General features: G+C 36.0%; 1 protein-coding gene across 1 annotated transcript; it reads left to right on the top strand.

Annotated features, from left to right (window-relative positions):
- The first annotated feature begins 53,976 nt into the window (after positions 1 to 53,976).
- RTL3 (retrotransposon Gag like 3) lies at positions 53,977 to 55,488 on the top strand. Its single transcript, XM_006218300.3, has 2 exons — positions 53,977 to 54,387; positions 54,460 to 55,488. The coding sequence occupies exons 1-2, from the start codon at positions 53,977 to 53,979 to the stop codon at positions 55,486 to 55,488; spliced, it is 1,440 nt and encodes a 479-aa protein (XP_006218362.1).
- The last annotated feature ends 16,601 nt before the right edge of the window (positions 55,489 to 72,089 follow it).

Genomic DNA, 72,089 nt, shown 5'->3' with positions numbered 1-72,089 from the left:
ATCTGTTTTTATGCTTAAAGGCATAAAAGTTCTAGATATCTGTCTTCAATTTCATTGAAATTCTATTATTAGTCCTGTATATTACAATGTGACCATTATTTATCCAATTGGAAAACGAAATCTAATGAGAGAGACTCAAAAAGGTAATATCAATTGTTCATAGAACAAATGTTCAAGAGCTGTGTGAAATATTTGTTAAAGAAACAAGTAAGCTAACATAATTTTGACTGTAACTCTTCTCCATCCTTGGAATCCAAAGAGCCAATTTTGGCACCAATTATCAGTTTTGTTGACAGAAAAAAGCTTTCAGAGAAAAATTTGTAAGAGTAATGCAGAACTCATAGAATACATAGGTCTGCAGGACATTTTCAAGTGTTTATAATTAAAAGAACAGAAATAAGGCTATAGGTTTGCATAACATTGGCAATATTTGCAGTTTTATTGGTTTAAACAAAACCAAAGTAGTCTGGTCATGTATGATGTAAAAAAGGCATTTGGCTTACCTTGGGGATAAACATACTTGGTGTAAAAGCCCTTTGAAGACCTAATTGAACACTCCTTCAGAAGATAGATCTAGACTGTATATTTACATATACAAAATGTATGTAGTACTATATAAATAAAAAAATCTATCATACAACTTGATATCAGAAAATAATCTCACTTTCCAAAAATTGGCAGAGGATCAGAATAAACATTTTTCTAAAAAAGACATACAGATGGCCAACAGGCACATGAAAAGATGCTCAACATCACTAATCATTAGGGGAAATGCAAATCAAAACCACAATGATATATGACCTCACACTTGTTAGAATGTCTGTTATCAAAAAGACAAGACAGCAAATATTGACAAGGATGTGGAAAAAATGGAAAATTCATGCACTGTTGGTGGGAATGTAAATTGGTAAAGCCACTATGGAAAACAGTAGGGAGTTTCCTCAAAAACTTAAAGTAGAACTGTCATTTGATCCAGCAATTCCACTCCTGTGTATATTCCAGAAGAAAACAAAAACAGTAATTCAAAAAGATACATATACCCCAATGTTCTTTAAGGCATTATTTACAGTAGCCAAGATTTGGAAATAACCTAAGTGTCCATTGATGGATTAATGAATAAAGAAGAAAAGATGTGGTATGTATGTGTTTATACACACACACACACACACACATGCACACATGCGCATATACATACAACAGAATGCTATTCAACCTTTAAAAAAAGAAGGAAATCTTGCCATTTGAGACAGCAAGGATGAAACTTCAGGGCATTATGCTAAGTGAAATAAGTCAGAGAAAAACAAATACTGTATGATCTCACTTATATGTGGAATCTAAAAGTCAAAACAAGCAAACAAGCAAAACCAAACTCATAGATACAGAGAATATATTGGTGGTTGCCAGATGGGATTGGTGGTGGTGGTGGTGGGTGAAATGAGTGAAAAGGTACAAACTTCCAGTTATAAAATAAATCTATCATTGGGCTATAATGTACAGCATGATGACTATAGTTAATAATACTGTATTGCATAATTTAAAGTTGCTTAAGAGAGTAAATCTTAAACATCCTCATCACAAGAAAAAAAATTTGTAATTATGTTTGGTAATGACTGATAACTGGACTTAATATGATTATCATTTCACAATGTATACGCATATCAAAGCATTATATTGTACACATGAAACTAATATAATGTTATGTGTCAATTATACCTCAATTTTTTAAAAAGATGGTGTGTGCAAATCACTTCAGCCTGCTAGCTAGTTCTTTGAGAATTCTAACGCATTCATTTTCTAAACTCATTCTCACTTTGTAAAAATGATTGGGCAAACTATGTTTGATGAAGCTTACATGTAAAACATTTGTTCTCCTTTAAGTTTGAGATGGAGGAAAAAACATGTGTTTTTGCCATTCCTCTGGGAATACTCTGGCTCTGAACTCAGCCCACCAAAACTATCCACAGCAACTTTCATTTCATTTTTGACTTGTATCCTGTTGCTTCTTTCAGGTAAATGTTTGTAACCTTGGCATCTCTTTCCATACCAGAATCTGGTTTATTGCCTTTCATTCCTCATAGTACAGCACAACAAGAAGAAAAAGATCTTTCAACAATCTTATATCTACTGTTTGACCATAGAGTGGGCCCATTCTAGAATGCAGTCACTAATGAAAAACTTCTCTCTTACTGCAAACAGAATATACTCTTGGTTGGGGGTGGCGGGGGGAGAAACTCCTCAGCTGCAATTTTTATGAGTAAAGAAAGAAAGACAACGGTCACTTTTAGATATGTATGTGCATGTCACAGTTTTTGCCAGGCTAACTTGGCAGCACAAAAAACAAAACAATTCTAATACGTTAAGATTATAAGAATACTATATTTCAAAATGTTTATAGGTTAGATTTGCAGGAAGAAAGAACAGCTTCATCTAATGGGTCAGGGACATTTACAGAAAAAGAAGCCAAGAAGTTAGTTTTCAAGAATATTTGCAATAAGGAAAGTCCCCAAAAGACAGCCGTGTTTGTAGAAAGGCTGGAAACCTTTTCTGGGTGATTCAAATTGCTCTTCAGTGAACCATGACCAATTTATGATTAAAAGAAGAAATAAAAACTGAAATAAAACTGTAAAGTGTCCTTTTGGTAGGGTTTTCTTATTTAGAAATCTATAATAGGTCTGACTTATGACTTATCCAGATCCAATGTGCTGGTAAGTCACTGAAATTTCCTTTAAAGAAGCAATTTATGATTAAGGATTCAGGCCCTAACTATGAGACCACAGTAAACGTGAATACAAAATAACTGCCAGTAGTTGGTAGCAGGCCATTTTAATACCTCGAAAGAGGAGAAACCATTATATAATAACAAAGGGCAACTCACTGCTTAGGCCAAGTAGGTATTCATGTACATGGTATGACTTGGTGATCCCTAGAAAGGCCTTCCTGGCCCAAAATACCTTCCTAGAAGCCTGCTTTGCTGACTGAACTTTCTACCATGACATAATACTTTTTAGGTTAAGGATGCTATTACAATAGGTCTACCCTTGAGAAGTAACATACAAATTACTGTGAACAATAATGTCTTCTTTTTCTATTGAAGTACAGTCAGTTACAATGTGTCAATTTCTGGTGTATAGCATAATGTCTCAGTCATGCATATACATACATATATTCATTTTCATATTCTTTTTCATTAAAGGTTATTACAAGATATTGAATATAGTTCCCCGTGCTATACAGAAGAAACTTGTTTTTTTTAATCTATTTTTATATATAGTGGTTAACATTTGCAAATCTCAAAATCCCAAATTTATCCCTTCCCACACTTTTCCCCCAATAACCATAAGATTGTTTACTATGTCTGAGAGTTTGTTTCTCTTTTGTAAATGAGTTCATGTGTCCTTTTTTCTCTTTTCTTCTTTTTTTCTTGTTTTAGATTCTACATATGAGTGATATCATATGGTATTTTTCTTTCTCTTTCTGGCTTACTTCACTTACAATGACATTCTCCAGGAGCATCCATGTTGCTGCAAATGGCATTATTTTATTCTTTTTATGGCTGAGTAGTATTCCATTGTATAAATATACCACCACTTCTTTATCCAGTCATCTGTCATTGGACGTTTAGGTTGCTTCCATGTCTTGGATATTGTAAACAGTGTTGCTATGAACATTGGGGAGCATTTGTCTTTTCAAATTAGAGTTCCCTCTGAATATATACCCAGAAGTGGGATTGCTGGATCATATGATAAGTCTATTTTTACTTTTCTGAGGAATCTCCATTATTGTTTTCCATAATGGCTGTGCCAAACTGAATTCCCACCAGCAATGTAGGAGGGTTCCCTTTACTCCACAGCCTCTCTAGCATGTATCAGTTGTGTACTTTTGAATGATGGCCATTCTGAGTGGTATGAGGTGATACCTCATTGTAGTTTTGATTTGCATTTCTCTGATAATTAGTGATATTGAGCATTTTTTCACGTGCCTATTGGCTATTTGTGTGTCTTCTTTGAAGAATTGTTTGTTTAGGCTTTCTGCCCATTTTTGGATTGGGTTGTTTCTTTTTTTGTCATTACATTGTATGAGCTGTTTATATATTCTGGAAATTAAGCCTTTGTCAGTTGCATCATTTGCAAATATTTTCTCCCATTCCATAGGCTGTCTTTTTGTTTTGCTTATGGTTTCCTTTAATGTGCAAAAGTTTGTAAGCTTAGTTAGGCCCCATTTGTCTATTTTTGTTCTAATTTCTATTGCCTTAGGAGAACATTGCTAATATTTATGTCAGAGAATGTTTTGCCTATGTTTTCTTCCAGGAGATTTATCATGTCTTGTCTTACATTTAAGTCTTTAAGCCATTTTGAGTTTATTTTTATGTATGGAGTGAGGAAGTGTTCTAACTTCATTGATTTACATGCTGCTATCCAGCTTTCCCAACACCACTTGCTAAAGGCAAATTAATGTGTCTTTATTATTTATTTTCTAGCATAGAGAAGAGTTCTGACAGTGATGGAGAAAGACTAAGTATGTGCATCTAAAATAAAAAAATGTATAAGATGAACATCTAAGTTTGTTGTTGGGTTCATGGGGGTTCAACAGACTCTAAAAGGAAAGGAGGAACAGGAACACTATAAACACCATGGTGTGGTGGAAAGAACACTGGCCTAGAAGTTGAAATATCTAGTTTTCTAGAAATTATAACTTATGACCTTTGATAAATCCTTTCCCTCCTTAGATTCAAATTTCTCTTTCATTTGAAAAAGGTAGAGTTGGAGGTGTGAGTGTATAACTCAGTGGTAGAGCTTGTGGTTAGCATGCACAAGGTCCTGGGATCACTCCCCAGTACCTCTGTTAAAATAAAAAAAAAATTACCTCCTGTTCCAATTTTTTTTAATTTTTAAAAAAGGGATAAAACTGATGGAGTACGTAATATCTGAAGTCTTACTCACCACTCTTCTAATCATAAAGGGTATGTGCATGGTGGAGTTGAAAACAAACTGTCTATGTCACTATTTTTCAAGCCCCACTCTGAACCTCTGGGCCCCAAATAAACTCTCTGGAGACACTATGGAAACAGTAAGAAGCAAAATGGATTGTCTTTAAAGGAAACCATTCCAATGAGTAACAGCATTCCCTATCAAAAAATTATTCTTTTTCTCTCCTGTTTTCTACTCTGTTATTGTTTTGATTGCTAAAATTAACTGGTTGCCTATTAACAAATTCCATGCCAGTTTTCTCTATCTGACTCAACAAATTCATGACAAAATTTTATCTAGCTTCATTTGCAACATTTCATTTACTGATGACTCAGAGCTTACCAAATCAAATTCTTCTTTTATTTTCCTAGCTGGCCTTTTAAATATGTGTTATAACAAAAATAAAAGTATGAACATGATCATAAGAGTGAGACACCAAATGGAGGGTTAAGAAACATTTAGAGGCTTTTCTTGCCAACATGGGATTACTTTCTATGATCAGCCTTCAAAAATATTGCACAGTTCATGTTGAGATGCCATAAATGATACTGTCATATACTCTTAGAGACCATGCTTTAATCTAAAAAGATATTACTGATGAAAGTTTTAACTGATACTAAGCCCAAACTCTCTCCTCTAATTTTTACCTCCATGATTTCTCATTAAACATTTGGCAACCATGAAAATGAAGTCCCCCCACCACTGCCACATTTTTTCAATAATTTTTATAGTTCCAAATCAAAACACCACAGTTTAATCTACTTTTTTCAGCCTGTATACTTCCAGCCCTTTAATCTAATCTTATTTTGATCAACTTGTTCTGCTTAAATTTGCTTGGGCCTCTTTTCATAGGACAATAAGGGATTTCTGGTTCATCAACTGTCATTTGGCAGATGGCTAGTTCCTTTTGCCAGTAGCTTGGTTTCATCAAAGGCATCTTCAGGTCAAACTGATAACTGCTGTATCCTCATTGCCCAAATTGCATAGGAAAGGCAACTACAGTGCTCTCTTGATGATACAAGAGATTTGATACTTTGAGTAAGACACATCTTTAAAAATGGTTCCATCCTTGATCTCTTACTGTCCAGTTAACACAGTAGTACCTTAACCTATTTGAAATCTTGACTCATTACTCGTTTTGGTGTGGTCACATTTGCTCAACAAACTGGAGATTTGTTTTGAAAGTGTCATATGTGTGAAGCACAAAACACTTACAAAGGGTCCTTTCTAATAAATGTGGCCTCATGAGAAAAATCATTCACCAACAGATATGGCTGTGTTTGATACAGTGACTCTCCTGGCATATTTTGGAAATAATAAATTTAGAACAAGGGAAGTACAGGAGTTCTGGGGGTACATCAAGGGCTCTGGGGATCATCCAAAAATATGTACCAGACACATTCAGGTCATTGTGAAGTACATAAAGAGATTATAAGAATTATTTCTGTCTTCATGGTGCTTAATAAAAATAAGTTATTTGTCATAAAATTATAGTACAAGTATGGTAAATGACATTTTAAAAGGTACAAACAAATTGTTAAAAGGATTCAGAGGACATAAATTGCTTCCAGCTGTAGAAATCTGCAAAAGTTGATTCAGTAACCAAATTTTAATATTTGTTTGCTGACTGAATGAATGGGTGAGTGAATGATTGCATGTGTAGGATATGGCAGGTACTTGAACTGAACCTTGAAGAAAACACAGGATTTGGATGGAAAGAGATGGGGATGATACTTTCCAAAGAAAAAAAACCATGAAGTTCCCTTAAGGATAAGTTGGGATCATACTATGGAGAGATCAAAATGCAAATGTAAACTCTTGAGTATGCATATGTGTGTTTTCACAACAACCTCCTCCTCTATGACACAGGCTCCCAGTCCTGTTTATTGCCTGGAATTCTTTTGCCTGACATTTCTGTCAGAAACACATATTCCTCAACTCTGACCTCAAAGCACGGCAGTCATCAAAAGGAAGTTCATGCCTTTATCCTCAACTCCTGCTACCTGATGCATATCCCCAACACAAAGTTTCCCTATGGTTTGCCCTGACTTGATTATGACCCTATTATAATGACAATCTAGAAATGTCCAGTCCCTACTACAGCAGGCTTGACTCTGATAGTATGCAGAAAATCAACCACTCTAGCACTCCTTTCTCTCCACATATGATGTCTTTCTCCGCTCACTCTTTCCTACAAGGTCAAATCATAAGTTTATATCTTCATGTGAGGTTAATTTAGTCTGGAAATAAAGGGATTGTCCCAACCCCTTCACGTCTTGGTTATTTCATTGAAATTAATAGTATGAACCATCATTGAATCAAGTAAAGAAAGTCATACTGAATTAGAAACAGCATTGGTTTCATATACTGCACACAAATGTAGATTCATGGGTACAAACCATAAGTCCAGAGAACTTGAAAGACAGTACTCCAAGGACATGATTATTTCATTTCTAAGGTCCACAAATGAGTTTTGATGACTGTCAAATTGCCACTGTGTTCCACAACTCTAAGTCATCTCTGCAAACTTACATAATACTTACATAATATGCCAAGCATGGTTACTACTTATCATTTTGGAAATCTGACATTTTGTAAAAGTGTCAAAAGATGATTGCATGATGTAGTAGTGCATGGCCAAAAGTTTGCTGATTTATATAAAATTTCTCATAAATGTTAAGTGGTATGATTATATTACATTTTATAATTCCAAACTATAAATTCATTAAGGACAGGACTTATGCCTTAACATTTTCTGCATCTCCAGTGCATAATGCATAGTAAATGCATATAATTAAGTTACTACTGATCAATGATGCTGAAGAAAGGAGATAACCATTAGCAAAAATATATGCATAAAGCACTGTTTGATCATCCTCTTCCGCTCCATTCCATCCTTAGTTCCCCACTGTACCTGACTTTGCCTCTCAGTTAGGAACATTGTGTAAATTGGAAAAAGGAGCATCTTCCTTCAGTGAAAGTAAAAAAGATAAATAAATTAGTAAATCATTGTACAACCTGAATAAGCATATATGGCAGCCCTATGTAGAAGGAAACCCTGGTTGAGTGAGGAAGTGCTTCCAAGGTCTTCCAGCTCACACATACTCTGGATAGATGCTAAGTCACAAATTCAGTAGGAAGTATTCATATTTTAAGGTCCTATCCCCATCACCAAATAAGGTGACTAGATGAGGTTTGGAATCTTTCTGAGAGGTTAGAATCAGACACTGAGAGTTGTGAGCAAGAGAGAAGAGTAACCTCAGGGTACACATTGAAGTTCAACAGAGACAAGGTGCAAGTCACACATGTGTTTGCCAGTGAGTGTATGCATGTGTGCTCTCTCAAGTGTGTAAGTGATTGTATGTGCCAGTGTAGGTTTACATAAGATGGTACTTTCTTCTGCTCTAGAACTTGGTTGAGAGTTGTAGAATATACATGCCCCTCCTCCTTCTCATATAAGTCAGTATTTATCCATAATGTGAAAAATGTTCCTTAAATGGAACATCTTTGGGCAGTGAAAAACCTGAACGTCCATACATAGCAGCCTTGCCCTCATCACTGAGTTTTATCTGACCTTTATGCTATGAACTATATTAAGGAAAATCTGGTAGTTTTTATTTCCTTCCTTCCTTCCTTCCTTCCTCCCTTTTTGCCTTATTTCCTCCCTTCTTTCCTTCTTTTCTCTTTCCTTCTCTCACTCCCTCTCTTTCTTCAGTTTTTTTCTTTCTATTTTTACTGTTATTATCTTTGGGTAGCAGAGTGGGGGTGAGTATGCCGTGTTTATCCTGCTTCACTAGGAGAACTACAGTGATGTTTCCAACTGAATACTGTTTTATGGTTGACACATTCCAGGCTGATTTCACTAGATATCGCAAAATGTCTGTTCATCAGAGGAAGATTATATTCTTCATCATTCACAGGTTACTAAGATTAGCATGGAACTTTGGCTTCAGGTTAACCTATTTTTCTGAATAGCTTCCTTGTGATGACTTTTTTCTTCCATCTAAATACAACATATTCCTCGGAAGTCAACCATAAACAGAGACACTTACTTATTTTAAAAAGACAGTACTATTCTCTTATCAGATGCAAATAAAGCCTTTTGAAAAGCCAGTGCATTAGATTCTATTTTGCCCTGTAGACCAGTTAATTCATGAGCCTAGTTTGCATTTGTTTATGAATCTTTTCTCCAAATGACGCTTTCTATAGAATGAAATCTTCTCTCTGGGGATTTACTTTGCTGACTAATTCAAATTTACAGGTATTTTATACATTTATTGGACACCTACAGATATAAACTACTAATTTTAGGTACTACAAAGGATGAAAAATGAATGAGACCATTCTTAGTCTTAGAATAGTTTGATGATTGAGAGCATATACTTTGAAATGAGGCATGACTGGATTCTAATCACTGTCTCACCACTTTTCAGCTATGTAATCTTGTATAAATTACATAATATCTTTAAGCCTTATACTCCACATATGCAGAAAAATAGTAATATCTACCTTATAGACTTTGTTAAAGTAATTAAATGAGAAGGCCACTAGACTAGAGTGGCTCTAACCCTTAGTAGCCTGCATAAATAAACCTAAATGTAAGCCTTTGCTAATGCCTTCAAATCCAGGAAAATGAAACTTAACGACAATTGATTGCAAAGAGCCAATTAGGCTTTCCCCCAAAAGGCAACTACTTAGGCTATAGCCAATTAATGTTCTTCTTTTCCTTCTGCATCTTCCCTACAAAAAAAAACAAAAACAAAAACAAACAAAAAAAAACCTTCCTTCTAACTCTTATTGGTGAAGTGCTCTTAATCACTTTTAATTTGGGGCTGCCAAATTTTAACCAATGTTCATGCATATAAACTCATGAAGATTTTAGTGTTCTTCAGTTTATATTTAACAGTTCTGGTGTCAGAAGTGAGATTCACAGGGGACACCCGTATCACCCAAAAACCTCCAGGGGCAGCAAACAACCAAGCCTAGGTACCTGTTGAGCCCCTTGTGGTCACTGCTTTTTTGCTGTTCCTGAAAGTCATGAGTAAGTCATGTCATCTGCATATAGTGCATATTTTACCTCTTCTTTTCCAATTTGGATCCCTTTTATTTCTTTCTCTTGCATAAGGCTTGTTTTTAATCTGTGCTCAGTAGGTCCATTTAGTCAAGGTTTAATTTTCCCCATTTCTCACTACATAATACCCTTGTGAGCATTATAGTTCTTGGTGCATAAATTACCAGTTTTTCCCACTCTGGCAAGAGACAAAATAAACTGTTTCTGGCCTAGAGATCCAGAGATTGTTTCCCATGTTCCTGTTGGTTGGTTTTTAAGGATCTCCACTTTGAGAACCATTGCCATATAGCATAAATTCATACCTAAATAAAAGAGCTCTTTAAACTTCAAGCATGCAATTTACAAGATCCAATAAATGACAGGAGCTATGAAAGTAAAAAATGCTTATAATAGAAGATTCTCCTAGAAAACACATTTCTGACATTTAAAACCCAATGTCAGCGTCACTAAAAATAACACTGACATGAGCTAAATATTCCAACAACTGTCATCTTAAAGATCGTTGATTTGATTAGAAACATTTTGTTCCCTGTTGTCTGAACAAAGAAAGTTATATAGCATGTGCTGTGTACACAGCCCATCTCTCTGATATCCATAGCAACAACCATTCTGCTGCTCATCTAACTGCTGCAAAGCCTTGGGTAATGGGGTGGAGGATTATGGAAATAGCAAATTCTGAAAACAAAATAAGCTCAATAATAGACATTGCATTAATTGGTAACCTGTAGCCTGATTTGATAGTGTAACAAAATATCACATACAGGTTCACTTATTTGATTTTCTGATTCTAATTTGATGGGACACAAATTAGGGTAAAAATTCTTTGTTTTTGGAAACATTATACCAAAACTTATTTTATTTTACTTTATCTTATTTTTTTAATGAGTTATAGTCTTTCTACACTATTGTGTCAGTTTCCAGTATAGAGCACAATTTTTTAGGTATACATGAACATACATATATTCATTGTCACATTCTTTTTTGCTGTGAGCTACCACAAGATCTTGTATATATTTCCCTGTACTATACAATATAATCTTGTTTCTCTGTTCTACATATGACTGTTAGTATCTACAAATTTTGATTCCCACTCTGTCACTTCCCCACCAAACTTGGCAACCAAAAATTTGTATTCTATGTCTATGAGTCTGTTTCTGTTTGATATTTATGTTCTTTATTCTTCAGATTCCACATATGAGAGATCTCATATCATATTTTTCTTTCTCTTTCTGCCTTAACTCACTTAGAATGACATTCTCCAGAAGCATCCATGTTGCTGTAAATGGCATTATGTTGTCATTTTTATGGCTGAATACTATTCCATTGTATAATTATACCACCACTACTTTATCTAGTCATCTCTTGATGGACATTTAGGTTCTTTCCACGTCATGGCTATCGTAAATACTGCTGCTATGAACATTGGGGTGCAGGTGTCTTTTAAAGTACGATTCCTTCTGAATATATGATCAGGAGCAGGATTCATGTGTCATGTGATAAGTCTATGCCTAGTCTTTTGAGGAATCGCCATACTGTTTTCCACAGTGGCTGCACCAAACTGCATTCCAACTATTAGTGTAGGAGGGTTCCCTTTTCTCCAAGCCTCTCCAGCATTTATCATTTGTGGACTTCTGAATGATGGCCATTCTGACTGGTGTGAGGTGATACATCATTGTAGTTTTGATTTGCATTACTCTGATAATTAGTGATATTGAGCACTTTTCATGTGCCTATTGATCATTTGTATTTCTTCCTTGGAGAATTGCTTGTTTAGGTCTTTTGCCATTTTTTGAGGTTTGTGTTGTTTGTTTTATTCTTATTAAGTCGTATGAGCTGGTTATATATTCTACAGATCAAACCTTTGTTGGTTTCATCATTTGCAAAAATTTTCTCCCATTCCGTAGGTTGTCGTTTTGTTTTGCTTATGGTTTCCCTTGCTGTGCAGAAGCTTGTAAGTTTCATTAGGTCCCATTTGTTTATTCTTGCTTTTATTTCTATTGCTTGGGTAGACTGCCCTAGGAGAACATTTTTGAGATGTATGTCAGATAATCTTTTGCCTATGTTTTCTTCTAGGAGGTTTATTGTATCTTGTCTTAGGTTTAAGTCTTTGACCCATTTTGAGTTGATTTTTGTGTATGGTGTAAGGGAGTGTTCTAGCTTCATTGCTTTACATGCTGCTGTCCAGTTTTCCCAACACCATTTGCTGAAGAGACTGTCTTTATTCCATTGTATATTCTTGCCTCCTTTGTCAAAGATGAGTTGACCAAAAGTTTGTGGGTTCATTTCTGGGCTCTCTATTCTGTTCCATTGGTATATGTGTCTGTTTCTGTACCAATACCATGCTGTCTTGATGACTGTAGCTCAATACTATTGTCTGAAGTCTGAGAGATTTATTCCTCCAGGCTCTTTCTTTTTCTTCAGTAAAACTTTGGCAATTCTAAGTCTTTTGTGGTTCCATATAAATTTTATTATGATTTGTTCTAGTTCTGTGAAATATGTCCTGGGTAATTTGATAGGGATTGCATTAAATCTGTAGATTGCTTTTGGCAGTATGATCATTTTAACAATATTGATTCTTCTAATCCAAGAGCATGGGATATCTTTCCATTTTTTAAAGTTTTCTTTAATTTCCTTCATCAATGGTTTATGGTTTTTCATGTTTAAGGCTTTCACCTCTTTGGATAGATTTATTCCTAGGTATTTTTTTACTTTGGGTGCTATTTTATAGGGGATTGTTTCTTTACATTCTTTTCCTATTGATTCATCATTAGTGTAAAGAAATGCAACTGATTTTTGTACATTAATCTTATAACCTGCTACCTTGCTGAATTCTTTGATTATTTCTAGTAGTTTTTGTGTGGACCTTTTAGGGTTTGCTATATATAGTATCATGTCATCAGCATATAGTGACACTTTTAGCTCTTCTTTTCCAATTTGGATCCCTTTTATTTCTCTCTCTTGCCTGACTGCTGTGGCTAGGACTTCCAAGACTATGTTGAATAGGAGTGGTGATAGTGGGAATTCTTGTCTTGTCCCAGATTTTAGTGGGAAGGTTTTGAGTTTTTCATCATTGAGTACAGTGCTGGCTGTAGTTTTGTCATATATAGCTTTTATTATGTTGAGATATGTTCCCTCTATACCCACTTTGGTGAGAGTTTTTATCATAAATGGGTGTCAATTTTTATCAGATGCTTTTTCTGCATCTATTGAGATGATCATGTGATGTGGTGTATTACATTGATTTATTTATGTATGTTGAGCCACCCTTGTGTCCCTGGGATGAACCCCACTTGGTCATGATGTATAATCTTTTTCATGTGCTGTTGGATTCTATTTGCTAATATTTTCTTGAGGATTTTTGCATCTATGTTCATCAGGGATATTGGTCTGTAATTTTCTTTTCTTGATAGTGTCTTTGCCTGGTTTTGGTATCAGGGTGATGGTGGCTTCATAGTATGAGTTTGGGAGTATTCCCTCCTTTTCAATCGTCTGGAAGAGTTTGAGAAGGACTGGTATGAGTTCTTCTTTGTATGTTTGGTAGAATTCCCTGGTGAAGCCGTCCGGTCCTGGACTTTTATTTGTAGGGAGGATTTTAATTGCTAGTACGATTTCATTTCTAGTGATCGATTTGTTGAAGTGGTCAGTTTCTCCTTGATTCAGTCTTGGTGGACTGCATGTTTCCAGAAACTTGTCCATCTCCTCTAGGTTATCCATTTTGGCTCCATATAGTTTTTCATACTATTCTCATATGATATTCTATATTTCTATATTATTTGTTGTAATTTCTCCATTTTCCTTTCTAATTTTGCCAATTTCTGCTCTCTCTTTTTCCTTCTTTGTGAGTTTGGCCAGAGGTTTGTCGATTTTATTTACACTTTCAAAAAAAACAGCGTTTGTTCTGATTGATTTTTCTGGGTTTTTTTAATTTCTATTTTATTTATTTCCTCCCTAATCTTTGTTATTTCCTTCCTTCTGCTGACTTTTGGGGGCTGTTGCTCTTCTTTTTCCAATTCTTTTACCTGGTGGGTCAGTTTATTTGAGATTGTTCTTCTTTTTTGAGGAAGGCCTGTATTGCTGTAAACTTCCCTCTTAGCACTGCCTTTGCTATGTCCCATAAATTTTGTGTGGTTGTGTTTTCATTTTCATTTGTCTCAAGGTATTTTTTAGTTTCAGCTTTGATTTCCTCATTGACCCATTGATTTTTTAATATCATATTGTTTAATCTCCATGCTTTCCTATTGTTCTCTATTGTTTTTCTGTTGTTGATTTCTAGTTTCATGGCATTGTGGTCAGTAATGATGCTTGAAATCATTTCTATCTTCTTAAAATTGTTGAGGTATCTTGTGCCCAAGTACATGATCAACCCTAGAAAATGTTTCATGTGCACTTGAAAAGAATGTATATCCTATTTTTGGGGGATGTAATTCTCTGAAAATAACCACCAAGTCTAATTTTTCTATTGTATCATTTAATTTCTCTTTTGCCTTATTTATTTTCTTTCTGGAAGATCTGTCTTGTGATGTTAATGCAGTGTTAAAATCTATGACAATGATTGTATTCCCATCAATATCACCCTTTATCTCTGTCAGCAAGTATTTTATATACTTAGGTGCTCCTATATTGGATGCACATATATTAATGAGTGTAATATCCCTATCTTGTATTAGTCCTTTAATCATTATAAAATGTCCTTCTTTATCTTTCTTTATGGCCTTTGTTTTCAAGTCTATTTTGTCTGAAATCAGTACTGCTACTCCTGCTTTTTTGGCTTTTCCATTTGCATGGAATATCCTTTTCCATCTTTTCACTTTCAATCTATATGTGTCCTTCTCCCTAAAGTGGGTCTCTTGTATGCAGCATATTGAAGGTTCTTGCTTTATTATCCAGGCTGCCACTCTATGTCTTTTGATTAGAGCATTTAGTCTATTAACTAACTAATGATAGATTGTGTTTATTGCCATTTTGAACCTAGTTTTGCATTGATTTGGTATTTCCTCTTTGTTCTTTTCTTCTTCCTTTTGTGGCTTGGTAATTTTCCTTTGTATTATCTGGGATTATATTTAGTTTTTGTGCCCCCCTTGTAAGTTTTTGGCTTGTGGTTAACCTTTTTTGTAAATCTATTAACCCATTACTATAACTGTTTGTATTAAACAGATAGTAATATAAGCTCAAACCCATCCTACTAAGAATAAAAAATTTAAAAAAGAAAGAGAACTACTGTATATTGTCTTGCTTCCCTCTCCCACTCTTAATGATTTAGATGTGTTCTTTTGCAATTTCATCTTTATTCTATTTGTAATTCATGTTAGTTACCACCTTTCCAGTTATGAGTTTCTCGTTTCTGTAGCATCCTGCTTCTTTTCTATTTAGAGTAGACCTTTCAATATTTCTTTTAGTATGGGTTTAGTGTTGCTAAACTCTTCTAGTTTTTGCTTGTCTGTGAAATTCTTTATCTCTCCTTCTATTCTAAAGGGTAGCCTTGCTGGATAAAGTACCCTTCACTGGTCTTTTGTCTAGAGAGAGCAGGTTTTTGTCAGGGCATTCTTTTATCTATATTTATTGGGATTCCAGGGTACATCTGGGATATAAGAGGCCAAAAGAAAATGTGGGAACTCATTACCATGTTGTTCCTGAAGTCCTGTACTCTCACACTTGTCAGACTTGTCCCTCTACCTTTCAGAGTTTCCTTATGTTTATTACATATACTATTCCCTGAAATTTTAGTTACAGGAGGACTAGAAAACAAGTAAAATCTTTCCATCTTCTGGGAAGTACTTTTGATTTTTAATAATTGAGGCTTAGGGGAAATACTAAAAGTAAATCTCTAATTTGATGTTTTTGTTTTCCATTTTTTTATTCTACTTTATGGAGATAGTTTTATAATAGTAGGTAGTATTTTGATGGTTTGGTAATTTTACAGATTTATTAATATTTTTACACATGGCCTTTTATGTTACAAGTTTCAAAAGTCTTAATTAAATGACAATTTTGGAAACTAGAAATGAATTACAAGAAGAATACTGAAAAATTAAAAAAATTTTGGAGATTAAATGACATGCTACTGAACAAGAAGAAATCAAAGGAGAACTTAAATATTGACGATTTTACTTCTTCTTTCCAATTTGGATGTCTTTATTTCTTTTTCTTGGGTAATTTCTCTTCCAGGACTTCAAATACTATGTTGAATAGTAGTGACAAGAGTGGGAATCTTCGTCTTGTTCTTGATTATAAAGGGATAGCTTTCAGTTTTTTACCATTGAATATAATGTTAGCAGTAGTTTTGACACATGTGACCTTTATTATGTTGAAGGATGATCCTTCTATACACATTTTTATTTATAAATGATTGTTCTGTCAAAAGCTTTTTCTGCATTTATTGAAATTATCATATGATTTTTATCATTTGTTACCATGGTGTATCACATTGATTGATTTGCAGATGTCAAATTATTTACATTCCTAGATAAACTTTACTTGATCATGGTTTATGATTCATTCGATGTATTTTTAAATTTGGTCTACTAATATTTTATTGAGGATTTTTAAATCTACTTTCATCAGAAATATTGGTCTGCAATTTTCTTTTTTGTGTTGTCTTGTTTTAGTATGAGGGTAATGTGGGGCTTGTTGAATGAGTTAGGGTTTGTTTCTTCCCTTCAATTTTTTGGAAGAGTTTGAGAAGGATAAGTTTTCAATCTTCTTTGAATGTTTGGTAGAATTCATCTATGAAGCTATCTGGTCCTGAATTTTTGTTTTTTGAGAGCTTGTTGATTATTGTTTCAATCTCTTTCCAAGTGATTGGTATATTCAGATATTTTACTTCTTTGTGATTTAGTCTTGAAAGGTTGTATGATTCTAAAATTTTGGATATTCTTGTTATTATACCACACATCCCTGTGAGCTCTGTTAAGTTTTCTTTTTTTTCTAGTGTTTCTTTTCTCTGTTGTTCAGCTTGGGTGATTTCTCTCATTATATCTTCTGCTTCACTGATTCTTTTCTCTGTCCCCTTCTTTCTGCTCTCAAGTTGAAAGAAATGAATAAATTCCTAGAATAATACAACCTTCTTAGACTGAATCATGAAGAAAGAGAATATCTAAACAGATTGATTACTAGTAGGAAGGTTGAATCAGTAATCAAAAACCTCCTAACATACAAAATTCCAGGACAAGACAGCATCATTGGTGAATTCTATCAAACACTTAAGAATTAACACCAATTGTTCTCAAACTCTTCCAAACAGATGAGGAAGGAACACTTCCAAACTCATTTTATGAGGCCAGAATTAGCTTAATTACAAAATTAGATAAGAATTCCACAAGAAAATTACAGGCCAATATCCTTGATGAACATAGATGCAAAACTCCTCAACAAAATATTAGCAAACTGAATTTAACAATACATTAAAAGAGGCATACACCATGATCAAGTGGAATTTATTTCAGACGTGCAAGGATGGTTCAACATCTGCAAATCCATCATCATGATATACCACAATAACAAAATGAAAGATAAAACTCAAATGATCATTTCAATAGATACAAAAAATGCATTTGACAAAATTCAACATTCGTGTTAAAAAAAAAAAACTCTGTAAACAAATGGGACCTAATGAAACTTACAAGCTTCTGCAGAGCAAAGGAAACCAGAAATAAAACAAGAAGAAAACCTACGGAATGGGAGAAAATTTTTGCAAGTGAAACTGACAAAGGCTTGATCTCCAAAATATATAAGCAGCTCATATGACTCAATAAGAAAAAAATAAACAACCCAATACAAAAATGGGCAGAAGACCTAAACAAGCAATTCTCCAAGGAAGACATGCAAATGATCAAAAAACACATGAAAAAATGTTCAATATCACTAATTATCAGAGAAATGCAAATCAAAACTACAATGAGGTATCACCTCACACCAGTCAGAATGGCCGTCATTCAAAAATCCAAAAATGACAAATGCTGGAGAGGCTGTGGAGAAAGGGGAACCCTCCTACACTGCTGGTGGGAATGAAGTTTGGTGCAGCCACTATGGAAAACAGTGTGGAGATTCCTCAAAAGACTAGGAATAGACTTACCATATGACCCAGGAATCCCACTCCTGGGCTTGTACCCAGAAGGAAATCTACTTCAGGATGACACCTGCACCCCAATGTTCATAGCAGCACTATTTACAATAACCAAAACATGGAAACAGCCTAAATGTCCATCGACAGGTGACTGGATAAAGAAGAAGTGGTATATTTATACAATGGAATACTACTCAGCCATAAAAACCGACAACATAATGCCATTTGCAGCAACATGGATGCTCCTAGGGAATGTCATTCTAAGTGAAGTAAGCCAGAAAGAGAAAGAAAAATACCATATGAGATCGCTCATATGTGGAATCTAAAAAACAAAAACAAACAAACAAACAAAAACAAAGCATAAATACAGGACAGAAATAGACTCATGGACAGAGAATACAGACTTGTGGTTACTGGGGGGGCGGGGTAGAGGGTGGGAAGGGATAGACTGGGATTTCAAAATTGTAGAACAGATAAACAAGATTACACTGTATAGCACAGGGAAATATACACAAAATGTTATGATAAATCACAGAGAAAAAATGTGACAATGAGTGTGTATATGTCCATGTATGACTGAAAAATTGGGCTGAACACTGGAATTTGACACAACACTGTAAAATGATTATGAATCAATAAAAATGTTAAAAAAAAACTCTGAAGAAAGTCAGTGTAGAGGGAATGCAGCTCAACATAATAAAATCTGTATATGATGAGTCCAGAGCTAATGTCATACTCAACAGTGAAAAGATCAAAGCATTTCCTAAGATCAGGAGCAAGACAAAGATTCCTACTCTTGCCAGTTCTATTCAACATAGTATTGAAAGTCCTAGCCAGAGTAATTAGGCAATAAAAAGAAATAAAAGGAATCCAAATTGAAAAGGAAGAAGTAAAATTGTCACTATTTGCAGATGACATGACATTATATGTAGGAAACCCTAAAAACTTCACCAAAAACTGTTTGAATTAATAAATGAATTCAGTAAAGTTGTAGGATACAAAATATATAGAAATCTATTGCATTTTTATACACTAATAATGAACTACCTGAAGGAAAAATTAAAAATGAACCTTGTTTATAATTGCATTAAAAATACCTAGGAACAAATTTAAACAAAGAAGTAAAAGACCTGTACATTGAAGACTATAAACTATTGATTAAAAAATTGAAGAAGAAACAAATATATAGAAAGATATTATATCCACATAGATTGAGAGAATTAATATTTTTATACTGCCCATACTTCACAAATCTACAATTCAATCTGCAGATCAGTCTACAGATTTAGTGCAACACTCATCCAAATTACATTAGCATTTTTTCACAGAAATAGAACAAACAATACTAAAGTTTGTGTAGAACCACAAAAAAAACCCCAAAAAATCCAAATACCTATAGCAATCTTAAGAAAGAAGAACAAAGCTAGAGGCATCACACTCTCAGGTTTCAAACTATAGTTATCAAAATAGTATGAGATTTGTATAAAAATAGAAACATATCAATGGAACCAAACAGACAGTCCAGAAATAATTCTACACATATGTTTCCAATTAATTTATGATAAAAAAAATCCAAGAATATACAATTGGGAAATGACAGTCTTTTCAGTAAATGGCATTGGGAAAACTGGAGTGCCACATGCAAAAGAATAAAATTAGACCACACCATACACAAAAAATAACTAAAAATAGATTAAAGACTTAACTGTACAACCTGTAACTGTACAACTCCTAGAAGAAAACATAAGCAGTTAGCTCCTTGATCTCTGTCTTGGTGATGATTTTTTAAATTTGACACCAAAAGCAAAAGCAGCAAAAGAAAAAATAAACTAATGAGACTATATCAAACTGAAAATCTTCTACACAGAAAAGGAAACCATCAACAAAATGAAAAGGCAATCTGTGGAATGGGAGAAAATATTTGTAAATCATATATCTGATAAGGGGTTAAACTCCAAAATATATAAAGAACTCATACAACTCAGAAGCAGGAAAACAAACATCACAATTTTAAAAATGGACAGGGTATCAGAATAGACATTTTTCCAAAGAAGACATACAGATGGCCAACAGACATGTGAAAAGATCCTCAACATCACTAATCTTCAGGGAAATACAAATTGAAACCACAACGAAATACTATCTTGCACCTGTGAGAATGTGTATTATCAAAAAGTAAAGAGAACAAATGCTGGCAAAAGGAACCTTCCTACACTGTTGGTGGGAATGTAAATTGGTGCAGCCACTATGGAGAACAGTATGGAAATTCTTTAAAAAACTAAAAATAGAGTTACCATACTATTCAACAATCCCACTTCTGGTCTTATATCCAGAGAAAATTCTAATGTGAAAAGATACACACACCTCAATATTAATAGTAGCAATATTTACAAGAGCCAAGACATGGAAGCAACCTAAATGTCCATTGATGGATGAAAAAGATGTGAGATAGATATATCTATATCTATCTATCTATCTATCTATCTATCTATCTATCTATCTTAGATATAGATTATAGATATAGATATAGATATAGATTTAGATATAGATATATAAAATAGAATTCTACTCAGCCATAAAAAAGAATGACATAATGCCATTTGCAGCAACATGGATGAACCTAGAGTTTACCATATTAGGGGAAGTAAGTCAGACAAAGACAAGTATCATATGATATCATGTATGTGGAATCTAAAAAAATGGTATAAATGAACTTATTTACAAACCAGAAATAGACTCACAGATGTAGAAAACGAACTATGGTCACCAAAAGGGAAGTCGGGGAGGGATAAATTAGGAGTTTAAGGTTAACATATACACACAACTATTTATAAAATGGATAAACAACAAGGATCTACAGTATAGCACAGGGAATTATATTCAATATCTTGTCATAACCTATAATGGAAAAGAATCTGAAAAAGAATATATATGTATAATTGAATCACTTTGCTGTACATCTGAAACTAACGCAACATTGTAAATCAACTATGCATCAATAAAAATTTTTTAAATACAAAGTGCCTGAGTTTCTTGACTTTCTACATTAATCTTTTCTATATATATCACATGTCTTTTCATTCAACTGTTGTTTGGATGCAGGAAAAGTCTGATGTCTATTCTTGATTACAAACAACTGTCCTAACCTTCAAAATGTTTAACTTTTGTTGTCTTTTATAATGAACATATGGCTTTGCTTAGTTAAGCTGGTGTTTCATATTAAATATGACTTGAATGTGTATGGGACATGTCTAGTATCTGCCAAAGTAACTAATTTCTGCTGCCCACAGTCATTTGTATTTCCATGTACAGATTTTCCAGCTGCTGGTTTCTAGCTTTTAGTGATAATTCCATTTTTGCCTACAAAGAAATTATCCCTTATTTAAGTAGAAATTCTGTCCATTGACATAGAAATGGAGTGAGATATTAACCCTATCACTTCATAGATTATTCCATCAGAGTTAAGGAATTTTGCTAGCATTTCCAAACACCTGTGTTACAAATTACACACCAGCAGTCCTTGGGGTATGAACCCCCAACCCCTAGATGTACTACTAGAACTATAAGCAGTTGAATTCTGCTATATAACACTTTTTGATATTTGCTGGGAATTCCAGTGTCAAAGAAAGTACACACACACACACACAGAGTTATTTTACTAGGGAGCTTTATGGTTAGAAGTACCCCAGTTTCCATCTGCAACCCTAATTACCTCACCCCAGTGACCTCACGTCTTCAATGAAATGAAAAGCAGTTGCTCCTCATGAAAATATCAAAAATATCTGAACATAATGAGATTCATATAAGACTTATTAAAACCCTTCACAAGGAAAAGGGCTCTGATAGATCAGTGAGTCTTATAATCAGCCTCAAGACCATTCTATTGGGATAAAAGAATCCACTCACCATCTATATTATCACCTTTCTAAAAAAATCCCTGCCCAGAATTAATTAGAAGACTGGTATCATTTCTAATAAAACAGTGATATAATACATAAATCTGATTCAATTGCCTAAGCCAGTTGATAATTCATGACAGAAATCAGACAACTACTCTCATATTTTATGCACAAATACTATAAGAGGCTGATCCAAGGACTCCCAGTAATAGCCGGTAAGGCATAAAGGTCCCAATGGTGTTCTACTATCCTAGAGATTAGTGAATAATAACAATATTAGATAAGTCAAGATAGAAAAATTTGGTTGGTAAAAAGTTGTTGGAATTCAGGACAAAAAGGCAAGAAAATAGATGAGGAGCTTGAAATTTCTGAAGAGAAAAAGGATAGAATAAATAGAAATGTGACTGGTGTTGGGTAGTAGGAGAACAGAACCTGATGTAGTACTTACAGTTTTTTCTAAAGGACTTCTGAACTACAGTGTTGCTCTTCTTCATCCTTACCTTCCTCTAGTACCTCATTAACAACTGAAAATGTAAGGTTGTAACATAATGGAAATAATTCCTATCACTAACGTAATGCATATTATTTGCCAAACACTGTTATAAACAATTTTTATATATTTTCACATTTTATCCTTGGAACAAACCTGTGAATTAGGGATTATTATTATTTTTATTTTACAGATGAATAAACTCTGATAGAGAGATTCTAAATTTGTCCAAAGTCACATACTAAGTAAATGGTGGAACCAAGATTCCAGTGTAGGCAGTCTTACTGCAGTGTTTCTCCTCCATGCTCATCTCTCTTACACTTTCTGGAATGGGTACATTGAAAAAGTCAAAAAAGACTAACAAATTGGGACTAAAAATCAGAAAGAACGTTGGACACAAATGTAAAGAGTAGAGAACTCACCAGCTGGAAACAGTCTTTTGTGTATACAGATTAAGCATACTGCCAATGACCAAGGGGTGGGGGCAGGGGGACCTTCTCAAAGAAATTGTATCATTAGCAAATCATTCTTTTGGCTTAAAGCTTGAACCTTTGAGAAACTGTAAATCCCTCCTAGAATAGACAACCCAGCAAGATTTTCTCATTAGTTACATCTTGGTCACATTCACATATTAAATTCTTTACAAAAAGTCCATCTTGATAGTGAAACAAGAGAATGAGGAGAGTATGAGATCATTGTGGACCTCAAAATGAAGGCTGAACTAAGCTCCAACTGTGCTCTTTTACAAGTTGGCCAAGGTCCTACCCTGGAAAAAAGTGAAGAGTTAGAATCCAGTGCATTACAGCTCAGCCATTAACATCAATCTTTGCATATGCATAAAGTTTTGGCAAAGAATGAAATAATATGTAGCTAATGAGGTATGTTAACAGAGATTCAGACATATGCTAGGTCAATTTTCTTTACAGCAGGAGGGACAAAGTCTCACCTACAGCTGCCCCAAAACCCAAAAAGGGAAATAAAACCATAGCTATAAAAGAGAGGGAAGTAATGGCAATGTGTATTACCAGATTGCAAGTGTTATAGGGGAATGTTTTCTGCATTATTCTGCCCTTTATCTCTTTCCTAGCAAAATAAAATATGAATGTACATGTGGAAAACAGAAAAGAAAATCTAGGTTAACTGTGTAGTCATTTGCTTGTTCCCCAAAATCCAGGTTTGCAGTTTTGCAGAAAGGATACCTTAGCCTCATTTGTATCAATGTCCTTAGTTTAGCATATGAATAGTCACTACAGCTGGAAGACATTAGTGTTGTCCAAGTCAAAAATTTTCCATAAGCCAGAAAGAAAAGAATTTTCAGTGTTTGTTGTGACACATGAAAATTGGAGTCTTAAATCCTGCTTAGAATTAAAATGTCTTAAGATGAGAGGAAATGAGAAGAAAAAATGTTGAAGTGTTATAACAAGGGTAATCACTGCAGGACTATATTGAAAACAGAACCAAGCAGAGAACTACATCAGATTCATAGTTAACTTGCTGTAAAAGGATGTTAGAAAATCTAATGGGTTTTAAATTAGACCTAAAAGTTTGGTTTTGTTTGTAAAATATATATGTCATTGGATCTTTTGCTTCACTGCTGTGCGCTCTACTGCTCAGATGCTGACATGCATCACCAGTGCAATTACTCTATCCAGGACAAGTCCTCTGCTAGATTGAAAAAGTCAGCCAAGTTTCATGTCAACACTCTCAACTGTTCCTTCTGGGTTCCTTTTCTTCCTTTACACTGTCCCCCATTTTCACTTCCCTTAACCCTACACCAACCAGGGTTGAGACTTGTTCCTGTGAAGCACTACAAGTTAATTATTTTTTATTTCATTCAGCAGTTAGTCATCAGTGCCTTCAAGGAGAAAGAACCAGTTCAAGGTGCTGGGGAGAGTGAAATAATCCAGACTGAATTCTACCTTAAGGAGTTTATAGTCAATGATAATCACATTTCCCTGCATTTGCCCATAAAGTCTGATATTCTGGTATGATTTCAATGCTTCACTTGAATCAGTGTAGAAAAGAGAAACCGGAGTCAAATTTAGATGTTCTGTTCCTTGCACATCTCATTATAGATGAAAAAGCAGAGAGATAAAATTAAACAGTTTTCATTTTATAATTTTTCAGGCTCTGTTCAAATGTTTACTAATGTATGATTACTGAAGAATGTGGAATAATCGTTAATTATTTTCTGCAGACCAAAAGAATCACTTTTGAGATGCACAGATCTGATCAGAGCAGGTTGGATAATATTAAATACCTTCCTCTTCAATAGGAAATGGTAAAATAGGACTTAAAATTTATTTTTTTCATGAAATCTTTCAGAAAGAATTTATTGAGCACACACTGTGTGTCAAGCATGGAATTAAATTGAGTTTCAAATAAGAACACAAGACAAGCTCCACAGGTGGATCTTTTGCCAATGCCTCACTATGCCTTTATTGAGGGAACAACAAAGTGCTTCTTCTGTCTAGTCACTCATCTTTGTACCACTCCTGTTACAATTTCCCTATTCTTCCTTAAGGTATAGCAATTCATGAATAGCTCACTTGTAGGGTGCTGAAAGATTAAACATGTTAGCTGTATTGGTATCAAAGACCTAGTAATAACAATAGTAGCAGCTCACATTTATTGTGCATTTAATATGTGCCAGCCACTGTTATTAAGTGTTTTGTATGTTTTTATCTCATTTAATCCTACAAAAACCCCATGAGGATGGTTCTGTTGTTATCCCATTTGTCAAATGAGGAAATCAAGTCACAGAACAGATAAGTAAGTGGCTGAACTAGGATATGAACTTGGACTCTCAGGCTCCAGAGTCTGCACTTGAAATTATTATACTATACTGTGCTTCAAAATAGAAAAAAATTATACCAGAGTTTAAAAGAATAGGATAAAAATCACCCTTCCCTCTCTTATCTACAAATCACGAAGATTCAACTGAAATGATACTTCCTTTATTCACTCATTCACTTGGTACCAGCAAGAATCTCCTTTACTGATTTCTCATTGCCCTATGTATTGACCTTTCTTAAGGCACTTTTCACTTTCAACCTAGAATAGAGAGTTGCATGAAAACAGAGGCCAAGTTTTCATATATAAGATTGATTTATTTTCTACCTCAGCCACAGCTTAAACTAGCAGTGCCTTGAATACTATAGTTGCTCATTAAATGAGCAACAGACATTAAATGTCTGTTTAGTGAATGAACAGGATGAAAGGGGATAACATAAATTTTTCAATGGCTATTATCTTTTTCTAGATTATACACCTCTTTGTATCACTCACAATGCCATACACATAGCAGAAACAATATTTCTTGAAACTGTTGAAAATTCCTTAAATTTCTATATGCAAATGAACACTTGCTTAGAGTAGAAAAACATATTCAGTATTCTATAAAACTTCTATGAAGGCCACTTCCATGCAGAGTTAACACTACACAGGGGTATAAGACCCAAAACAATAAAATGTGGAAGTAGATAAAACTTTAAAAATAACAATTATAACATCAACAAATATAATTCTAGCAGTTCCCACAAGTTCAATGTCTATTTTCCAAGCACTTAACATTCATTATCTTATTTGATATTTATTGCAACCTTATAAGGTTAGTATTCTTATTTCCAATTTACAAATAAAAAAATCAGGCCCAGAGAGGTTAAATGACTTACTTAAGGTTACATAATTAGTAACTGGCAGAGCTGGGATTCAAATGAAGTTCTCTTGGATTTTTAAGACTGTGCCCTTTCTACTACCTCTACTATGTCTCTTGACAGACTCATGAGGCTCTTATTTCTGTTATCTAACCCACTAATCAAATACAGTTTCTGTAGACAAACACCAAGTTTTGTCAATTTTTCCAATCTGGAGACTGAATGGTTTTATGTAAGAGCTTAAATGCTGGAATCAGACACACCTAGGTTTGAATACCAGCTTCACCACTAATAAGCTATATAACCTTGGATATGTTACTTACTTTCTCAGAGACTCAGTTTCTTTATCTATAAAAGGGGAGCAAAACTAGTAACTCATAGGGCTAGTGTGAGGAAAAAAGTGAGGCAATGCATATATAGGGCCTCAGACACAATAAATCTGAGCAAAGAGTACTTATCTTTGCTAACTCCAAAATATTGTTGCCTATTTGTTATAATTATATCAAGTGTTGATAACCTGTCACCATTTTTCTGATAAGAAGAAGATGAAAGAGCTTTGTAATGGTCCATTCTTACAAGCCAGTGGCAAAGGAAAATATAATCAATTTTGTTGAATGGGAAAGTGGAGACACTGTTGAGGTAAGTCTTCACCAGAAGGCACAGAGAATAGAGACCACTAGTAAATCAGCCCAAATGTTATGGCTGGTAAAACAAGTCAAAGATTGCCAGTCCTTAAGTCTAGAATCCAGACCATATCCAGCTCCAGTGCACAAAAGAGGGCTTGCTTGGGGAGTGCTTGGGGCTTTCTCTAGCTCAAATTGAATTTGAATTGAGAAAGACTTCTCCAAAAACAAATTCAGTTTCTCTCCACTGAAGAAAAAATAATCCTGGGAATAAGAGGCCTATTCCCTTGGGATTCAATGATGAATAGTGAATTCCCATTTGGTTTACAAAACTAAAGTAGGTGGAAAAAGCACAAACTCAAGCATGGTGCAAGAGTCTCTGTTCACTGATCTCAACCTATCTGTAGCACAGGTATACACAAGAAATTTTGGATCACTCTTTATACTCACCCCTGCTATCTCTAGTTCAAACTCAAGAAACATATTTGTTTTCTGTGATTCAATATTTTTAGAGATTATAATCCATTTACAGTTATTACCAAATAATGGTTATATTTCCTTGTGCTGTACAGTATATCCTGTTGCTTATCTATTTTATGCCCAGTAGTTTGTATCTCTTAATTCCATTCCCCTATCTTGCCCCTCCTCCTTGCCTCTCCCCACTGACGACCACTAGTTTATTTTTTTCTAATTGAAGTATAGTCTGTTTACAATGTTGTGTTAATTTCTGGTGTACAGCATAGTGATTCAGATATATGTATTAAATATAGATTAAAATATATATGTATTTGTTTTAATATTCTTTTTCATTACAGGTTACTACAAGGTATTGAATATAGTTCCCTCTGCTATACAGTAGGTCCTTGTTGCTTATCTATTTTATACATAATAGTTAATACCTGCAAGTCCTGAACTCCCAATTTATCCCTCCACTGCCCCTTTCCCCCTCAGTAACCATAAGTTCGTTTTCTATGTCTGTGGGTCAGTCTCGTTTTGTTATATCCATTTGTTTGTTTTATTTTTTTACATTCCCCATATAATTGGTAACATAGAGTATTTGTCTTTCTCTGACTAATTTCACTAGGCATAATACTTTCTAGGTCCATCCACATTGTTGCAAATGACAGAAGCAGAGATTTTTTAATATCTCTTCAATATAAGATTGCCTGACCAGAGTCTTTTCTAGGCAGTAATTGTAAATGTATATAGATAGATAGATAGATAGATAGATAGATAGATAGATAGATAGATAGATAGATAGATAGATAGATATAGATATAGATATAGATACAGATATAGATATATAGATAGGTCACAACTTTGGGTTCAGAGAACTGCTTGACCTAAGAAACTGCAACTTCAATCAAGTTATTTCCCCATTGGAGCACTGGACTATAAACATTGAGGGGTTGGATTAGATACTCTCCAGAGGCCCTTTGCACCCCCAAAGTTTTCATTCTAAGGTAATGAAGAGTTACATTCTGTGAAGTCTCTACAAGCTATAAGGTATGTGATAGAATTTAAGAGAATAACAACTGGACTTCATCTTTTACAATGATCCTTTGTGATTTGTTTTTTGTTGTTGCTGTTGTTGCTTTTTGTTTTTGTTTTTGTTTGATTTTTTATCTGCAAAAATTTTTTAACATTTTTTATTGATTTATAATCATTTTACAATGTTGTATCAAATTCCAGTGTAGAGCACAATTTTTTAGTTATACATGAACATATATACATTCATTGTCACTTTTTTTCTCTGTGAGCTACCATAAGATCTTGTCTATATTTCCCTGTTGTGATTTGTACTGGTAAAATACATCTTCATGACTCACTCTATTGACAACGAGAGAGGCCACAAGGCCCCAAATTTCAGCATTTCCAATAGCAATCCTTAATTTTTCCCATATAATCATTTAAACTCATGGATGCATGAGATCAATTCAAGTAATCATTTGTTTGTGATTTGTATTTTGTCAAATATACTGATTGAAATGAAACAATGACATAGTTAATGAGATTTAGTTTTAACAGAACACATAGACTATTATAAGAATGAGAATTAGAGGTTATATTCCAAAATATAGTCATTGTTCTTATCTCTAATTGTGATAAAAGTTTTCAGAAACAACTACTTGATTTTCTCTTTATGGTACTTTCATTACTTCAAACTAAAGTAAATAATTTTCTTCCAAACATTGATAATTTTTTAATCACCTTTGCCCATATACTTTGGGAGAAATTATAAAATTATTGTCAAAATATCAGTTTATTTGTCTAAAACCCTATGGTAGAATTTGCAAAAATTAAGGAAATTTTGACACCAATAAAATTAAAATCATTATGATATAAATGAAGCAATGGATAACATGAAGCAGGGAGAAATAAGATACATTCTATGAGAGAATCAGGATAAAAAATATCTTGACATACAGGAACACTGAGTAAAATCTAACAAGAAAATGTAATGAGGATAAGTGATCCAAATCTACAAGAGTAGGAGCAAGAAAGGCTTGGCTTAGTAGCAATATATTTAAGAAAAGACTTGATGTTTCAGTGGCTATAAAATCAATATGATTCAATAAGATCTGCCACAAAAAAAAGTCAAGTCAGTGTGCATTGAGAAGAATTTCATAAATGGAACTCTGTGTTCAATTCTGGAATCTACAATTTGATACATACATACACAAAGGGTGAGGAAACTTGAAATCCCACTGTGATTTTGTTCTGCCTTGTCCAATGTTATCCTTTGTTATGTATCCAAAATGACTCTTCATTCAATCATGCCAACCTACTAACAAATGTCCCAAATGTTGTTTCCCAGACTTACAACCCTCATTTTGTTTCTCAGCTGAAGAACATCATTACCTTTTGTAAACATTTTCTAATATTCCACCTCAGACTGTGGTTTGTTCCTCTATGTGGTTTGTCAACACTCTATGCTTACCTCCATTACAGTTCTTAGTTCACAGCTATTGACTTTTTCTTTGTCTTCATACCTAGGGCTTTTTGAGGGCAGTGTTTGGATCTTATTCATCTTAATATCATCAGCTTCCTGCACAGTGCCTGACACATAGCAGGTGCTGAACAAACAACTTTAAAAAATAAAAATTCATAATCATTTTACAGTGTTGTGTCAAATTCCAGTGTTCAGCACAATTGATTATGAATCAATAAAAAATGTAAAAAAATAAAATAAAATAAAAATTATAAATGAACAGCTAAAGGAAACTTAGCTGCTGTGCTGAAGGAATAAGAGAGGTGGGACACAGTAGTTACTTTCAAATATTTCAAGATCTGTAATGAGAAAAGGAACTGAACTTATTTCCTTCAGTCTCAGAGAGCAAAACAAGAAATATTATGTAGAAGTTCTAAAGAAATATGGAGCTTTCACTTCCATATAAAGCTTTCCCACCAAAAATGGAATGTTTCCTTTCACTACACATTTTCCATCCAAGGAGTGATCAAACAGATATTAGACTTTTCAAGAGCATGGGAGAGTGTGTTCAAGCATTATCTACAGTTAAGTGTTTAAGTCTTCTAGCCTCTATAACTCTAAGTTCTTAGAATTCTATGACAAATATTAAATAATTTGGGTTCTGGTCCTGGGATTGCAACTTCCTAGCTGGGCAATCTTGTTGAGATATTAAACCTCTCTGTGTCACAGATCCCTTACCTATGATATGATAGTATTGGACTAGAAATTTGCTTCTAACCAGAACGTTTATGGAATAAATAAATAATATTTTAAAGTTATGTAGAATTTATACTTTACAAAACATATTCTGATTTTTCTCTCATTTGATCCTTATAACATCTTTGGGAGTTGGTGGAAAGCTACTTCTGCACCATTTGAAAAATCAGAGAATCATAGCCCACAAAACTTAAGTGATTTGCTAAAGATTTAATGTTCTTTCCACCACATCATGTTGAAGTTAAAACTGAGACTTTATGGCCAGGTTAATCATCTACTTTTTGAAATCCAGAATTCCATGCTAACATCCATGGAATGAAACCAAATCCACCATGCATGTTTTCATATATCATTAGCAAAAATAATTATGAAATTATTAGACAAATTTGGGCATATCTTTGTGAATATAAACTTCTGAATCTAGTCAAAACATCCCACACAGCCATATAGTCCTAGCCTGTTATCACATTGAGCAAATAAAAACTTGGGCAAAACCTAAATGAAAGGAAAATAATAATAATCATAATGTGAAGTCTGTTCCTCAAGACCTGACTGGGAATCAATAATAAAACTAGTATTTAGGAGTTACAGTCTAATTCCTACACATTATGGAAAAAAATCATTATTTAATTCCCAACCTAGGTCAAAGCACTTGACTAGAGGGAGTTCTTTCAGTTTTAAAAGTGTAATACCTCATCATTCAAAAGTCCATGAATGATAAATGCTGGAGAGGGTACGGAGAAAAGGGAACCCTCCTACACTGCAGGTGGGAATATAGTTTGGTGCAGCCATTATGGAAAACAATTTGGAGATTCCTCAAAAAAACTAAAAATAGACTTACCATATAATCCAGCAATCCCACTTCTCAGTAAATATCCAGAGGGAACTTTAATTCAAAAAGATACATGCACCCCAATGTTAATAGCAATTCTATATACAATAGCCAAAACATGGAAACCACCTGAATGTCCATCGACAGATAACTGGATAAGGAAGTTGTGGTATATGTATACAATGGAATACTACTCAGCTATTAAAAAGAATAAAATAATGTCACTTGCAGCAACATGGATGGACCTGGAGACTGTAATTCTGAGTGAAGTAAGCTAGAAAGAGAAAGAAAAATACCATATGATACCACTCATACATGGAACCTAAAAAAGAAAAGAAAAAAAGGACACTATGAACACATCTACAAAACAGAAGCAGACTTGCAGACATGGTGAGCAGTCTTGTGGTTGCCAGGAAGGGGGCGTGGGAGAGGATGGATTTGGGAGTCTGAGATTTGTGGATGTTAGCCACTGTATGTAAAAACAGATTTTTTAAAGGTTTCTTCTATGTAGCACAGGAAGTTGTGTTCAGTATCTTGTGGTAGCCTTTGATGGGGAAGAATATGAGAAGGAATGTGTGTGTATATACATGATTGGGACATTGTGCTGAGCACTGGAGTTGACACATTGTAACTGACTGTACTTCAATAAAAAAAGTGTATACCTTTTAACTATGATGACAAGTTAAAATCTGAGGTTCATTTCACTACCTATGAGAAATCCATTTATTTTCACTATATTAAGAACACAGGGTAAAGTATAGTGATAACTCTGAGTACAAGGCAAATAAAAGCACTACCCCAAGTCATCTGTTGTTTATTGAACAGCTGAATCAATTCATTTTCTTCCAAAATCAACAGAGCATTTTTAGTCTCCTATAACTATTGAAAATCATATTTGCTATCAAAACTCAATCAATGGAAGGACACAATGTTTCTCCAACTGTTTTATTTTACAAGGAGTATTTAGTGTGCTGCCAACTTTTCCCTTTGAGGGGCAGCACAAATTTGTTTTCCTTTTGATTACTGTGAATATTGAAATGTAAGCTCCAATGCTATAGCATTTTTCTTACATCTGTGTTGTTGTCGTAGGAGTCTGGGCATTGTCTTTGTTGAGAGAATACATTCTTTAAGGAAAATGAAAGCAAATTTCTTCATAAAGAAGAAATAGATAATATTGGGGCATGTTCTCAAGTGATGATAGCAACCTATCTCTAAAAATACCTTATTAATATTCTGTTAACATCTAAGCAACTCCCAAGAGTCTAAGCAGTTTCCAAATTTCCAGATAGTGTCTGTTTCTTGTGACAACTCTTGATAACAAAGTCAAAAGACAACTGAAATTCATCTTTCAATCAAGTTATTTTTTTCTCCCTAATGAGTGTACTTGCTGTAACATCTCAGGTTTAGTTTGCTCCTTCTTTGGAGCTGTCAGCATTGAGAGTAATTAGGAAAGAGTACATATGAAATTCACAAACTCACTCAAATTATTCTGGCTCTGGAAATGTGTCAGATAATGAATCTTCCATCTTGATATATATGAAATATAATTTAAAATGAGCAATTTTAAAATAATTTAAATATTGGCATTTCAGTGTTCACAAATATTTTTGCTTTCATCAATTATGTAATAATGACAAAGATCTAAATTCTGAACTAATTTAGATTAGTAGATCTCTAAAGTTCTACAGCAAGAGCTATGGACATAGCTATGGTAAAAAAAAAATCCTATTCATTTCATTGCCAAACCTAACCAAAATGCAAGGTCTGTGTAAGGAATGAAGTAATTTCATGCTGTAACTCAATCCCAGACAAATCTGGCATTCATTCACTTGCAACACTTGAATATCATTGACTTTTTACAGTCACTACTCACATGGTTCCGTTTATAGTGCTTTTTGTTGTTGTGGTTGTTGTCATGCTTTTTGTTAGTTTTCCATGTGATCCTCTTAAAATTTTTCTAATGAACACAAAGCAATTAGAAAGAAAGAGATTTGAGCAAAGGATATGTTTCCAGATTAAATGAAAAGTTTCTTTCATAAAGTAATGAGTGTATATTATTCATTTATTTTGAGAACTTAAAATTCAAACTCTTCTAAGTATTAGGTGGTTACAATTTCTATATTTAGTTTTAAGTATTTCTTAAGTATAAAGCCTTTGGTTCTTGAGTACTTTTGAACTTGTCAAAATCTAGTAAATTAAACTTTTTGTAAAACTGTTATTCAAATTTTTACAAAACATTCACAAATAATTTTTCTACAATTGCTGGTCTTCAACTATGTCCCAACTTTAATTAATGAGATTTTTTTGCAGTCCTAACAGAAAGATGTGTTTTTCATCTACAAGCAATGCTCTATAACCAAAAGATTTCCTCTGAATTCATTTTTATAAGGGAAAACTTATTTTACTTGCTTGCAAAGATCTGCAATTTTTTGTTGCTGAAGGAAGAGGAACTGTGGGTATCATCTGGCTTTAAAGAATGCAAGTCATCTTAGAAATCATCTGGTCCAAGAAAGAAGGAAGATGGTGGAGTAGAAGGACGCTTGTAGCTCACCCTCTCCCACAAATACACCAAAACTCACATTTACAGACCTACTCAGCCAACCAGAGCACCTGCTGAACTCCTACAGAACATCGCCCTCTTCAAAAGACAAAGACGCTAAAAATCTGGTGGGAAAAAAGGAAAAAAGAAAGAAGATAAAGCAGAACAGTGTGGTATTGATCCCATAGGGAGGGAGCAGCAAAGGAGGAATGGTGCTCATTCGCTAGGTCTCCCCTCTCAAGCGGAGAGGCCACTGGGATGGAGGGGGAGTTTCCAAGGCTCATATCTGCCCTGAGCAACCCTTGACTGACAGAACTGAGTTAAACAGGCACAAAGGGTCCCCGTGACACCCAGCCCAAGACATGAGCTAGCAGCTGGCACTGGGACAGGCCAACAGAGCTGGGCAGAAGACTAGGGTGGCTGCACTGAGGCAGCCCCAGGGGACTGCAGGGTTCTGCATGCTGTGGCTAGGAGGGGATATGGAGCAGAACAACTTCAGGCCCCAATAAACTGTGAACAAAGCAAAGCAACATGGCTGGTGTGCCCTGAGGGGAGGGACACCATAGCCTTTGTCTCCTCAGACCTACGCAGCCATTACTGGCACTTTTCACGAGAAGAGAGGAAGGGCACAGCAACAGCTGCTATCTCCTCCTGTGCACAGTGCCTGGGTGGGGATGGGGCTGAGACCTGAATCTGCACCTGGTGGCTCTGTAACCTCCTAGGCAGGGCTGAAACTTGTTTACAGCCCAAGGCAGATAGGACCTTTCTGTCCTGGCACCTCAGACAACTCACACTGCCAAGACAAACAGGGAGCTGAGATTTGGCATGGAGCAGGGGCAGGGCCATTCTTCAGTCTTCCCCAAGCCTGCCTTCAGAGAGCCAACCTGAGGCGGAGCAGGCAGCTGCACAGAGCAATGGAGTGACTGGCGCGGGAGAGGGCAGGCAGCCACCTGTCTTCCTGGCAGGAATGCAGCACCTGACCACAGTGCTGGGAGGGGGTGCAATCCACCTACCTGCCTCATCCAAGTGTAGCATCTGACTGCAGCACCAGGAGGGGGAGTGACCCGTCCACCCACTGGGTAAGAGCTCAGGACCTGACCTGGTGTTGGGAGGGGGCGTGATCTGCCCGCCGACAGCCACTGGGAGCAGCACAGAGGAGGGCGCCAACAGTGGGCCTCTGGAAACAGAAAGCTGAGTTCGCAAAACAGGGCGAATACACAAAGACCTCTCGAAAAGTCATTAAGAGCACACCATCTCCAGGAGAACTGGATAACTGATAATCCTTAAGCCACAGTGCCAGAGAGCTATGAGCAAGATGAAGAAGCAGAGGAACCACTCCCAGTTAAAAGATCAAGAGAAATCGCCTGAAAGCACAATCAAAGAATTAGACATTGATGGCCTACTAGATCAAGATTTCAAAACAGGAGTGATGAAAGTACTGAAGGAACTAAAAGAAATAGTGTTTAGAAATATAAAATATATCAAAAATGAAATAGAAGCTATAAAGAAGAACCAAGTAGAATTAGTAAACTCATTGGCTAAGATGAGGGCTGACCTAAAGGCTGTACAAAGCAGGCTAGATAATGCAGAGGAATGAATAAGTGACCTCGAAGACAGGACAACAGAAAGCACTCAGAACAGCTGAGAGATAAACAAATAAAAAACAATGAAAAGAATATAAGGGACCTATGGGATAATAGAAAGCATATCAATAATAGGGGTTCCAGAAGGGGAAGAAAGAACAAAGGGGATTGAAAAGGTATTGGAAGAAATCATGACTGAAAACTTCCCAAACCTAAAGGAATCAGATATCCACGTACAGGAGGCTTAGAGGGTCCCAAACAGGAAGAACCCAAATAAACCCACACCAAGACATATCATAATCAAGATGGCCGGAGTCAAGGATAAACAAATGATTCTAAAGGCAGCAAGAGAAAAACAAAGAGTGAGTTACAAGGGAACTCCTCTAAGGCTATCAGCTGATTTCTCTACACAAACACTACAGGTCAGAAGGGAGTGGCAAGATATATTCAAAGCCCTGAATGAAAAAATGATGCAGCCTAGTATACTCTATCCAGCAAGGCTATCCTTTACAATAGGAGAGATAAAGAACTTCACAAGCAAAAACTAAAAGAGTTTAGCAACACTAAACCCATGCTAGAAGAAATATTGACAGGTCTACTCTAAATAGAAAAGCAGCAGGATGCAACAAAAATGAGAAACTCATAACTGGAAAGGAGATAACTGCCATGAATTACAAAAAGAATAAACACAAAATTGTAAAAGAAGACATCTAAATCATTAAGAGTGGGAGAGGGAAGCAAGGAAAGCCACTGTGGAAAACAGTATGGAGATTCCTCAAAAGACTAGGAATAGACTTACCATATGACCCAGGAATCCTGCTCCTGGGCATATACTCAGAAGGAACCCTACTTCAAAATTACACCTGCAATGTTCATAGCAGCACTATTTACAATAGCCAAGACATGGAAACAGCCTAAATGTCCATCAACAGATAACTGAATAAAGAAGCTGTGATATATTTATATGATGGAATACTATTCAGCCACAAAAACTGACAACATAATGCCAATTGCAGCAACATGGATGTTCCTGGAGAATGTCATTCTGAGTGAAGTAAGCCAGAAAGAGAAAGAAAAATACCGTATGAGATTGCTCATATGAGGAATCTAAAATAAATAAATACATACATACATACATACATACATACATACATACATACAAACAGAAACAGACTCATAGACATAGAATACAAACTTGTGGTTGCCAAGGGGTCTGGGGGTGGGAAGGGACAGACTGGAATTTTAAAATGTGAAACAGAGAAACAAGATTATACTGTATAGCACAGGGAAATATACAAAGGATCTTGTGGTAGCTCACAGCGAAAAAAAATGTGACAATGAATATATATATGTTCATGTATAACTGAAAAATTGTGCTCTACACTAGAATTTAACACAACATTGTAAAATGACTAAAACTCAATTTAAAAAATTTAAAAAAGAAATCATCTGGTCCAATTTTCTCATTGCACACATGAAAAAAATGAAGCCTAAAGAAGGGAAAGTATTTACATACAATGAAGAGCTAAAATGCTACAAATTTTCAAGTAATGTTCGATGAATGAGCAAATGCATAGTTGGAGGCATAGGTGGGGGGATGGGTACCGGAATTGATGGATCAATAAATGAAATTAGTGGCAGAGTCAGAGCTGGAGCCTGATTGTCCTGGCACTCACTTCACTCCACTTTCCCTGGATACTATTACCTCTCTAAGCAAAAAAACAAACAAACAAACAAAATCAGACTTATGCATATTAAAAATCAATTGATTTAGTAGAAAAACTATAAGCTTTGAAGCCATACAAACTTGAGTTTGAGTCTCAGCTCCACCAGCTAATAGCTATGTGAACTTGCGAAAATTTATTAATGTTGCTAAGTTTCTTTTCCACCTGAAAAGTGAAGCTAATGTAGTCAAAATGAAATTAAATATCTGTGTAAAGAATCTAGCAAGTACATCACATGCGTAGATGCTCAGTAAATGTTTGTCCCTCTCCTTTTCTGTGATTTTTAAATTTTTATTTATATCCTACAGAAATGCTGATATTATCTCTTCTGAAGACCATGGAACTTCTTTGCCATATTTGGCTCTATTCCAATGTTTCTCAAAGTGTGGTTCCTCAGAACAGCAGCATCAGCATCATCCGGGAACTTGTAGGTATGCAAATTCTCAGGCCTCACCCCAGACCTACAGAGTCAGAAACTCTAGAAATGGAACCTAGAAGTTTCCATTTTAATAAACCCTCCAGGAGATACTGATACAGTTTAAAGTTTGAGAACCATTAATCTATACCATTGGTACTTCTGGATTCATTCTTTAATGTTCTAGAGCCAATTAAAAGCATGAAGACTTTTGATTGTGTTTTTCCCTAAGATATCCTCTGAAATAGGACATCATATCTATATGTCATGTTATGTCATCCCATTATCAAGAAGGTGACATTAAGTGAAACCTTAATTCCAGAGACAGCTTGTAAGTAAAACATAATAAACCTCTCCTGGTCAGTACCTTGTGAGATGTTCTTTGTAATGACTCCTTTAAACTCTATCAATAATTTTCTGAGGAAGACACTGTACATCTTTGTTAAAAACCAAAACCTTTGTATTTCTTAGCATTTTACTTTGAATTATGAATTACTGTTTATAATAGTAACTCAAGATTAGCCAGTACTTATGCTGGTTTTGTGTTGTTTTATTTCATTTGGTTTAGAAGTAAGATAATTGAGAATGGATGCATGTACAATAGATCTTTTGATTCAGATGGACATGCTTGAAAACTGCCTAATAAGTTGACCCATACATCCCTAGCCAGGCAACTCTGAATTACGGACATAATGCCTAAGAGGAAACAAATATTTCCTGGAGATGGAACTGTTTTCTGTCAAACCTCTATAGTGATGACAATGTCAATCTCCTCTCTGCCAATTTTTGACCCAGGAGCTAGAGGACCAAGGGTACAGTGACCATTGTAAGAAAGATTGGACAGTGGCTACTGAAAGGCTTTGAAGGATCAGCATAAAGTCCTTAGACCAGTTAAAATCTAACCATCCTGATTATAGGCATGAAAGACTCTCTACTATGCTGAAGTTGAGGACAATTCTAACTGTACTCTGAATTTATTATTTCAGCTGGAATAGTAAGCCAAAAACGGCTGCCACAGATCAAGTCATCTGGGCCCTGAAGCTAAAACAATGCAGTTTCATCTTACCTCTGAGAAGAAAACTCATTTTGCTTTTTAATGCTATTTCCATTATGTTTCTATCATGCTCAAATCAAGGGCAAAAGGTAAGATTCAACAAATTTCTCAAGGACTTCTTAGTCATGTATATAGTAGAGGATTGAAAACTGAAAAAAAATTATAAAACTGACACATAGGAGAGGGGCAAGGGAAAAGATAATGAAAAGACACAAACTCCTTTACCCGATCTCATCACCAGTTGTCTCACCCTATTGTCCCACAAATAGATATGATACTGGATAGTGTTGATCTGATTACTGGCAGTTATATTATAATGAAATTCTGGATTTCTGAATAAAGAGAAATAAAAGCTATAGTCCATGAATCAAGACTACAGAAGTCATGTCAGAAGGTAGACTATTTAGTTAGATATGTATAATACTGGTGATTTGTAGATAATTTTAGATGGTACATAGACAAATTTTTTGTTTTTAACATTATCTAGCACATCTAGCCCATGATGCCAAAAAACCAAATATTTAGGATAATGATAAAATAGATATTTAAATTTATAATAAAGTTAATTTAAAAATAGTAAGCAATTAATAATAAAAGTGACAAGAATATAGCAGATATTAGGAAAGTGGTATGTAAATGACCAAAATTTAAGCTTAAGGAAAACTGACTTTCAGTAAAATTTAAGCCTTAGGAGAACAGGGTATTTATAACCTGAACTCACTGAACCTTTATAGTCAAGTAACAAAATATTCATTATGTTTAGTCTATACTTAATGAATCAGAGTTTTGAGTTGGCAGGGACCCTACTAATCAAATTGGTAAATGACTTAGAAGGGGGAGATTTTAATTAAGGGTGAAGGGAGAAAACACTGGGAATTGATTTGAAAGAGAGAGGGAAGGAGGATTAAGGAGAAGGAAGAGAGAAAGAGAAAGAAGGATTGAGAGAGAAAGAGAGACAGAGAGAGAGGGAAAAAGTACTTGCATTTTTATAAGTTTCTAAAATCCCTTGCTTTTGATAAGTTCAAATGTTTTAATTAATTTGGTGAGGTTCTCTTTTCAATGCCCCAGGTTTTAGGTTAGGACTAGATATTTAATTATTCTGTGCCTCAAATACAAAAATATTTTATCTTTGCCTGTCTCAGAAAGAGAAAAATATCTAAAGTGAACTTATACAATAGGATTTTATTCATTCACACAAACAAGAGAATGTAGTGTTACCTGGACAATAGAAGTTTGTGGGACAAGAACTCTGAGCATCAAAGGTCTTCCTCCAGATTTCCTGCAGACCACATTCTCTGGGATATGTGCTTTACTGGGGAGAGGGGAAGAAAGAAAAGAAAAAAATATCTTTTATCATAGTTTTATTTTTTAAATGAGGTTCTAAATAAAGCCAGAGCTACATCTTTGAATCTGTGCCTTGATGTAGTGAAACAATAAAACAAGGGGAATTTGCATTTCTGCTACTCACCTTGCAAAAGCACTGATTTAAAAGTCTAATTATAAGAATTTATAACTATTTCCCCACTGATTCTCCTGCCAAAAAATATAAAGAACACATATACACCACATACATACTCTCAGAAACAGACACATTCCACATTCTTTCTTTCATCTATTGATGCAGATAGATAGATAGATAGATAGATAGATAGATAGATAGATAGATAGAAGCATAGATACAAATGCAAATATAGATGTATAAATGTATCTGAAAAATTCCTAAAAATTATAAAGATATTTTGAAGTTCTTGAGTGCTCTTAAATGTTTTAATTTCCCAAATATTTTGCATCAGTTATTTCAAATAGATAGTTTGTGATCATTCAAAAGTGGGTAGGGAAAATGAAGACCTGGTATTGCTTTACTAAACAGATTAACCTCACTTCATTTTTAGATATGGTTAATATACTAATGGGTTAGTGGAATGGATTACTATACCTGGATTTTAGCAAATCATTTTACAAAGTCTTTCATGATGTCCTTGTGGACAAAATGATGAAATGTGGGATGAATCCTAGGACAGTTAGATGTGGAACCTGATAAACATATACACCCATGAACTTCTGATGAATGTTTCTGTTGAGCAAGGAGTGGATAGTTGTACCACACTGAGAATTTGCCAGACCATAATACTGTAGCATAAATAAATGGTCATAGAAGAGTGCAAGGATGATGAGGGGATACTCAAAAGCATATTATATGAGAAACATTTAAAGAAATTGAGGTTGTTTCACCTGGAGAAGATTTATGGAGAATATCAGTGCAATCTTCACAAACTTTCAGGGCTATTACATTGAAAAATTAGAACTTAACCCATGTGGCTGCAAAAGGCAAGATAAAGACTAAGCAGTGAACATTTCAGTGAGATAGATTTGAACTCAACTAAAGGAAGAACTCTTTGGTAACAGTAAAATGAGGTGTCTGGGAAGATGGTGAGTCCCCTGCCCCTGAGGGACCTGAGGCAGGACCGGATGAGCAGTTGTCAAAGATGTTGAAGAGGATGTTATGGAGTGAGAGTCTAGGTTAGATGATCTTTAGAGAAAGCTTCCCTAACTCTAAGAGAATATGCATCATTAATTTATTCATTCATTCATTCCACAAATATTTATTGAGTTCTTACTAAGGGCCAAGCACCATTCTAGGCACTAAAGAATCAGTGGAGAATAATACAAATTTCCAGTCCTAATGAGGTAGCATTCTATTGGAAGAAATAGGCAACAAATAAGAAAACAAATATATATTTAAGGTAATGTCAGATAATGAAAACGTTAGAGAAAATAACATCTTTGAATCATTTTCTCATTACAATCACTGGAACTGAAATCTTTTGTCTGTTCATTAAACTTATTTATCCAAATTGTTCAGACCTGGGATTTGTCAGACCAGATTGGGAGACAGAAACTAACATTTGTGATTCCCTCTAAAGTGCATTACAGGATTCTCATAAAATGTGAAATTAACAGTGTGAGATTCATAGTCAAGGAAAAATTGTTTCTTGACTCCTAACCCAGTAACTCCAGAAGAACATGGCTTTAGGAATCATGATGTAGATAATGAGAGCAACGTGTGCTAGTCCACTCTTCAATCAGTATTATAAATGATCATTTCAACATTGTAAAATGATTATAAATCAATAAAAAATGTTAAAAACAGTAAAAATATAATAACTTCCCTGAATATAAAGAACTAATCCTACAATAAAAGACAAATACAAAAATTAAAAAATAAATAAATAAATAAATAAATAAATAATCATTTCACAGACATCGCATGGAACATATTAAAAAAACAGATGAGGCCTACTTGAGCATGCAAATGAATCATAGACAGAATCATTAAGTAAGCAGCTTTTTTCCTTTGGTGCAGAGATAAGAAGGGGCCTTTCCATCAGACCCTTCAAGTCACACCACTAACTCTATATGGCAAGTCTTTACATTTTTTATATATCTGACTCAGAAATCATACTCCACGTCAGCAAAGGTCCATGCTGAAGACAAAGGTAGCAGAATTGCAACCTACAAATGTGGACTTAGTATAAGTTAGATATATGTCTTTGCTTGTGACAGCCACTCACCAACCCTGAGACTCAGACAAGATAGAGGCATTTTAGATGTGAAAAGGCAAAAAATGGAAGGACTTTCTCAGAGAAGCAGATAAGACCAAAAGTAAACTCTAAAATGAATTGTAAACAGCCACCCACACTGTCCCAGTCAGAGAAATGCTAACAGATCCTAAGACCCCCAGTCACCCCCACTCCCCTGAGTGAGTCAAAGTTATATATAATCTGATGCAGAAAATGAAGCCAAATTTAGCCAAGCCTAGAAAGGCATTGCCAAAATAGGAAAGGGGTAAAACAAATAACCAGATGAATTTTCAAAAAGGCAAACAACCAAAACAAATAAACAAATACAAGAGATCATTTAAAGATAATAGCAAATTTCCCAATTCTGATTGAGACAGAGGAATGGGGGCCACATAGGGTGCATTTTCTTGCTTGCCAAACTCTTAGTACTCATGTAGGTTACCCTGGGGCCAGGCCACTTACAAGTGATGATTTCTGGGGAGGAAAAAGACTGGGCAGGATTCATGTCTTCAAGCTATGGAAGTTATTTTCAACCCCTAGTTCCTGAGCAGTTAGCTAGGGCAACAACTGCTCACTGTTAACTCCATATTGGTATAGGACAGAAAGTTGGCTCCTCAGTAGGAGCATTTGAATGACTCTCCACAGGGCTAGTCTGTGTAATTTACAAAACACAACCATGTTTCTTCTCCTTGCCCAGCTTCTGAGGTCTTTTACCCCTTCTAGTGTCTCCTTCCCCTCAATCCAGTGCTCTGTCACTGAAGTGTCCGTGACTACATAGAATCCCCTACCCAAGGGCCTCTCTTCCAGGACTTAGTATAAGAAGCTGTATTAGTTTCCTAGGGTTGCCATAACATACATAAAATAAATTGAGAAATTTATTTTCTTGAAGTTCTAGAGGACAGAATTCCAAAATCAGTATGTCAGCAGGGCTGTGTTCCCTCTGAAAGCTCTAGAGAGGAATCCCTTCCTTGTCTCTTCTAGCTTTTGATGGCTCTTGACATTCCTTGCTTTGTCGATGTATCACTTCAGTCTCTGCCTCTTCTTCATATGGCTTTCTTCCCTATATGTCTCTATATCTTCACATGGTCTTCTTTTGAGGACACCAGTCATTGGATTTAAAGTCCCCCTTAATCCAGGATGACCACATCTTAACTAATTATATCTGCAAAGACCTTATTTCCAAATAAGGTCACATTCTGAGGCTCCAAGTCTGTGGAGAAAATCCATGATCACAAACTTTGGGAGGACACTATACAACCCCATATAGAGGCAATATTTAATGCAAAAGAATATATTTTTCTTAGTAGGGAAAGATGATAAATAATGGCATATTTTCAGACAATGGAACTAGGGTAAAAGAGACTCTTTGGAAGGAAGGATAAACATTCACAGGCCCACAGATCTCATCTCAAGCAGACATATATGGCACCTGAGTTGATTTATTTTGAGGGGAAAAAAGTACACACTAAAGAAAACTAAAGGTTTTAGTTACTCTGTAAATATTATGCTTTGGGAAATACAGAAATTAAATTATGCATCTTAATTTCTACCTTAGCAGATACCTAAGGGTTCTGCAAATGGCAGATCCTGCTCTCAAACCTGTTTGTATCATGTATACATAGTTATATCAAGACTTGGGCATTTGGAGCCCACCTTTGGCACTCACTAGTCGTGTATCATTGTGCAATCTCCCAGGACACAGCATCTTATTTTACAGATAAAGAAGTGAGGGTCCATTCGGAGCACAAGTGGGTTCATAGTGTAAAGTCTGGATTGTCTCAAAAAACAGAGTTAGTTTTATACTAAAATCTTTCTCCCGTTGGTCTATAACTGCTGTCCTGAAGCATCATCATACAGGACTCACCTTGGAGTTAAACATTAAATATTGCTTTCTGAGCATCCCTTTCAAATGTAAGCTCTCCCTTGAAGAGAAGCTGAGAAAGTCACTGACTCAGACTACTGAGAAAGAATTTATGGCAGAGGTTAAGGCTACCACCTAGGAGGAAGTTATCCAAAAGCAGGCAGGCAGGGTAGAAGACAACTTAAACATTGTGATGAGGGCAGAGCCTTCATTCAATTTTTCAGAACCTAGAGTGAGTTAAGTATTTTGACCATCAGTTCATACCATACTAGTCCTCAAATAATCTAGCTAACTTGATGATACTTGTGCTGACCTTCTTAAGCACCTTTGTAGAAACATTAGAATTAATCTTTCTTTAAAATTAAGATTCTATTACCTCCCACCACCAAAAGAAAGTTAGCATTCTATTATTAGCCAATCCCCTACCACTACTCCCCATACACACACACATCTCCCCAACAACCACAAGCATACTCCTAAGTAAATGACAAAACAAATCTTTGCTTAGAATGACTTTTAGAGGGTTGAGTTCTTTCTCCTCTCCTCATCCCAATTGAACACTAAGAAATTAACTCATTCAGAACTTGATTTTAAAGCTCCAGACAGAGAAAAAGAACAGGAATCCTCATATCTGCCTCCATCCTAAAGTTCTCAGTACTTGTTAAACTATAGGTTGCGAGGCTCCAACTCCAGAGATTCTAGAACAGTTGGTCTTTGCTGGGTCTTAGAAATCTGCTTTTAAGGGAAAATCTCAGATTATTCTGATGCCAGCTTTTGAGGACTAACATTTGAGAATTGCTGAACATCAATGTTTTATAAGTATCTTGCTTAAAATGCAATATACATTTCCTACAGTGCACAAATCTTCAGTGACTTTTTACATATGCATACACCCATGTGATCGTTACCCAGATCAATATATAGAATATTTCTATCACCCACACTCAGAAAGTTCCCTTGTGCTTCTTCCCAGTCAATAAGCCTTCATCCCCAGGTGTAACTACTATTCACACTTGTAGAACTATTGATTAAATTTCCCTGCTCTTAAACTTCCAAAAATGGTCATTTTTAAATCATTTACTCTTTTGTTTCTGGCTTCTTTCACTCAATGTGTTTCTGAGATTCATCCATATTCTGGTGTGTATCAGTATATTTTTTAACTTCACGTAGAATCATTGTATGTTGAAGCTTGAAGGAACTTTAATGGTAATATATCAAGGATTAAAGCTCTGGCTCAGTTGTCTACAAGGAACCAGGCAGAAAAAGTTTAAGAGTAAAGCAAGTAGATGTAATGCAATAGGTAGTGGTAGGAACTGCAGGAAATTAGAGTGTTCTCCAAATAAAGAAGCAGCCAATATTTATTCAGCTCCTATTGGTTGTTTCCACATAGGAATGTGGGCCTAGTATAGATCTCTCAATTTTTCAAGAGACATTAGAAATCTGTATTGTTTTGTAGGATCTCCTGATTTTTAATCAACTTTAAAATTAGTACAAATCAATTAAAATGTTACTGGAGAATAGGTTCTTGCCTTCTGCAGGAAAGAATTCAAGAGTGAGCCAGAGTAAAGTGAAACAAGTTTATTCAGGGAGATACACACTCCATAGGCAGAGTGCAGGCCATCTTAGAAGGCAAGAGTTGGCCCCATAATATAATATAAGCAATATAAGCAGAATATAGTACAGTGCCTAGGGCATAGTAAGTGCTAGAGAAGTGTTTGTTATTGTTGCTGCTGCTGTTATTTCCATGGAAAATGTATGGGAACGGTAATATTAACTGTCATTTCTGAGAAGCTAGTTTCTCCAGGACAAATTATTAAAGCATAATACCAGGACATTTACAAATTGTCAAGCTTGATGAAACAGAGCATTGAAACAGGTTATTAATGCCAAGTGCACAATTAATCAAAATATCTTCAAATGATTTTTAGCTCAAGAAAGAAAGACATAGAAAATGTTTAAATTGGTGCACCTAATATGTGAAAAACAGACTTTCCAATTTTTTGAAAAGTTAGACCTTGTTAACCAAAGAAGTAGAGGTTTTATCAAACTTAAAGATTATTCATGCAAGCAGCTTGTCAGAAACGCAGTTATTTTACCTGATAATATAAAAGTTGTGGGGAATAAAAACGTGTAATCCTAATATCAATTTCTGTTTTATAGTGCTTTGGAACCTTTTGAAGTTCCTTTCACAAATATTAGAAACCTAGATTGTTAGAACTAGAGGGCATTTAGGAAATCATCCAACATCCCTCATTTTCTAGATAAGGAAACACATCCAGATAGATTGCTACCTACCCAAGATCGCACAGTAGGTTGTGACAGAACAAGAATCTGGCTCCTGTAACTAACCAGAGAAAACTCAAACAAGATATAATTAGATCCCAACAGAGAACTGAAATCAGTGTTGGCTTCATTTGCAACAGGAAGTGTGGATGAGGGAAATCAGGTAAGGCTCTTTGAAGGATGCAGCTTCTGACCAGGGTCTAGAAAGAAGGGTCAGATTTCTAAACTTGGAAAGTCAGTCAGAGAGCATAGACATGTGAACAAAGGCTGGCTTACTGTGTCATGTGAGTGGCAAAACGGAGAGACTAACAAGCCTAGTCAGACATGAGTTAGGGAAAAGAGAAGCACTGCTGCAGGGTAGGATAGAACTGCATCTTAGAGGGCTTTGAATGCCAGATCAAGAAACTTGAACATGAGGCCACAGCCTGGTGATAAGACTACTTTTTCTGTCTTCATAAAAAATATGGGTATTCTCATGTTAAGTGTACTTACTACACACAAGCCAAAAAAAAAAGACACAAAGAAATTCCGTGAGATGTTGGATATGTGTCTACTACTTTGTGTTAATGGTATCATGGGTGCTTATGTCCAAACTTTTCAAACAGTACACAAAAAATATGTGCAATTTTGGATATCAACTGTATTTCAGTAAATATATTTTTAAATGAAGAAAAAAGAAATTTATGCTCATATTTCAAAAATAACCCAAATGCTCCAGAAAAATGTAAAATGAAAATAAAAGTCCTCTCCATCCCCCTTACCCGGTCACTTATGATTAACAGTTTCTTGTGAAACTTGCCAGAATTGTTCCCCATGGAGTTATTTTTAAATAAAAATATTTATGATTCAAACTTTGCTATCTACTGCAGTCACCCTAATCTAGCACAGTGACTAGATTGCAGCATAACTGGCTTACACAAATGTTGAAAGCAAAAAGTGCACCATAAGTACCACCTGGCTTGCTTGAAGGCAGCTGAAAAAAGAAATCACTAATCTCTCTCTAAAAGTTAAGAAAACCAAAATGCCTTTTCAGCACTTGATAAATAATTCATCAGTGTAATCTTTCCCATTTGCACATGCTGTTGGACCTTGCTCTGCTGGCATGCATGAACAAAATACAAATGTCCTAGGAATCTGATGTGACTCCTCACTAATGATATTTTCTGCTTCAGTCTTTCAGCCAAGAAATAATCAGAGAATAAGAGGGGGAGCTATTTTTCTGTCAGGGATATGCACAAAGAACTCAGTTTTAGATAATCCAGCTGTGCTAGAAAAATCAAATACGGCAGTGACAAGAACAAAATTATGGCATAAATGGAATGGAAGGAAATGGGGAAATATGTAAATATGCACCAGGAAGAAATAATTGAGATGTAATAGCTAAACTAAGAGGTCCGTGCTGGGGTTAACATGAGATAGTCTTTCTTTTTTAATACCTGGCTTGGAGGAGGAGGAGAATTTAACCATTCTGAGCATGGAGAACATCATAGGCAAGATTACAGGGTATTAGGAAAACACATATTAAAAAGTTCTTGGAAATGTTAAGAGAGAAATCAGCTGATATAGTCAAGCTCTATCAGGTATTCTTGGGAGGGGTGGTAGGATGTCTAATGGGTGCCAGTAGTTTCATAAATTAAGAAAATACATAGGGCAGTTAGAAATTCATGACAAATATTTCATGACCAGGTGTGTGTGTGTGTGTGTGTGTGTGTGTATAAAACATTTGCTTTTTATTGTCACTTCTGCTGAATCTCAACTTTCTCATTAGCTATGTATCACACTATATGTCTGTGAACTTATATACTTCCTGTGTATATCCCAGGCTTCATCCAAACTGAACTGCTGCTTGTCCATTCATAAGCTATAACTGCCAACCAATGGGCCTTTATTTTCGCTATTTCCTCCATTGGAAATTTCTTTTCCTTCATCCATTCTAATTTCACCTCCGTAGTGGGATGATCAAATTTTACCCTTTTTTTGAAGCCCAACTCATAAGTGCAGCTGAAAAGTCATGTTTTTTTCTAAGCCTTCCCATATTCTACCCCTTACTCCCTTCGACCCACCGCACCACAGTCACAAACTCTCTCTGTTCTACTTTCATTAGACTTTATCTGTATCTCTTATATGACATTTAACACTAGGAAATTTCTATATTATTAATTACTAAGTATGTATTTTGCCTGCATACTGTCCTGTAAACTCTTTGAGAAAAGACTTCAAGTGGATTCATCTTTGTATTCTTCACCCAGCATACACAACTCAAACACACACACACAATACTCATACACGCAATGCACACACATGCAACACACACACACAAACAACTGCAACAAAATTCTTTTAGCCACCTGAATGGTCAATAAATATTTGTGGAGCAGTTGTATTAATTATAGGGGATTGTACATAAAAAGTTGAGAGGAATTTTGTTTGAATCTACTAGATAAACTGATAAAGAAAATCAGTGGCAATCCTTTTTACTATTGATATGATTTTCATCAGCTACAACTCAGCAAATGCCTACTGTTAGGTATTAATATTATTTCTAATCTTCACAGCAATTCAGTAATGACCTATTATTACCCTTTACTTTCCAGGTAAGGAAACTAAGTCTCAGAGAATTTAAGTAATTTTACCAAGATCACACAGCTTGTAAAGAGCAGAGCTTGCAATTGAACCTAGGCCTGCCTTACTTCAAAGCTTGCACTCTTTCCATTATCACATCTTTTCAAAGCATTGTCACAACTATCATCTCTTTTTTACCTCACTGCAAAAATGAATTGGTAGGGTTGATATTCTCCCTCCTAAGCACCACATTCACTGTGTACCTCCCATCAGTACACTCCAACATTCCTCCCCAGTCCTACTGATAGCCTATCACCACCCCTTTAACATTCTACAATCCTATAAAGACCATACCACCCCCATTGCTTGAATAAGACCTTTAGAGTTGTTTAGGTAAGCCTAAGCATTAAAAGATAGTCTGCTATCATGTGATTTTTAAAATGTTAAACCATAAACTTTAACTGATTAAATGTATGTATGTTGGTTCTTAAGCATCTTTCTAGATTTTCTATGATCTTTCCCTCTCCCCTCCCCTCCCTCTTTCCTCTGCTCTCCTTCCCACCTCTGTTTCCCTCTCCTTCTCCCTTTCCCTCTCTCACTTCTGCATTGCTTATGCCATAAGCGTGCTTTCTGGGTGAACCAGCACTGACAAATCCCAGAGAGTAGAGTTCCAGGAAGTAAAGGAGAGGGCCACATCCTTACAAGAAGGACATCCCAGAGATGGGGTTATAGCAAAGGCTACCTATTCCTTTGTTAGGCTGTGATGGTGTTAGCTTCAGCCCTTAGCTGTGGCAGCCTGGTCAGTACATCACTAGGGTTAAATGAAGCCAGAGCTTGAAATCATTAAGCAAATCTGCTGATGCTAAAAGCCATACTGGGCCAGGCTTATAAGAAAAAAAATATAAGGCCACCTGAATGGTGTGATCTAAAAGATGTTAAAATGGTATCTCTGTCCCAGAATCTCTCTCCCAACAGAGGGATCTTGAAGGGGTTGCAGCCTTCCAGAATACCATATGAAAATGCCAACACCCCAAGAAAGATGCTTTTAGAACTCAGTAGAGATTCATTTTTCCAAAGTGATAGCTGATCAAGGCGAAAGGCCACCTAAACATGCATAGGACAAGAAATAAAATTAAAAGATGGTAAATATCATAAAAGGAGATGAAAAGATGACAAATGTTGACTCCTTCAGAGTTGTACTGGCATAGACCCTATTCCTATTCCATTATCACATGTCTGGATCCCAGTTATATGAGTAAGGAGAATTCCTGGAAAGTTCCAACTTCTAAAGGAATTGGGAACTCCTGTTGCCCCAGTGCTGTATAGTGTTTATGACAATCAAAAGTTTCAATCTGTACTAAGCATATTATGGGTTAAATTTAGGAAAGTGCTGCAAGCCTCTAACACAACCATAGGAATAACATGTGAACAAAATAGACACCAGGGTGGGACTGCCCCCAAGGGGTAGCTGGGTATTGTGCCAGAGGCCTGTGGGGTAACCTGTCCTGTTTACTCTTTTCCAGATGGAAAGAAAGAGGGGCAGGAACTTGAGTTGCTTAAAGATGCAGCCTAGTCAGTTTTGGGAAAGAAGACCCCAGCAGAAACCTAAAATGTTTCACATTGTACATTTGCCAACAAAATTAAATTACAATTCTTAGTGCAGTGTACAAAGTAGAATTTCATCGTAGTCAACTTCTGCCTTCCCTTGCTCCCTAAGCCAACAATTAACATATGTAACTTATTAACCCAACTGAGCATAATTGTACAGTCTTTTTATATCTGTTAAATGAACGTATTTGTCTTCTTTTCCCTAAAAATTCATTTGCCCAGTTTAAAAAAAAAAAACCTCATTTACTTAAAATGTTTTCATAACCATTCTAAATCTCCATAAATTCCATCATGTTGTGACTATAAGAAAGATTAACGTGTAGGGGAAACATTATGAGAGTTTGGATGTGATTACTTTTCTATTCTTACTTGACTAATTCAGGATATTAAAATTACTTTAGACATTTTCACAAAAGTAAGTGTAGCTCTTTTTTCCACTCAGAATAATTCTCTGTTTAGACAGTTTGGAACTTGTACTTAAGGACTTTGAGTTTGATCTTTGCTCTTTAGCAGGGGTGGGGGGAAGTTCCTGCATTTATCTACTGAATAAATATACCTATAGGCAAGGCACTGTTGAATGCTTTAGTCCATGGACTTTTTAAACATCTACTTTGGCTGTTCCACAATCCCTTTGTTAATCATCTCATCTTCATGCTCAGGTGCCCCCAGTTCTGATTCTAGAACATTATTTGGTGAACTAAATCATCCATAACCCTGCCAGGAAGGGAAAAAAAAAACTCCTGAGTGGTGAAAAGGCACTGCTGTAAAATCCATGCAGTGCAGATTTCTTCATACGAGAGCTCTTGTTCTGCCTTACACAATTCTATCAAGTTTAAATATCCAGTTTCCCAATTGACAGATAATTAAAAAGAATAAATTAAAATGATATAACTGCTGCTACAGTTTTTATTATTATTATTTATTATTATTATTACTATTATTAACCTTCATTGGGTATTACTAGCTGCTAGACACTGTGCTAAGCATTTTACATGCATTATTTCGTTAAATCTTTGCAACAATTCTACAAAGTACAATTAATAGTTCCATTTTACAGTTTCATTAACTGAGTTTTAGACTAAATTTTAGAAAGACTAAGTAATTTGCCAAATTTGTCTATACATAGTATAGGTAGGCCTATAAGTAACAGTGTGAAGGCCTGTGCGACAGCCTGATAGCAAAAGAGTAAAAAAATACAAAGTAAAATGAAATTATAAGAAGTTTGGAAGTATAGCAATTTGGAGTTATTTAATTTGGAGACAGGACACTTTATACCTCTCAATAGCTTTCAGAAGACAACATGGTGTTAAACACAGTAAGGGAGCTGGCTTGTCTAAGTATGATCCCAAGCCATTAAAAATTAAATTAAATTACATTCAAAATAATCTACTTAAGAATGGAGAAAGAAGTGCAATGCATGCTATAAATATTTCTCTGAAAATTTTAATTGGTAAGGTAAATATCAACTGTGTATTTTGGATTCTCAAAAGGAAGTCTTCAGTTATCTGAAAAATTCACATATGAGGAACACATTATTTCCTGATGATGGTGGTGTTTCTATATGTAGTGTATTTCTAAAGAATAATTATCAAAAGGAAAGGTGGGAATATTATTTGATTTGCAAAAGATTTTGTTTTTCTTTTCAAAGCCTCTGCATTCAGGTTCAACTAGTCTAGGCTGTCAATTTGCTGTGGTTTGGGCATATTCCATCACCAGGATTTATCCCATTATGCTCACTAATGTGGAACTGATCATTTTAAAGGAGACTTGGGACCATAAATAACTTGATGTGTGATTTGAGGTAGCCAAAGGCAGAACCCCCAACCCTACTCCTTACTAGGATGAAAATGAGTCTTACCTAAAATGACCACATGGTCCATGCCCAGGGTGTGACTGTGATTTGTCATGAGAAGAGAAGGTGAGATCTTGAGCAAGGTCACTTCTCAAGAGGCTAGCCTCTAATGGGCTACTTGGGTGCTGCCTAGAATACCTGAGTGCCTCATGTAAGGATGAGAACCCTGGGCCAAGATATTCAGAAGGAACCAGAGGTCCTGCAAGTCTACTACAAGTACTCCAACAAAGTTGGCCTTCTCCACAATCTTACCCTATTATACCTTGTCTACATCTGTCCATGGTAAAGTTCCCAAGAAAACATTGTGGAAGGGACCCTAGGGACTGAGTAGGCGAATGGGGGAAGGGACTAAGGGGATGCAGGCTGCTTTCTGAGTAAGAATTAAACAAGCGGCCCAGTGTGGATAGAGTGATGGGAGGTTACATGAGACAGACGTAAAAAATAAAGTCCCAAACCACTGTGGTCATTCAGAAATGTTTGCAACTTTTCACAAGGGCAGTGGCATTACTCCCAATTTTCTGGCCAAATATTTATTAAAGTAACCAAGAACTGAGTACATGAGGCTGCCTCACATCAGCACAGCATCCTACTTTCCTTGTGGCTCTAAACTGAGAGGTACTGTCAAAAAAACTCTTCCACACTTGAAATAGCTACATTACAGAGGAGAGTTGGAACGTGTTCTGGGAGTGGGTGTGTTTGTTTGAGTTCAGTGTATGCAGAAAAGGCAAGCCTCCACAACCATTCACACACTTCCCTTCTCAGCGATGGGTACACAGACAGCCGAGCTCCTGGACTAAGTCTCTGAATGGTAACGTACATTTATAAAGATTATTTTCTTAACTATTTTGAGGCATTTTATAAATAATATGCATGTGTCTGCTGAGCACATATATATATATATATATATATATATATAGTCAACTTTTGCTTGTTTTCTCCTGAGGCTAGTCTTATGTGGTTACTTATTTGGTGTGATTTCTGAGGTGTCAGAAAGAGCTCCCCCCTACCTACTACCCCAGCCACCCAAAAATATCTCTTGGGTTGGCCCACCACAGAACTTAAAATCCCCACATTGCTCAAACATTTGATTTAGTCATTGAAAGCAGCTGTTAAAATCCAAGTGTTACATTGGGATATTAGGCAGACATTAGAAATTAAAGACTATATAAAACAGAAAAGAATATGGAGAAATTACTTCTTATATAATGTTCAGTTTCAAAAGAGAAATGCAAAATAAATACAAAGTCTGGGTCAGATGCTTTTCTTAAAATGGCATGGGGTCAGAGCCAGCATATATGACCCAGCTCATGAATATGAGCCTATAGTAAAAGAAACCCAGCACTGCTGTGCAGGTTTTGTTCTGATTTATTTTGAATGAGTGCTTTATACCATTTCTGATCCTCAGACCCCACTCTCTTCACAGTGTATCTGACACCTCCCTTTGCTGAGCTCTGGAGGCTCACAGTGATCTCTTGTTAATCAACCTTAGTGGGGCCCAAATCTCCACCTCTGGGAAACTAACAGAGCCTGACATCTGCCTGTGAGGAGCTTTTAGAAAGACCTCACAAACTGTCACCCAATCTCTCTTGGCAGCAAACTGCCAAACCAAGCCCGTTTCCTCAAAAGATGGTAGAGGACTTAGCAGCCTCCTACATTGCTCTGAAATTGGAGAATGAAATTCTGCAGGCTCAAGTGCAGAGGCTGATGGAGGAAAATGCTACCTTGCAGTCCCAGATCCCAGAGTTCCAGAAGCCCCGAGCAGCCAAGGAGGAAGAACCACTCCAGAAGCCTTCTGAGGCCCAGGAGTACAAAAGATCCCCAGAGCCCCTGGATTTCCCAGCAGCCTTGGAGCCCCAAGAGCCCTCAGAGGTCAAGGAGCCCCAAAAGTCCAGGGAGTCTCAGGACCTCCCAGCCTGGGATCCCCCAGTAGACCAGGAGCCCCAGAAGTCCTTGGAGCCCCCAGCAACCAAGGATCCCCAGGCATCCCAAATGGTCCATGAGCTCTCAGCAGTCTGGGAGTCCCAAAAGCCCTCAGAGGCCAAGGAGCCTCAGAAGCTCCCAATAGCTAAGGAGGCCCACAAGCCCCCAGAGTTCAAGAATGTCCAGGAGCTCCCAGATACCCATGATGCCCCAGGAGACCAGGAGCCCCAGAATTCAGAACCCCAAGATCCCTTAAATGCCCAGGAGCCCCATGAGGCACCAGAAAGCTGGGAGACCTCAACAAATTTGGAGTCTCTTGAGCTTCCAGCCCCCCAGGATCTCCTGGATCCTTCAGATGCCCAGGAGTTCCTAGGACTCTTAGCACCCCAGGAGTCCCTAGATGGCCTAACAGCTGCTGAAACATCAGCAGCTTCAGAGTTTCCACAGCCCTCCAGCGGGTTAGAATCTGAAGCTTTCCCCCTAGAATACCTACTTGCCTTCAATGGGGATGCCCAAAAGCTTCCTGAGTTCCTGGTTCAATTGAATAGTTACATGAGAGTCAGAGGGCACCTGTATCCCACTGAAGCAGCCCTGGTAAGCTTTGTTGGCAACCGCTTCTCAGGTGAAGCAGGAAAGTGGTTCCAGCCCTTAGTAGATATCCAAAGCCCCCTGCTGGAGCAATTTGAAAGTTTCATACAAGTGCTCCAGGATACTTTTGACAATCCAGAAAACATGGAAGATGCCAACCACCGCATCCGTCAGCTCTGCCAAGGGGAGGACCATGTCTACCAGTATGCAAGCCACTTCCACCTCATTGCTCAAGAGCTAAACTGGGATGAAAGCACTCTCTGCATCCAATTTCAGGAAGGGCTTGCCAGTTCTATCCGAGATGAACTGTCTCGCCTAAGCCCAGCCACCAGTCTATCTGATCTGATCACCCAGTGCATCACCCTAGAAGAGAAGCTAAGTGGTAAGCCTGATCTAAGTCCACAAGAGGCAAGTCCCTCTGAGGAGAGAGCTGATCTTGCTATTCCACTGGCTGAAGACCTGCCTGTGCAGGCTTCAAGCAATCGCCCACACCTCAGTGAAGCTGAACGAGCCCGCCGTCGTGAAGGTCACTTGTGCCTCTACTGTGGTCATCCTGGTCATTTTGCCAGACATTGTCCTGTCAAGCCTCATCGTGCCCATCAAGCGGGAAACATCGAGGCCCGGCGGTAAGGGGGAACCCGGGCGGGCCAATCTACAAATATGCATCCCCCTCACTTCCAATATCCATGTCTCGTACCCTATGGCTTACGGTTGAAATCCGACTGGGAAGACGACAGTTCTTTGAGCAAGCAATGGTGGATTCAGGTTCCTACAGAAATAGCATTGACCATTCTGTGGTTCTTCGAGAGAAGCTGCCCATCCGCAATAACATCTTCCCTCTAATGCTCGAAACCGTAGATGGCCGTCCATTGATTAATGGACCCATAACCAAGGAAACACCACCTGTTGAAGTTAAAATTGGAAACCACGTTGAAGAGCTCCAGTTTGACATTATTCATGCCCCAAGATACCCTCTGATTCTCGGAATCCACTGGCTTGAAACACATGATCCTAACATTGAGTGGAGTACCCGCACTGTGTCCTTTCCATCCCGTTATTGTCACTACAATTGCTTCAGGCGCAGGTGGAATAGAAGACGTCGTGATGAAATAATTGCTGGATAGATCCTGTGTCCTAGTGACTGTTCCTAGCAACCTGTCTTCTGTTACCTCAGCTGTCATCAGCACTTGCTGCTCCCAGAATCTTCCACTGAATCTCTGGCAATGAACTAAAGCTACCTGTACAACAAACCTGCCTCTTGGATCATGGACTGAACCTGACAACTTTAAACTGCTTTATTTTCCCACCAACCCTGCATGCCCCCCTATTTGAATCCTGCATTAATCTGGGGCTGTTTTCATTACAATTTATACTAACAATATGCATGACAATAGATATTAGAAACTAACATTTAAAAAGTGTAGTTGTTAGACTGACTCAATTGTTTCTCATCAAGATTTTCTTTAGCACAACAATTGCAACATCTTTTCAATATAGAAAATAAATTTGCAAGTGATACTTTTTAAGAACCAATAAACAATGCCAATTTCTAGTAGTGTTTAATTATTTCTTGGCTTAGCTGAGTGAAGAGAATAAGACACAAGGGAGGGAGCGAAGGGACTGGAAAATTCTAAAAATTTGGGTGGAGTCCCAAGTATTCTAGCAGTAGTGACAAGTCAGTGGATATAGGGAGATGAAGAGAGTAGGGGAATTGTTGGAGTGGAGGGACATTGGGTGAGGTGTGGAGAGATTACAGAAATGATAGAGGGAAAGTTGAGAAGATGGTTTGGGGAAAATTGGAAGGAGGTTGGAAAGGGTACAGGGAAGAGCTAGGGGGTGCTGAGGGGAGAAGGGGGAGAGGAAATTCCTACAAAAATAAAGGGTGCACTGACAGAGACACTGAACAACTTTGAAAGCAAACTTCTTGAACTTCATAAGGTAACCAAACAAAGAAAGGCCCTGGAGAAGGTAATGAAACACCTCAGTGACCCAGCTTTCCTAGTAAAGTGACAAGATCTTATTCCCTGCAGTGCAAAAATTTGCCTTAGAGCTCATTTCTGTTAACCTGTTCTTGTCAGTGTACAGGAGTGGGGTGGAAGGAATCAGCTTTGAACACATGCAGATCATTAGTAAACAACTGTACCTGCCTTGCTAGCCATGCTGCTTGCATGACACACAGGGAGAGTCAAGGCAAGGAAAGGAACTTATGTTCTTATGGACCTGAGAGGGGTTAGTGTTCTAATTTAAACCACACAAACAGATGAACTACAGGGTTGGGGGTGATAGAGGCGGTTGGATTTCCAGGTCTCTAGGGGTTTCCAGAGACATGAGGAGTGATCAAAGAAAACTCTAATGCATTTCCTCCATGTTTCTAACTCTCCTTTGTGAGTCTTTTTTGAGTCCACTTGAAGGAGATTCTGCCTCTTACTCAGACAAATAATCAAATACATGGTCATAAGCCTAAAAGGAGATAGGTGAGGAACTTAGCATTCATTGAGTCCCCAATATCTTCCAGCTACAATGTCAGGCATCTTATACACATTATTTCCTTATTTCTCAGAATAACCCAGTGAAGTAGATATGCTTGCTCCTATTTTATCAATGAGCAAACAGAGCCCCAGTGAAGCTAGTTCACTTGCCCAAAGTCATAAAGCTAGTAAGTGGTGGATAAGCTCTTTGGCTGTGCCTTTTCCCTACAGCATGCCAATGTACATAATGTGGGGATGAAAATCAAACAAGATTGTGGCAGCAGAGAGCTAAAGAGATAATCCTAAAAAGGAGGGGAAACTCAGCAAAAATTTGCAGGGACCATCTGGGTTGTAGTTCTGTTTCCCCAGTTCCTTTGATCTCATCACTCCCAACCCCCTCACCATCCCATTTACCCCCAAACTTCCCTTTTCATCCCTTTAAGGACTTCCTTTTTTAACTAGTGGTATTTTTCATGAGCATTGGAAGTCCATAAACAGCTGTTTACCTGTAGGACCTGTGCACTATCTAGCAGCATGTGTATCACCCCTCAGATTGTCTGCCTAGCCATTTCCATAACCAATCCAAATTCTGTGCCACTTGAAACTCTACCTCTTCTAGTCCTCACTAGTCTCCCCTTCTTTCCCTGAACATTCTAACATATTTTGTCATTATACACAGCCTTGTGGTATGTGGGGACATTTTTCAAGATGTATGTCCTACATCCCCCCAACTCCTCCCCCTACACACACACATAGTTAGCTTGATGCAGAGATAGAATCTTCTACATGCCTACACTTGACAGCATAGCCTAATATAGTGCCTAGTATGTAAAAATTCTCCAAGGTGACTGTTTCAATGACATTGAATTATTATCACCCAGAGAAGGGTGCTCATTTGTATATCATGGGTTCATCTTATTTTTTCTCCTACTCAATTGCTTATCTCTACTGCCAAAATCAAACACTATTTGTCAATGTAGAATTCAAGACAGAAAAAAAAGCTTTAAGCAGCTATAAATTAAAAAATACCTTTCATTTGTCAAACTACCTGGAGCTAGGAACAACTCTGTTGGTTTCCCCAGGACTGAGGAGATTCATGGGACACAGGACCTTCTGTGTTAAAACTGGGATAGTTCTGAGAAAACTGGGTTGGTTGGTCAACTTATCTGGGCTCTACATTTTTCTATCTGGCTGTTGAGGCTTACTGAACTGAACTTATTGAACTACAGTGCAATTCTTTATTTCAGGAAAAGGATGAATTATCTAAGTATAGAATCACAGAATTTGTGAGTTGTAAAAGACTCAAGAAGTCTATTCTCTTCATTTTACAAATGAAGGAGCTGAGGAGAACTAGATAAAGGAAAGTTACTTAACATAAATTAGAGTTGTCCAGATCGCCTAACTCCAAATCCAGTGTTCTTTTCACCATAACCCACAGTTCTAACCCTGTAGTTAAAATTGAGTATAGGGCTTGCACTTAATTAGGTGCTACAGACAGGGTCTAAAGTATAACATGAGCAGTTTACAATGTGATCAAGGAGGAAAAAATAACAGGCATTAGACAGCTAGCATAGATAATCAAATGTGTGGTGTTAACAAATATACCAAACTGAAACATTGTACAAGTAGAAAAAGCTAATAGTAATAACTACCATTTAACAAGCACTTAGGTTTTGCCAGATAATGGTCTAGGTGATTTAAGTATTTTCAATTGTCTGCAGGGTAGATATTATTAGCCCCATTATATAAATCAAATAAATGAATCCCATGGAGGTGAGGTCACTTGCCAAAGGTCACGCTGCTAGGAACTAATGAATGTTAAAAACAAACTCTTATCTGTTTCATTCCAAAGCAGAGTTCTATCCAATACACAATACTCCTTCTTAGGCTGAACGACCTTTACTCTTTAAGTACTTTAACAATATTTATTCACTAGACATGAGTTCTATTACCTTAGAAAAAGATATTAATTTGTTAATGCATTCATTTTTATTTATTCAACAAGCATTTACTATATGTTTTCTATGTGTCAGGCATAAGCATAGGGGGAAGGGGAAGAAAAAGGAAGAGGAAAAGAGGTACAAAAATCTCTACCATATGACTCATGGTTCTTGCTCTGACCGAAATTTGATGGGGGAAGCTATTGTGTAACACAGCAGTCTGGCATACAGAGGAGAGAGCACTAAATCTGCTATAGACTGAAAAAGTGTGTTTTGAGCTAGATCTTGAAGAACTCGCATAGAAAACAAGAGGGAGGGCGGGGCTTTCTATATTGAATAAAGTGCACACACACAAAAAGCAAGTTGGAAGGGAAAATAATGGTATTGGTATTTTTAGAAAACATAATTCTATTTCACTGGATAGTAGGGATGTATGAGCTCTTGTGTGCAGGGTGAGGGTGGGGTGTGACTGGGGAGATTAACCTTAACAAGGAAGTTGGACATCTCAGGTTAATGACCCCTTCTACCTAGCTAAGGTGTTCAAACATTATCCTGTAGGCAATTTGTATTAGAATCTCTGTTTTTCTTTTTCTTTTTCTTTTTTTTCCTTTGTTGCATAGTGTGTTTTTTTTCTCTCTTGCTGCAAAGTAATGCACACTTGTAAAAAGAAATCATATATATCAGAAGTTTATAAAATAAAAGTAAAATTTTCTCCTTCCTCTTTGCCTTTTATCTCATGAATTAGGAGATTTTTAAGTAGGAAAGACACATTATTAGTTTATATTTTAGAAATTTGTAAGTAATGTGGAAAATGGTAAGAGAAAAAATGTCAAAGTACTCCCATTCTTTTTTATCTTCTTTGATTTTATGAAGATGGGACAAACCATCAAAGACAAAGAATTGAAAGTAAATTAAGCCAAATTTTCCTCAGATGTTTATTCTGAGTTCTTATTATGATCAAAATAATGAAGTATGCACAAACACAAATCGGCAATGCCACTGTCATCAAAGATTTTATAATCTAACAACAGATAGAGACTCATGAATTCTAAGAAACTACCTTTCCATTTGGGCCTCTTCAGCTTAAAATTTTAAAGACTCTAAATAGAGAGATTTTCCTGAAAAAAAATATTCTGCAATAACTGGCACAGATAAAAAGAAAATAGTTCCTTCTTTAGCTAGCTTTTCTAAGTTTAAGCTTTAACAGGAAAAGCTATATATTTTGGTGACCTCTTTTTCTGGTTTGTTTTCTTAACAAATATTTTGTGGTTCATGCTATTAAAGTATGCCTGGAGTAGTCATGCTCATTCCATAGAAGGATATATACACTCTCCAGTTCTTAAAATACCTGCATTTTTCTAAAAGTATGTTTTTAAAACTGTTTTTATGGTTAGATGATTTTAAACATTTTTAATGCAATAGACTTTGGTATCTGACATATTACTTGATATCAAATATTAAATGATAAGAGCAATATAAGGGTCAGAGCACTAGGGGACAGGAAATTAAGATTAAACTCCTGAGTTTGTCACTTACTAGCTATATGACCCATTTCATTTATAAAATAAGGATAACAATACTTGCTTCACCTATTCAACAAAGTTAGAGAAAGTATCAAATGAAAAACCTCATGTTGAAAAAGAATTATAATCTTGTAGTAGCTTATGGTGAAAAAGAATATGAAAATGAATATATGTATATTCATGTATGACTGAAGCATTTTGCTGTACACCAGAATTGACACATTGTAAACTGACTATACCGCAATAAAAAATAAAAAATAAAAAGCATTATGAAAGCTGAAAATGCTGTATAAATAAAAGGTATTATAACTTTTGTTTGTAATAATGACCCCAAAGACTTTCATGATATTAAAATACCTGTTTAAATTAATTTCAATTTCACAGAGCTCTAGTAAGTATCTGCTACATGCCAAGTATTCTATATAGTCAATGAAAGCAAAATTCAATTAGGTTTCATATAATTATTGTGTTAAATAATTTGGCATATTATTATAATTAAATTATTTGAAAATAGGAATGACAACTTTTGTCATATATACCAGTACTCTATTTACCAAAATATTATATTATTTAAAATGTATTTCCTTCTTGGAGCATGCCAACTAAATGATAACTTACTATAATTGGTCTGAGATTGTTTCTTCATCTACTTAGTTCAACCTAGAGAAAGAAAGTCAGAACAAGATTACTATTCATGTCCTCACCAAAAGAAAATCAAATTAAAAATTAAAATTCATAAAACTGTTATAACTTCCATTTCCAATTTATATCATTTCTAGGTAAAAGACAATTGAAAGTTAAAAGATCAAACTGTACTGGCCTCTGAGTAAGTCATAATGTCTGTAGGAAACAACTGCCATCATCATCTAATATGACTAACAGGGCTCTCACTTCAGTTATAATTCTGCCTCACAGTGATTCGAATAGTTTGGAGAATGTGGGACATTTTCCAACCAGGTTGGTGGGGGAGGGGAGAAGGAACAAATGCCAACAGTAGTCAACTAACTGTGTCTTACTTGGCTCACATGGGAGGACCATTTTGTCTTTTGATACAGATGAAAATGGGATGTGGCACAGAAATACAGAATAGTCATATGTGCACAGGACATCTGGCAACCTCAAATTCACATGAGAAAAAGAAAGCTTGAAATTTTATAACCACACAGAACAGAATGTCTGAAATGCTATCGCTGAGCTCACTGTTTTTCTTAGGCTTTCACATTGCCTTTTTCCTGTCAGTTACACCACAGATACCACATAATACACAACAAGTGAACCAGCTGCATTGTCAGTGAAACTCTGATTATTAGAAGGAAAGGCAGTTGAATGCCACTATTATTAAAGGCCCCAAAAATTGAATACCAAAGGGAATTTACATATTTCAACTTCTATTTTTATAACACTGTCTTCCATTGCAAAATTGGACATATATTTGAAGCTATGGGGGAGAGGCCAATCAGGGCAAAGGCAAAATAAAATAACACTTAAGAATCAACAATATTTAATGGAAAATGTTAATATGTTCTGATAATTTTTAAATAATTATGCTAAAATAAAGTGTAGAAAACAAAATTCCTGACACAGAAAATACCAGAAATTGGTGATCCCTGCAGCCTTTTAATACCTTCTGTCTCCTCTCCAGATCTACTCTTACTGGGCCCTTTTCTTTCTGCTTACCTTTTGGAAACCTAAATAACAAAACACTCACAGATAATTAATCATAATAGCTTGCAATAAGAAGCCTTTCTCCTCACTGCCTTTCCATAAGAAGAAAAGTAGATCAGAAAGCTTTCTTACACTATTAGCTTTGTTAAAGCCTTTTTTCAAAACAATAAATATATTGTTTTATAGATGGAGAATGTATAGACAGGAAAGAGCTAAGAAGCTTTAATCATGCCACATGGTGATGTCAAGTGAGTAGCAGAAGAGCAATCAGGATATCTAGATTTCAGATTTAGTTTATGCCTTGCCCTATGACCTTGGATAAGTTAATTGACCTCTTTTCTGAGGCTCAGTTTTTTCATAGAAAAAAATATGATGACAATATCTATGCTGCTTACGTTTGCAAAATATTGCAAAGACTAATTTAGTTATTCAGTAAACTCACATTAAATTCTATTATATGTCAGACACTGAACTAGGATCAAATGAGATAAAAACCATCAAGACAGCAAGCCCAGATATAAGTTAGAGTGTTATTATTGCTCTAAAAGCTGCCTAACTCTCCAAAGGTATAAAGTTTTTGCAGAAAGACTAAATTAAAAGGGACATCAATCTGTTACTTTTTAAATATTTTTTTCAGAAAGATCACAGTTTTTATGCTCTTTATTTTTGTTATTGAAGCATAGTCAGTTTACAGTGTGTCAATTTCTGGTGTAAAGCACAGTGTTTCAGTCATGTACATACATATATTTGTTTTCATATTCTTTTTCATTATAGGTTACTATAAGATACTGAATATAGTTCCCTGTGCTATACAGTAGAAACTTGTTTATCTCTTTTGTACTTTACATTCTAGAAATTTTTCATTATTACCTCATATTGTCTAGCCTATAAAATTAGCATAATTACAGAAGAATTAAAATTTTACTTCCCTACCAGGTATGAAAACTCTTAGGCTAGTTATGCTTTAAAAGAGTACAGGCATACAGACATGCATAGCAACTATCAGTATCATTACTATTACTCCTATGCAGTATTTTTATTGATTACTCATAAAGAAAAGGAAACTAAACATTTAACAAGCAAGCATCTATTGTTGGCCACACTCTGTGCTAGCTACTTTACTTATGAAATCTCATTTAATTCTAACAAATGTTTAGCAAGATAAGCATCAGTCTCCCCAAATTACAGGTCCAATAGCAAAGTCCTGGTGAAGCAAAGGTCACTTGGAAAAACTGGTGAAGTTCTAAGACAAGCTCAACTCTTTTTCAAATATCATGCTTGTTTTGACTCAAAGAAAGAATACTGGAGTTAAAATATTTCATATTTACTAATAGAGATACTGCCACCCAGAGAAGTCAGATTTTCCATGGATTTCCATGGAGACCAGATAACAAGTTAGTAACAGAGCCTGATCTAGAAGCATGTCTTCTGGTTTCCAATTTAATGTATTTTTCTTTTAAATTTTGGTAAATATTATGGTGCCAATATAACTATGTTCACCAAATATGATAAATCAATGAATTGAATAAGAAGTTAAGCATAATTATTTTTAAAGTTTATAATTTATTAAAAACTCTTTTCAATGGAAACTAAGTTTAAAAGGAAAAGTATTTTGATATTTTATTTTATACATTGATTTGACTAGTGGTTCCCTGCCTTTTTTAAAAAATTATTTTATTCAAATATAGTCAGTTTACAATGCTGTATAAATTTCTGGAGGACAGCACAATACTTCAGTCATATAGGAACATACATATATTTGTTTTCATATTCTTTTTCACCATAGGATACTACAAAATATTGAATAGTTTCCTGTGATATACAGTATAAACTTGTTTATCTATTACATGTATGTAGTATCTCCAAATTTTGAACTCCCGATTTATCCCTTCCCACCCCATTTTCCCCCAGGTAATCAAAGTTTGTTTTCTATGTCTGTGAGTCTGTTTCTGTTCTGTAAATAAGTTTGTTTGTCTCTTTTTAAGTTTTAGATTCCCCATATAAGTGATATCATATGGTATTTGTCTTCATCTTTCTAGCTTACTTCACTTAGAATTACACTCTCCAGGTTCATCCATGTTGCTGCAAATGGCATTATTTTATTATTTTTTATGGCTGAGTAGTAGTCGTTTGTATAATATACCACAACTTCTTTATCCAGTTGTCGGAGCCAGCCGACAATCGATCAGGTCCAGAAACCTGTGCTGCAGGACTGAGAAAAGGAAAGACGTAACAAAGAGACAGCAAGACAAGACAAGTTGGGGTTGAGAGGGTCTCACTCTAGCCCGCAAGACGCTAGGTCAAGAGTGGACGACGAGTTTATTTCTTGCAGTTAATTTATATGATTTTAACCCATTAGCTCATACATTCCTGCATGTAGGCAAAGGTATTGTTTTAAGGCACATTAACAACGTGTACTAAAATCATTAACTTGTATATTGTTACAGACATCATTATTGTTTACAGTTCTCGTAAAACTAAGATTAAGAGTTCCTGGAACCAAGATGATAAACTAAGGCATTGTTCCTCTAAGCTAACATCGTGACTCGTGTGCTATTATCTCAGGTGATTGTTCTCTAAAAAGATCACTGACTTGTGTGCCGATTGTATCTCTCCCTCTGAAGGTCCTTTGTGACTTAATAGCTCAGGATATTTCCTCAGGCATAGGCGCACCTGGTGCATTCTTTAGTAAAAGAGGTGGCGGGACAGAGATTGTTCTAACTCAATTGACCTTTGAGCCGGGCGCCCCGCACTGTGGGAGTTTAGGCCCATCCTTTGTGCTCGGCAGCCTCAATCTCAGAGCCTGGCGCCCTGCACTTTGGGGTTTTACGCCCAAGTTTTGTGCTCGGCAGCCCTCCGTCACGAGCGGCTCCCCGCATCCAGTCATCTGTCAATGGACATTTGGGTAGTTTCTATGTCTTGGTAATTCTAGAAAGTGCTGCTATGAATATTTGGCTGCATGTGTCTTTTTGAAGTAGGGCTCTCTCTGGATATATGTCCATGAGTGGAATTGCTGGATCATATGGTAAGTCTATTTTTAGTTTTTTGAGGACTCTCCATGCTGGTTTCCACGATGGCTGCACCAATCTACATTCCTACCAGAAGTGTAGGAGGATTCCCTTTTCTCTGCACCCTCTCCAGCATTTATTGTTTGTGGACTTTTGAATGATGGTCATTCTGACTGGCAGAAGGTGATACATCATTGTCATTTTGATTTTAATTTCTCTGATAATTAGTGATATTGAGCATTTTTTTCATGTGTTTTGGCCATTTTTATCTCTTCACTGGAGAATTGCTTGTTTAGGTCTTCTGTCAATTTTAGATTCGGTTGTTTTTTTTTTTTGTTATTAAGTTGTATGAACTGTTAAGTAAGCCCTTTTTCAGTCTCATCTTTTGCAAATATTTTCTCCCATTCAGTAGGTTGTCTTTCTGTTTTGCTTATGGTTTCCTTTGTTGTGCAAAAGCTTATGTGTAACTAGGTCCTGTTTGTTTATTTTTGCTTTTATTTCTACTGCTTGGATAGATTGCCTTAGAGAACATTGCTGCGATTTATGTCAGATAATATTTTACCTATGTTTTCTTCTAAGAGGTTTATAGTGTCGTGTCTTATATTTAAGTCTTTGATCATTTTGAGTATTTTTATGTATTGTGTGAGGGAGCATTCTAGCTTCATTGATTTACATGCAGCTGTCCAGTTTTCCCAACACAACTGGCTAAACAGACTGTCTTTTCTCCACTGTATGTTCTTGCCACCTTTGTCAAAGATTAATTGACCAAAGTTTTGTGGGTTTATTTCTGGGCTCTCTATTCTGTTCCATTGAGCTATATGTCTGTTTTTGTACCAATACCATGCTGTTTTGATTACTGTAGCTCTGTAGTGTTATCTGAAGTCTGGGAGGGTTATTTCTCCAGCTTCATTCTTTTTCTTCAGTAATGCTTTGGCAATTATGGGTCTTTTGTGGTTCCATATAAATTTTAGAGTTACTTGTTCTAATTCTGTGAAAAGTATCCTGGGTAATTTGATAAGGATCACATTACATCTGTAGGGTGCATTTGGTTGTTAGCCATTTTAACGATGTTAATTCTTCCAATCCAAGGACATAGGATCTCTTTCCATTTCTTTAAGTCATCTTTAATTTCCTTAGTAAATGTCTTGTAGTTCTCCACATATAAGTCTTTCACTTTCTTGGTGAGATTTATTCTTAAATATTTTATTTTTTGAATAGCAGAGGAAAACAATCCCTTTTAAAATTGCATCCAAAAAAAATATTTAAGAATAAATCTCACCAAGAAAGTGAAAGACTTATATGTGGAGAACTACAATACATTTACTTAGGAAATTAAAGATGACTTAAAGAAATGGAAAGAGATCCTGTGGTAGCTTACAGCAAAAAAAAATGTGACAATGAATATATGTATGTTCATGTACAACTGAGAAATTGTTCTCTACACTGGAATTTGACACAACATTGTAAAATGACTATTACTCAATAAAAAATGCTTTTAAAAAAGCATAGAATAGACAAAAATGTATTTACATATAGCAGACCAGTATCTTTTTTACATGGGCTGAACTTTTATAGTTTCCTGTCACCAAGAAAAATTTATGTTGGACAGGTATTAAATAACGAGCTGATGGACAAAAAAAAAAAAACAAGAGAAGGTGGCAGAAAAAGGCAATCAATCAATCAGACATTCAGTTACTTGTAATAAATAAACATTTATTACATTTGGACATCTTAACTAACAACTTTCTAATAACCATAATCAGGTCAGCTGGGGTTATTTTACTTTTATCTCAGTAACTTGTGACTAAGGATCATTAAAAAGTACATGGGGAAAAAAAGGGAGGGATTGTTTCTTTACTTTCCTTTTTTGATATTTCATTGTTAGCGTAAAGAAATGTCACTGACTTCTGTATGTTAATCTTGTATCCTGCTAACTTGTTGAATTCTTTTATCACCTGTAGTAGATTTTGTGTGTAGCCTTCAGGGTTTTCTATATATAGGATCATGTTATCCACATGTGATGACAATTTTACCTCTTCTCTTCCAATTTGGGTTCCTTCTATTTCTTTTTCTTGTCTAATTGCTAAGCCTAGGACTTCCAAGACTATTGAATAGAAGTGGTGAGAGTAGGCATCCTTGTCTTGTTCCATATTTTAGTGGAAAGGCTTTCAGCTTTTCCCCATTGAGTATTATGCTGGCTGTAGGTTTGTCATAAATAGCTTTTATAACGTTAAGGTATGTTCCCTCTATACCCAAATTGGTAAGAGTTTTTATCATAAATGAGTGTTGAATTTTATCAAATGCTTTTTCTGCATCTATTGAGATGATCACATGATTTTTGTCCTTTCTCTTATTGATGTGGTGTATCATGTTGATTGATTTGCATATGTTGAAACATCCTTGTGTCCCTGGGATGAACCCAACTTGATCATGGTGTATGTGTTGTTAGATTCTGTTTGCTAATATTTTGTTGAGAATTTTTGCATCTATGTTCATCAATGATTTTTTTTGTAATAACTTTGTCTGGCTTTTGTATCAGGGTGATGGTGGCTTCATAGCATGATTTTGGGAATATTCCTTCCTCTTCAGTCTTTTGAAGGAGTTTGAGGATTGGTATGAGCTCTATTTTGTATGTTTGATAGAATTCCCGAGGGAAGCCATAAGGTCCTGGACTTTTGTTTGCAGGGAGGTTTTTTTGTTGTTGCTGATTCTATTTCACTTCTAGTGATTGATCTGTCAAGTGATCTATTTCTTCTTGATTCAGTTTTGGTGGACTGTGTGTTTCTAGAAACTTGTCCAATTCTTCTAAGTCATTCAATTTATTGCCATATACTTGTTTATAGTATTCTCTTATTTTTTAAAATTATTTCTGTGGTGTTTGTTTGTAATTTCTCCAATTTCATTTCTTATTTTGTTTATTTGTATCCTCTCTCTTTCTTCTTGGTGAACCTAGCCAGAGGTTTGTCAATTTTGTTTACTCTTCCAAAGAAACAGCTCTTGGTTTGATTGGTTTTTTCTATTGCTTTTTTAAACTCTCTTTTATTTATTCCCCCCTGACTGTTATCATTTCTTTCCTTCTGCTGACTTTGGGTTATTGTTGTTGTTGTTCTTTTTCTATTTCTTTTCGATGGTAGGTTAGGTTGTTTATTTGAGATCATTCTTTTTTGAGGAAGGGTTGTATCCCCATAAACTTCCCTCTTAGGACTGCTTTGGCTGGATACCATATATTTTGTATGGTTGAGTTTTCATTGTCATTTTTCTCAAGGTATTTCTTAATTTATTTTTTGATTTCTTCATTGACCCATTTTTTTAGCAGCATGTTGTTTAGTCTCCATGCTGTCATCTTTTCCTGTAGTTGATTTCTAGTTTCATGCCATTGTGGTCAGAGAAGATGCTTGGAATAATTTCTATCCTCTTAAATTTGTGAAGGCTTCTTTTGTGCCTGAGTATGTGTTCTATTCTAGAGTGATCCATGAGCGCTTGAAAAGAATGTATATTCTATTTTAGGGGGATGTAATTTCCTAAATATGTCAACCAATACCAACTGTTCTATTGTGTCTTTTAATATCTCCATTGTCTGATTGATTTTCTGTTTGGAAGACCTGTCCAATGATGTTAGTGGGGTGTTAAAGTCTCCTACTATTATTGTATTCTCACCAATTTCTCACTTTATGTCAGTTAGTATTTGTTTTATATATTTAGGTTCTCCCATGCTGCGTGTATATATGTTAATGAGTGTAAAATCTTCATCTTGTATTGCTCCTTTGATCATTATATAGTGTCCTTCATTATCTCTCTTTATCACCTTTTTAAAGTCTATTCTGTCTGATATGAGTATTGCTACTCCCACTTTCTTGTAATTTCCATTTGCATGAAATATTTTTTCCATCCTCTCACTTTTGATCTATATGTGTCCTTGACTCTAAAGTGGGTCTCTTATAGACAGTATATTGTAGGATTTTGTTTTATTATCCAATCTGCCACTCTTTGTCCTTTGATTGGAGCATTCAGTGGATTGACATTTATAGTAATCATTTATAGATGTGTGTTTACATCTATTTTGAACTTTGTTTTCCGGTTGATTTGGTATTTCTTCTTGGTTCCTTTCTTTTCCTTTTTCTTTTTTTCTTTTTGTGGTTTGATCATTTTCTTTTGTATTAGCTTGTTTTGTTTTTGGTTTTTGTGACTCTATTGTATGCATTTGTTTTTGTGGTTACCCTGTTGTTCAACTATGTTTGCCTTACTTTAGATATCTGGTTGTTTTAGACTGATAGTCATGTAAGCTCAAACACATCCTAAAAAGAAGGAAAAAAAAAGAAAGAGAAAGAGAAAATCTATATCTTCCTGCTCCCTTCTCCCACCTTTTACGATTTTAATACTCTTTATTTTTCCTTTTTTTTATATCTTCATGTATATTCTCTTGCAATTCACTGTAGTTATCACATTTTCAATTATGTTTTTCTCATTTCTATAGCTTCCTGTTTCTTTCCAATTTAGAGTGGACCTTTCAATATTTCTTTTAGTATAGGTTTAGTATTGCTGAATTCTTTTGGTTTTTGCTTGCTTGTGAAGTTCTTTATCTCTCCTTCTACTCTAAAGTATAGTCTTGCTGGATAGAGTATCCTAGATTGCAGCTTTTTCTAATTCAGGACTTTGAATATACCTTGTCACTCACTTCTGGCTAGCAGCATTTGTGTAGAGATAACAATTAAAAGCCTTATGAGGTTTCCCTTGTAATTAATTCTTGGTTTTTCTCCTGCTGCCTTCAGAATCCTTTCTTTATAGTTAACTTTGGCCATCAAAATTATAATATGTCTTGGTGTAGGTCTGTTTGGGTTATTTTTCTCTTCTTGTTTGGGACCCTCTGTGCTTCCTGTACTTGCATATCTGTTTCCTTCTTTAGGTTTGGAAAGTTTTCAGTCATGATTTCTTCAAATACCTTTTTAATCCCCTTTTCTCTTTCTTCTCCTTCTGGGACCCTTATTATGCATAGGTTGGCATGCTTTATAGTATCCCATAGGTCCTTTATATTGCCTTCATTTTTCTATACTTGCTTTTCTGTCTGTTGTTCTGATTGCGTGACTTCTGTTATCCTGTCTTCTAAGTCACTTATTCATTCTTCTGCATTATCTAGTCTGCTTTTGACTGCCTTTATCTTGGATCTTATCTCAGCAATTAAATTTTCTGTTTTCAAATGTCTCTTCTTTATAGTTTCAATTTCCTTTTTAAAGTATTCTCTGTCTCTATTGATGGTCTCTCTTAGTTCCTTTATTGCATTAATCATTCCCTTTTTGAACTCATGATCTAGTAGACTATCAAAGTCTATTTCATTAATCATTCTTTCAGGGAATTTCTCTTTTTTTAATTGGGAGTAGTTCCTTTTCTTGTTCATTTTACTTATATTTCTCTGGCTCTATGGATTTAGGAGTATCAGTTATCTACTATGGTCTTGAAGGGTTGTTTTATTTTTTGTTTGTTTGTTTTTATTTAAAGTGGAAGCATTCCTGTGTAGATTGTGTGCATCTAACAGTTATGATGTTATGGCTGTTCTTAGTATGGATGGTTGCCACATCTTTCTTCCATGAGTGTTGACTGTTATCCCTTTGATTGAGGGTGTGGTTGGTGTTGTAGTATTCAGAGCCTGCCCTGATTGTTGTTGAAAAGAGCCTCTTTTTTTGTTCTGTAGTTTTAACAACATTGACAAGGGTTGGATCTGCTCCTCTGTTGCTAGAATAGAGGCTTCTAGGCCCATTTCTGGGCTGTGGTGCATAGTAGGCAGGGTTGGAATGCTTCAGCTAGGATGAAGAGTTGGCAGGAGATATCCCCCAGGAAATGTCCTCTGGGGTGTTTTCTGTAACTTGTTATGTGGGCTTACAAAGTACTCTTTGTTGACGCTGCCTTTGTTCCCCCCTTAGTTGTAGAAATGTCAGCTACCAGCTCTGGTGTCCCCCAGGTTCTGAGCCCCAGGGACCACCAGTGCAGATTTGTCAATGTCAGGTGCTAAGACCCACAGTAGCAAGTTTGTGTCACACACCTGAATCTGTGGTGCATCACAAGGTTAGCACAGACCCCAGCCCTGCCTCCACATATGGCAAGGTGCACTGGCTTGTAAATACCTATACTCACCCTCACTGTGAGTCAGAACTCCACTCACTGCCTGCTTGTCCCAGAGGTCTAGAAAGGGTCCAGAGAGAGCAAATCTGCCTTTTCTATCTGGGGCTATACATAAATATCAGTCCCACCCTAAGAGTTGCAGGGCTGCAGGATATGGATTCAGTCTTCAGCCCTGCCTCCTCACAGCAGTGATGGCTATGACTGGGACCCCCATCTCTCTTCTCTGGAGAACACACCAACAATGGAGCCAAGTGGGAAAAGTGGCTATGGTGATGCTGTGTTGTGCCCTTCCCCCAACACACACCGATAGTGGTGTTTTTATGGGGGTCTCAGGCTGTTCTGTCCCCCACACACCCTACCCAGAGCTTACATGGTCCTCCAGTCTCCTGAGGCTGCCTCTGTGCAGTGGGCCCCAGCTTTCTTCTTGATCTCCTCACCTAATCTTCAGCAGCTTGTCCTGGCTCATCCCTACTTGCTCACTTCTAGGACTGGGAATCACAGGGACCCTCAGTG

This window comes from Vicugna pacos, chromosome X, assembly GCF_048564905.1.
Source record: "Vicugna pacos chromosome X, VicPac4, whole genome shotgun sequence".
Classification (NCBI taxonomy): domain Eukaryota; kingdom Metazoa; phylum Chordata; class Mammalia; order Artiodactyla; family Camelidae; genus Vicugna; species Vicugna pacos.
This window is presented reverse-complemented; position numbering and strand designations above follow the sequence as displayed.

What these genes read in the sequence shown, in the direction of transcription:
- RTL3 (XM_006218300.3), top strand. Translation starts at nt 53,977, where the DNA reads ATGGTAGAGGACTTAGCAGCCTCCTACATTGCTCTGAAATTGGAGAAT. An exon ending in AGTCCCAAAAGCCCTCAGAG is followed by an intron (nt 54,388 to 54,459) that starts GCCAAGGAGCCT and finishes AATGTCCAGGAG; the next exon opens with CTCCCAGATACCCATGATGC.